At 41.7% G+C, this 72,089-nt stretch overlaps 1 protein-coding gene and 2 long non-coding RNA genes across 4 annotated transcripts in view; 2 read left to right on the plus strand and 1 right to left on the minus strand.

Annotated features, from left to right (window-relative positions):
* The first annotated feature begins 13,242 nt into the window (after positions 1-13,242).
* LOC143272868 (uncharacterized) lies at positions 13,243-33,028 on the plus strand. Of its 2 annotated transcripts, XR_013050478.1 has the most exons (3): positions 13,243-14,668; positions 16,032-16,920; positions 25,889-33,028. It is a non-coding gene; the product is annotated as an uncharacterized LOC143272868 (long non-coding RNA). The 2 variants fall into 2 exon arrangements; XR_013050479.1 differs by lacking the exon at positions 25,889-33,028 and having other exon boundaries at positions 16,032-20,203.
* Positions 33,029-52,527: 19,499 nt separating this feature from the next.
* On the minus strand, positions 52,528-59,551 carry LOC143272693 (uncharacterized). The gene is made up of 3 exons (XR_013050311.1): positions 59,518-59,551; positions 58,855-58,918; positions 52,528-52,929 (listed from the first exon to the last, which is right to left on the minus strand). It is a non-coding gene; the product is annotated as an uncharacterized LOC143272693 (long non-coding RNA).
* An 11,647-nt stretch (positions 59,552-71,198) lies between these two features.
* Positions 71,199-72,089, plus strand: part of LOC102913778 (taste receptor type 2 member 134-like) — an 894-nt gene continuing 3 nt past the window's right edge. Inside the window, exon 1 of the mRNA XM_006974299.2 lies at positions 71,199-72,089. This exon is cut by the window's right edge and continues 3 nt beyond it. Within this exon, the coding sequence (XP_006974361.1) occupies positions 71,199-72,089 (891 nt within the window).

The following is a 72,089-nucleotide window of genomic DNA, read 5'->3' on the forward strand; positions in this document are numbered from 1 at the left end:
ATGAGTTAGTCTCCATGAGCAGCTCTGCCTGCTGCCATGGCTTGTGTTCATCTTCTAAGACAGATATTACTGTTTCAACAGCTCGAAGCACAAATTGATCTGCATGCTTCAATGCACACCTGAAGCCATTTTCTATTTCCTCTGTCTCTCCCACATTGGGCTGCCTGAAATCCCATAGACTGTGGAACCTGCTGAAGATCAAAGATATTCCATGCCAGACGACACTCAACAAACCAGCTTTAAAGATTTTGCTTCAGAGAACACAGAAAGCACATGCTTTATGATTGCCTTTAATTGGTACCTGTCATCTGCATGATAGAATTTTATTAGCAGAAGTGTAAACACTCGTTGCAATCCAAGAACACAGGAATCTTAAGCAGCTTATGAAATTCAATCAAAGTTCTTTTTCTTTTTCGTGTTTGCTGATAACTCATTAAATGATTCTCGCTGTTACAAGCTCTGCAGCAGAAATGTGCCTTGCAAGCAAAAGTGATAACGTAGAGATCTGAATTCAGCAAAGGGATGAGGGCTGTTCGACCTAGTCCAAAGTGGCTGCAATCCTTCTCCCCAGAAGAACTCAACATAAACAGGAGACTACCTACCACTTAGGTATTAGTCCTTTTTAAAAGATGGATACAACCATTTGCACATCTCTGTCTTTTCAAATCCATGAACTCTTCCCAGGCAAAAACAAGCATGTACATACACTTTTCTGTAAAATGTTGGTGTGTATATAACCTCAGGGAGTCTTACTCTTATTCTGAATTCTTATGGTGATGGGAATAGTCTCAAGGCCTGTAGTCTATTTGATTGTGATTGGATGGAATGCAGTTGTAAACTTTCTCATTTTCTAAGATTTGTTCCCAAGTAAAGCGACAATACATCTCATTATTTATGTACATTCAGAAGCTTAGGCTCCAGTGGCTTCAATGATGATCTGGCCTAATACACTTCAATTTCTGCCTTGGTTCATGTACATCAATGAAATAGAATCGGGTGAATAGGCTAGAGCTGTGTTAAAAAGCAAAGTGGGACGAGGCTAAAGAAATGAAGATCCTCATACCTAAGCCAGTTCTTCACTGGCCTGCACAGCCAGTGTGTGTCTTCCTCTTTCATCTGGAAGATGGCTACCCTGAGAAAGGCCACCAGACATCGGAAGGTATTCTGTGATTAGATGGTCCAGTGTCATAGCTGCCATTTTGCAGATATTTAGCATAGAAAATGACATGTGTTGCATAAAATCTCAGCTACATAATTCCTAAGCTGGTAAAAGGAGGTGCTACCTGCAAAAATCATTCTTGAGAATCTTCTAATTATTGGCTCAGATGTCATAAAATCCAATGGGGTCAGAGTTCAACAAGACATGGGAAGTCAGTTATCCTGTTTGAGTTTTCACATCTATACTAAAATCTGTTAATGTTTTTCATACTGGCAATGACTGTGAAGCATCTAAGTCAAAGGCATATCCAAAGAGTCTTATGTGTGTGCCATTGTGTTCTTCTCAGAGCTTTCGCTGTGGTTAGAGGTTAATGGAACTAATTCAAAAATACAATGCACTGCAGCTTCATTTGGACCCCATCTTAACTGCCAGCTTCTAGGTTCCAGTGAGTTCTTGTACTGTAGCTTTGTGTGAAGCCCGTCTTGCCAGCCTCTGCCTTTGACAACACCCCCCACCCCCGAAAGTGGCAACCTCTTTCAATCCTGGCAAATTCTTCCTCCAATATGACTTTCCAGCAAATGACTTGGAGGGCAGAGCATTCCCCGCACGCTAATGGCTAATCTGCATTTAGCAGGTAACAGACGCTTCAAAAACTCACTTTAGCTTCTTTTCTTTGGTCACAGCAAAACAAACAAGAGTCCTGGACCATTTTTCCTTCTCAAACACAATGTAAATCAAGGAAATAGTGAATTTAGCTTCAAAATCAGCTAGTGGACACTATGTCTTCTGTAGGCTAAGTGGTTGTCAGAGTAAGACTCATTTCTCTTGGTGTCAAGACTTCGTAAGTTTAGACTTCTCAGAGAATGGCTGTGTATTCTTTCTCCATGTTCCTAGGACCTCACCAACAGCTTCAGCTCCAGGTCTCGAAACAGACTTCATCTGGTTTACATTTCCTCTGGGCTCCACTCTGAAGGCTAATGGGGGAGATTTCAAATTTCTTTGCTAATACTGCGGACTAAGTGATGAAAATCCCAGTAGAATTCAGACTTCCTCTGTATTTATATATGTCTGTAGGGCAATTGTGAGTTAATAATCTTTTCCTGAAACCACTTCATATTTAACAATTATTTCTGGCCTTATTCCCTCTTTCCCAAAGGAAATTTCCATCAGTTTATTGCTAGTGCATATATAAAATATTCTTTCTAAAATGCTATGATATTGCTTGGCTTCTTAGAGTTTAAACTACTTAGAAAATGGTAAGATTTTCCTCTGAGTGTCTATTATACTTCTAAGCAAGGATATACCTTAAGAACGATTAAGAACTAGGAAAGTTTTCAGAAGTATTATCCCCTTATTAGCTAAAATTTAGTTAACTTAAAAAAAACAACACCTTTCATTTCTCTACATCTGTGTTTTTCCTTTTTTGTTTCAACAGCAAATGTACATGTTTAATGGGATTAAGTTAGATCATTTTAAATCCATTCTCTATCAGATAGCTTAAAATTCTTCAAAACATGAAAACTGTCAACTACCTCAGGTATTATATATTCTTTAGAAATTAGGACTTTAAATGCTTTCTAAATAACCTATCTTATTTATATAATTTTTTCTGCTTAAGACTATCAAAGTTGTGAATAATCTCTTTGTTGCTGTCTCTGGTTCCCTACAGAGCCCTCACATGACACTACATGGCACAGGTGATAACACAGACCTAGGAGAGGCCTCACTTACTGAGAATATTTGGAGGAGTTGATTTTTTCTGATCTAAGAGTCCTTTTGTGGCTTCACAGGCAGCCCAGGGGACTGCATCTCTAGGAATGCAGATGCCTTTACCTTGTAATCACCCATATCAGCTCATCTTGTTTTATAGATACTCTTCATGTTTCATTACAGCTCTTGATCACAGGTGTTCTAGCAACCAGAGAGGATGATGGGCAGCAGGACAGAGGCAAAGCAAAGGCTAGTGGACAAGAACAGGTATGGGTGATTCTCTTCGCTATTAGCTTACTTGTCTTTCAAATAAAGCCAGTAAAGGATCTGATGGGTTGTCTAATGCATTTGAAATGCTATTATTTTAAAGATGATGATGAGGGACAGTGTCAGGCAGGGTTAATCAAACTGAAGGAGCCACGATAAAGCCACACTGAATCCTACTACCCAGTAACCCAATTAAAACTGTAAAAGGAGGCTGGAGAGATGGCTCAATGGCTCAAAGAACTGGTTCTTTCAGAGGACCCACATGGTGGTTCATAACCTTCCATGACTTCAATTCCAGGGTGCATCCAACACACAGATGGACATGCAAGCAAAACATTCATGCACAGACAAAAAAGTAAATAAATCTAAAAATTTATTAAATATATAAAGGCAATGTTGTTTCTCAGTATATGTACTTATTAATCTTTTTATTTAATTTTTTCGTACTATATATTTTGATCATGTTTTCTCCTTTTCCCAATGTTTTCCAGATCCTCCCACCTCTCTACCCACCCACCTTTGAATGCTGGACAATGGAATTCTTAAAAGTAGTGGGCCACTAAGCTAAGCCCATGCCATAGATAGGGTACCTCTTCATGAATTATTGGTCAGAGAGAGACCAGAGGCCTCCAAACAATGCAGCCTTTTGCCATCCCTCTTCATTACCTACCATAAGTAGTTAATAAAACCCTAAAGCCACCAACACAGTGGATGCAAAGTATAGAAAATGCAAGTTGGAACTGAGCTGGAAGCCTAGATCCCATAGTGCCAGATGGTGCATGCAGGCTGCTTGCCGGGTAAACTCATCAACAGTCTTCCCTGTGAACATTATGAACAAAAACACGAAACCTGCCTAGCAAGATGTGCCCATTGGTGCAATAATGACACCACCACCACCAAACTTTGGGTCACTGTCTCTACCACGAGGTCAGGTTCTGTCACCTGACCTCAAGAAGCTAATTTAAACTACCAAATTAGTAGAATAGAAAAAGTATCATTTCTTTAACTTGGCCATATTGGGAAGAGGGACATGGAGATCCAAAGACCCTCTCTAGTCTCTTTGGAGCACTGAAATGAGGTTGAAGTTTGAGTAGAAGACAATGTCATATGTGTCTGAGCAGTCCTCAGTCACAGCCTGGTCCTTTCTGTCCTTCTTGGGTCTCCAGTCTCTCCAGCAAGGTGGTCTGACAAATTATGCACACAATAGGAATCTGAAGTTCCTCTCTGGGGGTCCAGGCTTTATAAAGACTGTCTCTTTCTCCAACATGAGATTCCTCAGGGAAACCAAGTTTTGGGGCAATCTATTGTTTGAATAATCTGATAGCCAACATAAGGGCCACCAGCCATCTCTTCAAAACATCCTCACTCCTGCCCAGCTGACTACAACACAACTCTGTGAGGAATACCAAGCACTCCGTGGTTGGATTTGAGGCGTGTTCGACAAGGGGGAATTCCATCCTAATACAATAATTCCACTCAGAAACATATGATAAGGAGGTCTTAGGCCCTAGGGGAGCCTACTACTACTTCTTAGTTAAATTAATTTAGCTCCACATTGCTTTCTAAATGTTTATGTGTATACCACAGACAAAGGCTACTCCAAATTTAGTCAAAAAGACCTGTCTTTGCTGTAGTGGAGGTGAATGCAGAGACCCCCGGATGTATAAGATGTTAAGACAAAAGACTGCTGAGGGCGTAACCCTAAGCAAACTGTTTATCCCACCCACCCTTTCAAGGCCCAGGGAACGTTGAGGAAGAGGAGGCCATTTTCTAAGCACAATATGGCAATAACAATCTTGAACTCACAACAGCTATGCCTGCTCAAACTGGGCCCACACATGTTGGACCCACAGCTATGGTGGGAGCAGGTGGTAGTGGGGTTTTATCTCTGAATGCTGAACCTGAGAACTAACAGGTTCTGTGAGGGACAGAGGCATTCTATCAGTACTGTACCCACTGATGAGTCCAGCAAGGTCCAAACCCAAGATCAGGCAGAAGGCCCTATTAAATTCCATGAGACACAAAAAGAAATCATGAATATTAGAATATTGGAAAGGTATTTCTATGGGAGGAGGGGTCTGCCATGGGCAGGCGAGAAGTCAGGGAGAGGGGGGAGAGTATCCAGGATGCGTTACATGCATATGTGAGATTACCAAGAACAAGTTTTATTAATAATAAATGATACCTAAGCCCTAAGGGAGAAAATACACCAAATTCATAAAAGTAAAAAATACTAGACAAGCAGTCCCAAAAGAAACAAGAATGGTATGCTCTAGTAACTGGGAAAATGTAAATGAAACTACCGACATTTCTAAAATCTCAACTCCTTAGGCTGGTGGGTGGCAGAAATGGGTTCTCTTACACATCCTAGTGAGAGCATGGGCAACATTTTCTAAACAAAGACAGTGGGTGTACACAGCCTTCATCCAAGAATTCTACTTAGAAAAATCTATTCCGAGAAGACAGCTAACAATGTATGCAAACTATGTATAAAGATGCTCAGAACAGTGTTATCCATAATGGTGTAAAGAACATTCAGAGCAAACACCAAAGTTATTTTGACATGCCAGGCAAAATTCATTTTATATGAATTTAAAAAGGAGAAAACACTATGTTGATTATGGAATGGACTGATTGCATTTTTTCCTTTGAAGTAAGACTTGTCATTCTGGCACATTCTATAACGTCTATTGTTAAATTCGGATCCTAACTCCTAATACAAGAACATTCATATTGCACCTTTTCTGTCCCTGATTGGTGTGCATACATGCATGCATATATCATTTTAATTACATGAGCTAAATCTAATGAAAATTGCTAGAATAGCTTTTCTTACTTTAGGTCAATGGCAGTGAACTTACTTTCTGGGAGCTAAGGAGTGCATCCTGCAGATGGCCTCAGGTAACAGAGGATTTGCATTTCCTTTTATGGCCATTATTTATTATTTCAATTGGTCACAAGTGAGGTAGAAGAGACTGGAGTACTCAGAAGAGAGGATGAATGGAGTTGTCCTTCAATGCATCAATATATTCTATTTTTAAGAATACCTAAAATTCAGTTTTTCAGTAGTATCTGCCACTCCAAAATAGTGGCCTGAGTCTGCACAAGGTCCTTGTTCCAGCACAGGATGACAGGTAGCAACTTTGTACTAAATGTTTTTTCTGCTCTAGAAGTCAGTGAGGACATACAGTATCACAACATAAACATACCTAAATGTGTCTTATCCACACCACCAACTCAGACACACTAGGGGAAGCTTGTTAAAGGAATCTTTGTTTCTCTGAGAAACATTGGCCAAAAAGAAAGGGCGATGCCTGTGCCCCATCAAGTCTTTAAGTTTCCTTAACACATTGAAACAGAAGTTCCAGGGAGGCAGTACAGCCTAGGATGTGGATTGGGGTTTCGCTGAGTGGCAAGTTCCACCACAAAAAGCAGTATGTGCGTTTTTATGGTCACAAAAACTAAAGTAAATTGGAACACAGTGCATTTATCAAATCCATTGGAAGTACTATCAGGTGCAGCGGTTTCAGCAAAGCAAGAGAAAGTCTACTATAAGTTCCAAGGGCGATCTAAGGACACTTTTAGCTTTGGGCTTTGTTGACTTTTCAGCCAACCTGTTCTTTTCTGCTGGACCTGGGATCTGATCTGAGGACCTGAAAGAATGGGGGGTGGGGCTGGGGGCAGGGAGGTGGACTACAATCTAATGCTGTCGACAACCTTACTTCAGTTTTAGTGTACTTCTATACACAAATGTAACTAAGAAAGCAATGATCCAAGGAAGGTTGTTTGAATTCAGAAAAAAAAAAAAAAAACATGGTCAGAAAAATATGATCAGTACAACATGTAAATAAATGCCAGTAAGCACATATTAAAAATAACAGAGCAGCCCTTTCCCAGAACTTTCTCAGGACAGACCATCTAAACCACAGTTGCCTGGTATGTGCTATACATTATATCTGGGAAAGCATAAAAGCAGGCAGATGGGCATATCCAGATTTAGGGCACACTGACCAGATTGGGTTCTTACACCTATGTTCTGACGTCCAACAAGAATGAACATGTCTTGTGAACTGAATGTAAATGTTAGTCTCAGAAGGCACAAAATCACATCCCAGAACAACCTAGGGAACAAAATGCACCTGAGGGAGAAGGTCCTCTGCCTGGAGACTCTCTCACAGTTCCCCAAAGCATTATTCACCATGTGTCATTCTTTTGACTGTGTTCCAACAGGGGCTGGCTGAAGCCAGTGGTCTGCTCAGTTGACATATGATGAAGGTATTACCTGGTAGTTAGAAGAGGACATTTTGTCATACATAAGGTGAGTGACAAGATGATTATTGAGGATATGCTTTAACCCAGGATAATTTTGACTTTCAATGTCCAGCATTCTAACTTTCCACAATCATGAACTTGGAATTATTCCATTGGTCTGCAGAATCTTTGACACAGAGGTGACCTTTTTTTTTTTCCCTCAGAGAACTTCAGTTCACAACCATACACACATACATGTAGCTCTATGTACAGATGGATATGTTCATTCTCTTGATGGTGGATTTCAGTCCATTTGCAAATACATCACAAAAGCACATGGTGCACAGTCCATGTATATCATGATTATTTAAATTAAACAGTTTTTAAATGCACTCTTGCCATAAACTGCTGTAGCCTGTGTTGTTGTCTTGAAGGGAAAGAAGCATGGAGGAGAGGGGTCTTGAGTGGTCAGAGAGTTTTCCAAAAATCCCTCTAGCCAGATTAAGGTTCATTTGATTAAACTAGAAACTGACTGGTGGTGGAGAAGGAACTGGCTTGTAGACGCTCTTGTGGACACTGTTAATAAGTAAAGGAATACAATGTTGACTTTTCTGAAATTGTCGAACAGTCTGCTGCCCACTTCCGTCAAACACCATTAATATTTTCATCTCTGTATTGTATGCTTTCTGAGGTTGCAGGATCCTCCATTGCATCCTCAATTCTAAAACAGTACATGGTACATTAGTAGCACAGGAAAGAAGGGGGGAAGGAAGGGAGGGAGGGAGAGGAGAGAGAGGGAGAGGGAGGGAGAGGAGGGAGAAAAAGCATGGCATGGAAGGAGTCAGGGAAGCTATGTTTTCCCATCCCCAAATCTGACAACCCACTAGTGACTTTGATTTACAGTATATATATTTTACTTTTCACTCAGAAAGATTTTGGGTCCCTCTGAAAATCCTCAAATATGGTTAACTGCAAAACTAAGACTGCCTGTCAAGGCAGTATGAAGGTTCTTACAACACATTGTAGATTGTCATAAGTAATAAAATATCTTTTGTGCTCATTCCACTGATGCATTTATTTAATCACTCATTCATCAAGCTACCAGACTTTTGAGTAGCAAGTGTCAAAAAAGTAGAAGCCTGTTCTCAAACTGACCAAACCTAATGGCAGACTCAAATAAATAATGAGTGTTGTAATAGAGTTATGTACAGTTTGACTTTTCTGAGAGCCTGGAGAGGTGTGTCTACACAGGATCTTGGAGTGCTAGAGCAGTCCTCTTTGAAATGGCAGCATTTCACCTGCATCTAATAAAGCAAGTAGCAGTGACCAGACTGAAGAAAACACTGTAGGAAGCCCAAGACGAGTGACATTTGTCTGCCTCGGTTGCTCTCCATCTTCTTTGAGACAGAGCCTCTCAGTGAACCTGGAACTCATTGATCCAATTAGGCACGATACCCAGTGAGCTATTAGGCTCCTCCTGTGTCTGCCCCTCTTACTCCCCGCATACCCCACCCACTCCCCACATGCCCCATCCACTCCCCCGGGACTAGGTGTACCACTTTGCCCAGCTTTTTGTGTGAATCTTGAGAATCTGAGCTCAGATCCTCATGCTTGTGAGACAAGCACTTTGTCAACTAAGGCATCTACCCAGCCCCATAAGAAGCTTCAATTCAAGGACTTAGAAGGCACACACTCTAGGCCAGAAAGAACATAGACATCTTTGGAACTGCCAAGACTGCGAGCATATAAGGAGAAATGGTGAGTCGTTAAGATTGGCCCATCTCCTCAGTTTCTCCCACCGTGCCTCCTGCCTCTCTGATCTGCTGAGATTAGTCTGTGGTCAGGGAAGATTATTTACCCAGTGGAAACTAATCTATGAGTCAGTTCCAGTGATTATCCAGTGTTGAAGAATGGAGCAAGGGCGATGGACCAGAGCAGCCAGATACCTGAGATGTGGTTGGAGAGGATGCAGCTCACAATTACAGAAATCTGTAGCATGGATTAAACGCAGAAAAGAGAATAGCCTGCAGGCCGAAGTCCATGTCATTGTACATGATGTAGAGTCTATCTCTTGAAATTCGTCATTAACAAAGAAGACTGCTGTTTACATTTTTAAGGAAACTTCAAAACAATCAGCAGCTGCCATACTGCTACAGCAACTACACAGCAAACAGCTGGAAAGGACATGTGGGAGAAAGGAAGACAGCAGCACACTGGGGTTGCAGGGAGCCATGTCCCTAGCCATTACCTCCGAGGCAATTGTTTCCCATGAACCAGGAACTGTCTGAGCTTGAGGGAGGGAGCCAAAAGCAACAAGCTAAGCACTGAAGAAGAAAAAAAAAAAGCATCAGCATTTGGTTTTGAAAAGCATTTCTCCGATGACGTTATGAGTTTCATCCCTTGTTCAGGGAATTTATTTTATAAACCCCATGATTAATCTGATGTGAAGACGTGACCTGACATGGGGAACCACTTTCACGCCTTGATTCCCTGCATAGCGGTCACTAATTGTTCACTTGTACATGCATCTGAGCAAAGCATACCAGTCTCTGATTAGGAAATGCTGCCTTCCAGTCTTGCTTCTGCGATGATTTCCTTCTGCTTGTTTCAAAGTGTCTAATCCAAGCAAGACCAACTACATAATTTGCAAGGTTTAGAGTAAAATAAAATCACAGGACCCCTTATTAACAGGTGATTAGAAGTTGTTCTGAGAAAGCGATTGCAGAGCCTTAAACCAAGGGTCTTCCTAAGTGTAGGAACTGTTGGAATGTCATATCATATACTAAGGAAGCTGCCACTGAACCCCAACTTTGTCTAAAACAGCTGAACCAAGTCCTGTTCCAGTGAGAGAGACAAAAAGGGGAAGCATAGATTTACTTCCTTCTAACACTTCAGATTATAAATGTATGTTTTTATTGTCTGATGACACCATATTAACCTGAATCTATGCTACTTGTATCTATTATTAGACAAATAAACAGATGAGTTAGACATGGCTGACCAGAAGGGAATGGCTGAAAGTGCTACTAACTAGAGTGAGTGGTGATATTCTGCTGAAAATAAAGGGTTATGTGGACATATCAGCTATCAGGATGATGTGTTAAGAAAGCTATGAACACTCCCATTCATGGTGTTTTGTGCTCAAAGAAAGCAATCAGAAAGCAACAGCTCCTGTCACAGTCTCATGGCTCTGGAATCAAGGCAGAGAATGGGGCTCAACGATGGAGGAGGACCTGGAGTTCAGAGAGATCCCACCTTCTCTCAGGTCTCCACGAAACAGGAATGGCAGGAAAAAAAATACTAGAATAAAGTTATGTCATTTGTGGGAAACGAATGCAACTAGAGAAGACCATGTAAGTGATTTAAGCCAGTCCTAGAAACACCAACTCTGCTTCCCTCTATTTGTGGTTTCTATTTGCTCACATAAAACCATTATCAAATGAAAAGAAAGTAGAGCCATTGGGAATGCTCACACATGTGGCCCATTGTCCATCCTGTCAGGGTGTCCTTCTGTAATCTGTACCATAACATTGTTCTGAACAAACTCATCCTGCTTCCTTCCAATCCCACAAGCTGGCTAGCTGGAAGCACTCCCTCTAAGAGAACAGAAATGGCAAAATCTCAATTCACTCACTATTCAACGTGTTTTTCAGTTAGCCTGTTTATTCACTAAAACACGCACTCAGTCCTAATATGGGGCCCATGGTGGACTTAGGGCAGAGTGAGACCTTGTGATCTGTGCTATCGAACTACTTTACTATCTATGCTGTATACCTGTCACCATTAGTGCTAGATCACTGTTGGATAGGTGAACACTCATAATATGATCATAATCTCGGAGCTTGTATGACAGGGATGCTTGTGTTAGTTTCTCGTCCCTTTGACATAACACCTAAGAACGACAATTAAAGGAATGGTGGATTTATTTTGCCTCATGGGTTGAGAAGTCCTTGGATCTTGGATTCAGACTCTGAGCTCATGGTGAAGAAGAGCATCATGGCATGAGGAGCAGGTGGCACAGAGGAAGGGGACAAAGATCAGACATAACCCCCAATGGCACACCACTAGTGACCTTCCTCCCCAGGTAGACCCCAGTTCCCAAGCTTTCTGTTAATTCTTCAAGTAGTACTATGCCCTGGGGACCAGCCTTTCAACACATGAACTTTTGTGTAGAATTCACTTCATACCCAAACTCTAGAGCTGACCACTAGTGTCACCCTCTCAGCTCACAGTCTGCTTAGACAACCTCGAGGTTCTTTGTCTACTTGGTACAAATCTATATGAGCCCAGAAAGCCATATAAGAAGAGAAGCGATTGGTTTTGTTCCGACTTAATTTTAACAAAATAACTTCCACATTTTGCTCTGTATATTCAGATGGCAAATGCTTTCGCTCCTGACAGCTAATCCATTGCAATGCCTTGGAATGGGTTCCCATGCTTTGGGGCCTAAATGAAGTTGCACTAGAACTAGAGTAGATAGGGAAGGAGGTCTGGAAAGATTTGATGCTAGCCATGCCTTCCTCCCACTCCTGTGCCCTTAATCCCTAGAGGAGCCTGTGGAGCCATTCTGATTAGCTCTGAGAGGCCGACACAGTGAAATGAAATGAATTCGGAACTGATTAGAGTTCAGAAGGAAATGGTTAGGACCAGTAGATTTAGATGTGTCTGGTATATTTTGCAGACCAACCCTATGTGTAGTGTTTATGGATACTTTCCCTCCTCTACTGGGAAAAGCAAGAAAAAGCACAGAGTCAAGGGTCTGCAAAGCTGGTCCTCCCACTCATTAGCTGTCTGACCTTGGGACTTTCAGGTAATCAGGCTTCCTGTTTATAAAATTGGAATGCATTTGCTAGAATATATCATAAGAGCTTAACCCTGGCAGAGCATAAGAAATGGCTGATGCCCAACTAAGAAAGCACCTAGCCAACTAGGATGTGGCCAGGTAACTTCAGTCTGACATCTCCACTCCACCATTCCAAAGCATTATTCTGTTTTCCTTTCTTTGCATGTAGACATTGTTCTGACTGTTCATTGTCTTCTGCTTGTCCTTAAAATTCTTTTCATTGGGAAACAGCACAACCTAGCTGAAGTGCTTTGTAATCAGGGAGAGCCGTAATCAGTCCCCACAGGATGGGAAAACTGACTTGCTAGCTCTCCCATCTCAACTTCTGGACAAGGTGGACAACAGTAGAACCCCATAAGGCTGCAGTAAGATAAGTGAGACTTATCTCTGTAAAGTACCAAATATGGGGTAAGCCTATCGTTACCGCTCTTTGTCAGTAGGTACCACAGTGCAACCCTAGATCTTGAGCACATTGCTTTCTCTCAGAATTAAAGAAGTTTCTAGAATGTTTGCCACATTCCAGGGAAATTTAAAGAACCTAGTAAAATAGTCTAATGTAGCAAAGGAAAAGAAGTCTACTTTGAGCAAGTAGAAGTTTAAGTCTAGTGTGAACAAGGTCTTTGAATATTTACTCAGTGGTATTTCTGGCTACGGTGGTGACTTCACCATATTCTCACATAAGCACTGGTTATTGGACATGTTACAGTTTAATAAATCTTTTAATGAAAGGACCCCCAGATTCCATTTATATTTTCAAGTGAAATTCTATCTCTTCAAATAATTTTTAACATATGGAATTTATTTTCCCTCACACCTGGCTATATTTAATTTGTTGTGAGAGGTTCATGACTGTGTTATATGACCTATTCCCATGATGTTTAAGGGTTAAATGTGTTTCCTGCTTTCCTGAAATCCAAATAAATGGAATAAAATAACCAATCCTTGGATACACAAATGTAATCTCCTGAGCCTACACACACACACACACATACACACACACATTCCTGTTTTCTATTAACTTGCAGCTTGTGGGTAAGGGGCAGGAGGAAAGTAATAAGGCAAGGAAATTATGAACCACTTAAAGAGAACCACTTGAATTTTTCATATTGTGGTTATTCTTAGACATTCTCATCTTCCCAATAACTTACTACATAACTGACACTTTAATAAGTTATTTGTTTCATCTGAGATTTTCTAGAGAGCAAAGTGCTGTAAATATTTGGAGTATGTCAATTGTGAACGGATAAATAGTTTTAAAAACATTAGCAACAACAACCTAATACCAATTCCAATGCAGTGACAAATTTTGGAAGCTCTTGGGTCTACTTTAAATGTAAAAGTTCAAGTCTACACCTTCCAATACTCATTTTTAAGCATGAATGTTATCATAATGCATGCATCCTGTGTCACAAAGAGAGTTCCACATTCTAGATTTGTGATTTCAACTACTAAAAGTTCTTTCCTGGTACTGAAAATGTATAGATTGTTCTAGGTCCAGTTTTGTAGGTGTAAAAACCATGTGGAGTAGTGAAGAAGTACCAAGTATGTGACAAGACATAAGATACAGTTCCTTATACTTTACCAGAGGCTACTTTAAACCAACCAATGTAATCTCACCAGGCGGCTCATCTATGAGTTGGATTGATAGTCTACCCATCTTGAACCTGAAATTTAGAATCACAGACAGTATAATTCCATGAAGAAATTAAGAGAATGAATTTTTCCTATTGCTGAAGATACCATATACTTGAGCCATAAAACATGTCAGAATCTGTCTGATACTACCTGGAAGCTTCATACCTCCTGGCTAGCTTTTATTGCTCTTGCATGTGCTAGGCCTGCTACCAGAGGAACTACCAGTCTTACCCAGTTGAAAATGCTGTGAGCTTCAAAAAGGACTGCCCTGGCAAAGTAGGTACACCGTTACAATAGTGGTACAAACGTTATGGGAGTGATCAGCCCCTTTTTAAACCAGACTTAAGCCCTGCTCCATGAGATAGAAACCAATCCTTGTTATTATAACAAGGATCTGTGGCTAAATATACCATAGTAGAGAACCTACCACAATTATTTTTCTGGATGAAGATAGTATTAAGCTAATATATTGAATTATCACTATATCCATCCTTCAACCCACATCAGAGAAGCTTCTTCTTGCAGTAAATTAACAGAGACACACAAGTGGTCAATCTGCAGAGAACAGAGACTAGAGAGTGCTCAACACTAAATGGGAGAGCTACAATGTACCCTGCACTCCAAGTCTCAGGAATCACCACAGAAGAGGGAGAAGGAAGTTTGTATGAGCCAGAGGTAGACGATGACGAGGAAACAATGTTTTCCAGACACAATATTTGAAGTCACAGAGATTGTGATAACATGAATGAACCTGTGCAGGCTCTTGCCAGAAGAAAAATCCCAGCATGGAGGACGGAGTATAGGTATGAAATCTTACCTCTAGTTGAGAAGCTGTTGGCAACTGATAGCAAACAGAATAAGAAGAGTTCATTTTCTTTAAAGTTGTGACCCTTGGTAATTTGATAAAGCTCTAGGACATGCCATACATCCAAGAATATTTAGGAAGTGCGAATTGGACTTGATGCCAGACAAAGAGTAAGAAAGAAATTAAGGGAGTAGGTGTGGGTGGATCTGGGAGGAGTTGAGAATGAGGAGTGAATATGATCAAAAGACACTTAAATATCTTTCAAATAAAGTAATAAAATATTACTCTTGAGGACTGGAAAGATGGCTTGACAATTAAGAAAACTTACTGCTCTTACAAAGGACCAGAATTTGATGCTCAGAACTCAAATAGTGGTTCCTAACCATTTGTAACTCCAATTACAGGGTTTCTGACCACACTCTTCTGACCTACATGGGCACTGAGCATGCACATGGTGTACACACATATATGCAGGCAAACACTCGTACTCACAAAATAAAATAAACAAATCTAAATATGTCTTATTAAAAATAATTAAGGGTATTATCTCTGCAGTGCAAATTACTATCTGTGTAACCCTGGGAAAGACAGTGAACTTTTGCATCTTGTCAGTGAAGATTAAATTCAGTGATGCCCACAAACACTTGGTGTGGGCCTTGACCAAGCTACATATGGTAATAGTCCAATATAGGTCAGACACCAGCTTTCTTCACTAATATGTCAAAAGGGACTAGAGGGCATCCTGACATATGGAAGGTGCTTGATAAATACTGTTGAATTAATGTTAACCTTGACTTGCCTCACACCCTGTAGAAAATTCATGTGTTACTTAAGAATCTTATCGATTTATGGAGTCCTGCTTTTCTCTACTATCTGATTCTCGTTTCTAGCACCTCCAGCTCTTTTCTGTCTTATTCTCCATTTCATTCATGGCCATGACTACTTTCCTATGATAAGCCTGCTTCACATATTCCAAACAAATAACTAGATACCACTCTGATGATGAAGCTGTTTTATTTGATGCCCAGGAAATATGTAGAAGCAATGGTGAGAGTAGCTAAGTCTTTTAGCTACTTATGAGGTATGAAGCAATGTATGTTCATATACTGAGATTTACCAACATCATTGGTTACACAACTTTCCTAAAGGAGGGGAAACAAAAATCCCAAGAAACAGTTATGCAAATCCCTAGAACAATTATTCTTGGAGCATACATTATATTGTATGCATGAAAACCCTTAGTGGCTGACATTAAAATGTCTATTAAAGAAGTATGACACTCATGTATGAATCTGGTTTCATTTGCTATAGGTAAGGATAAAGGTTTAAAAAAAGCACAATTTTTTTCAATTACCCCTTAGGTTATCTTATGAATATACACCCTACAATCAACTGGAACACATCAGAACGCATCTGACAACAAGCATTGCGATTTCTTTTATGTGGGTGCTGTGCAAGCTCTGCTAGGCATCACAGGTCTCATTCGTGAAGCCTTCAGCAGTTTGTTTAGAAAAATGCCATTCAGAGATCCAAAAGGGCATCTGTCTGGATCCAGAATTAGGCTTTTCCTCTCTGTATGTATATGTATTGCCACCAGGAATGCGTAGTGGAAGCGTGTGACAGCGTGTTTTTCAAAGTATTCTTTTGTAATTGAGAAAAGCTGTTGTGGCATAAAATGAGACTGTGAGAAGATGGAAATCAAGTATTGGAGCAAATGTTTCTCTTGGTGAAATGGATCATTTCCTCTAAGAGAAATGTTCTAGTTAATGTATTTGTTTACTCTCGAGAATATTAAAATATAGGGTAGGTGTGTTACTGCAAATGATAAATGAGAACAGTCCCACTGCTGAAAGAGAGCCATACATGTTACCTACAAGAAAAGTTGATGCAGCTGGGGCCTCTGGATATGATGGCAGGACTTTCCCCAGTTCATCAATACAGGGTCAGTTACAGGGCCCTCCTTCCTGTTCTCAGAGAGCTGCACAGACTGTGGTAGTTTGAATGTAATTGCCCCCCCCATAAACTAATAGGGAGTGGCACTATTAGGAGGTGTGGCTTTGTTGGAGTAGGTAAGACCTTGTTGGAGGAAGTATGTCACTGTGGGGGTGGGCTTTTAGGTCTCGTATATGCCCAAGCTGTTCCCAGTGCTACAATCAACTTCTTGTTGACTTCTGATCAAGATGTAACCAGCACCACATCTGCCTGCTGCCACTACGCTCCTCACGTAATAATGGACTGAACCTCTGAAATGTAAGCAACCACCTCAGTTAAATGTTTTGCTTTATAAGAGCTGCTGTAGTCATATGTAACCAGCACCACATCTGCCTGCTGCCACTACGCTCCTCACGTTATAATGGACTGAACCTCTGAAATGTAAGCAACCACCTCAGTTAAATGTTTTGCTTTATAAGAGCTGCTGTAGTCATAGTGTCTCTTCATAGCAAAAGAAATCCTAAGACAGAGACTCAGAGTAATGTTGCTTGGAAATGAAAAGAGCAAATAAATGCCACATATTTAAGAAGCAAGAATCTGAAAAATAGCCAGAAGCATAGTCTCCATTTTCTGGGCTATGCTCCTTATTCTTTGGCTTACCTGTCTTCTTGCACACCATTTTTGTAAGCAGAGCAACTCAATGACTCACAGTTAAGGCTCTGTGCTAGTCATTTACAAGAGAGGCAGCAAAGCACAGTTAAGATCATAGATGATGGAATCACACTGCCTGAATTCCAACTTCAACTTTGCACCATCCACTCTGCAAATTTGAATGTATAGATAGGACTCCCTTACTTTGGTTTCCACATGCTTCAGTTGGGAGTGATGATAACGCACACTGTAAGGCAGCAGAGAGTCATAGGATCCCAAGAGGAAATGAGTAGGTAGGCAATCACTCTGAACAGCATCCCAACAGAGGTAAATTAAAACAGAAGTCTAACCAAGTGCCCATAGATTTCAAGAACGTGAAGATTAAATCACATCCACACCTAGAACTTCAGAGAGACAATAAAACAGTAATAAAGCAAATGACCCTCACCAAAACGACACAGCCATAAAGCCGGAAGACAAAAAATGGGGCTATTTACCAGTCCACATAGTGACCCCACCATACTTCTTCCCTCCTTCTGAGCGATCTCAGGCTATTACCTTCAACTCATTATCTTTGCAATTTGTTACATACTCTGAATACAGCATTCAGAAAGCTAGGCAAGTTCAGTTCAGAGAACTTCATAAGTCAACAGGTCCACACCACCAAAGATGAATGCAAACCACTAACTGGCAGAGTAATCATGTTCAGCAAAGTGTATACTTCCCCACCAGTACCACACCAATAACCAAAAGCTCCTTCCACTCTAGTGATATGGAAATACAGAATACAGATATGATAGGATACAAGGATGGATTGTTGAACCTGCTTCTAAAGAGTAACTTGTTTAAAATGTTTTACATTGGTATAGATTTTAGTTTATTGATACAATTTAAAGTTAATTTTGTTATACTGTATGTATATTTCTACTCTAGTTTAAAGTATTATGTTTATGTAACTCATTTAAATTGTAATGGATAATTAAGAAATACAGATTAGTAGTTAATCATCTGTGATAATCAAACTTGAAGTCATGTTAAGTTTCCTAGGTATACATAGATACAATTCAATTAGGTAGGTAATCTTCAAAGACTTCAAAGACCTACAGAGTATGGCATTTAAAATGTTTTAAAAACTTAGACTTTCTGGACAGTGAGACACATCTGCTTCTGGCAGAACTGATTTACTTCAAAGAGAAAGATGGGTATTGAAGACACTCCATATGGAGTTTATCTTCTTCTTGCCAAATAGCCATTTGGGCAAAAAATTGCTCTTGCCTGGACTGCTTGACAAAATGTCATATAAACTGGACATGTAGGACCCATAGGAAGAAGACCACTGAACTTTGCAAGACAAGATGGTCCTTCAAGTTCTCGCTTCATAGAAGAACCTGCCGAACATTCTAGAGGGCATAGAGAAAAAAAATGACTGAGAGACTAGGTCTATAGGCTAAAGATGGATACCCCAACATTACAGAGGTACTTTGGATGGCTATCCAGGCAGGCAGCTGTATCTGTCATTCTAAATTTTTCGAAGTTGCTTACAATGTTCTTCCTGTTTACTTAGGTAATACTGTATCTTTCTGAGGTCTTTGATGTAGTTGAAGACTAGATAGTTATAATTATAATTTTCCATGGTTATGATAAAAGATAAATTAGATATGACACCTTAGACTCACAAATATAGGATAGATAGAAAATTTTTCTTTAATCTTACAAAATACAAGTAGACTAGATATTGTAACTGTAATTCTTGATAACTGTTTTGTTATATGTAATTTTAATAGGTTAAAGTTAAAACCTTCCTTTTGTTTAGGCAGAAAAGGGGAGGTGATAGGGGAATGTCTTTCTGTATGCTGCAAATATGTGTTGCTCTGATTGGTTGATAAATAAAGCCATTTGGCCTATGGCAAGGCAGCTTAGAGGCAGGCGGGAAATTCAAAGAGAGATATAGGAAAAAGGCAGGGAGAGATGTCAGGAAGCCACCCAAGGAACAACATGTAATGGGACACAGGTAAAGCCACAGAACATGTGGCGGTGCATAAATAAATAGTTATGGGCTAATTTAAGATACAGAGTTAGCTAGCAAAAGCTTGAGCCATGGCCATGAAGTTATAATTAATATAAGCCTCTATGTGTTTACTTGGGTCTGAGTGGCTGCAGACCAGGCGGGACACAGGAAATCTTCCCACTACACTCCAGACACTTGCAACAGGAACCTTTGTCCTGAACTGCACTTACATACCAGTCACATTAAGCCACCTAACCAAACTATGAACCTAGAGTTCAACCCCAAGCTCAGACAACCCATTAAGGCTGCAGCAATTAAAAAAAAGTTCAGAATCTTACCACAGGACTGAGAAGGCCATTGTTTCCTGTAGGTAGAGATTCAACGATGTAAAACTCTGGTTGGAGCAAGGCAACTGTTGGCAGCTGGCATGGAAATTATCTCATTATTTATTGCTGTTATTAGGTGAGGGTCTTATGCTCCAGAACTTGGAGGAAAATGTCTGTTTGATTGCTTGAGATGATAGTCCAGCCCATTATTGTTAATTTGGCCACTCTCTAGCCATTAAGTAATTGTTCTTTTGGGATATTGAGTGTAGTGTACAAATAACATGCAAAAAAAGTTTCTACCTCATTCTCAATAAGGTAATAAATGACAGGCACAGTTATAACAAAAGATATAATCACCTGTTTGGGTATCTTTCTGCAACTGGGCTGGTCCAGTTTGTGCCTGTGAAAAACACCACTCTATACCCTGGTTGTTCAATAGTTCAAACTCCAGGTTTTTCTATGGAAGATATTTGTGAAGATGTTGCCACCTGTTGAAGCTTTGCATAGTCAATTATAGATCAGGTTTTAACATGATTCTGCAGCACATCACACATTTATCATTACCAACACCATGCATATCCCTTAATAACATTTTAAATAAAGGTGATAGCTTCAATCACCATGAGTTTTGTATTTTAAAATCTACACGATAAATCTTTCTATAAAGTCTGGTATACCCTTCCATGAGTCCATCCTTTCTTTGCTTTTCATTTGAATGGATTAAAGCTAAATTTTTCTCAGCACTTATTTTTTCAATTGGTTATTGTTTCATGCCAAAGTTACAAAAGATTTTGACCTTCAAGTACAAAGGGAGGGGGCTGCAACAAACTCATTCTGGTACAGAGCCTTACAGAGTTCTGTCTGGGTATCTCCTCAGGTCTGCTCATGCTTAAAGCCAGTTAGGGTGCCTCATCAAAACCCAAAATTGAAAGCACTCCAATCTACCATTATGTACCATGACTGGCAGGGTCATGGAGGTCTGTGTACCAATATCATATCCCAAGAGCACATGGTCACTCACTGAAGACAGCTTTCCCTGGGTCCCCTCTCCTTCCCACAGATACTAATGTGATCCCACTCCAACTTTCTGGCTCCTCCAACCACAACTAAAATTCCAATGCAATAAAATTTTTAAATGGGTCTTTGGTAGATCTTCAAAAGAAGTCATCCTGATGCTGTCTTTTTTGGAGCCATGTTTTTGAGCTATCAAATTTGTAATCAATTGTGCCTGAGATAGAATGTAAGTTAATAAACTTTCACCTCCTGGTAGATCTTGGTGAAATTCAATAGTAAGTCCTGAGATCCATGGCATCTGTATGCCATTGATGGCATCTTTAAATACCCCTGAAATTTTATTCATTCACATAACTTGACCAGGGAGTGACATTCCAAAGGAGAGCTCTGAGGTGTCACGTGGAAATGGGATTACAGACTTCCAAGCACATTGGTGTTTTTTGTGTATATATGTCTATATCTCTATCCATGTTTGTCTATCTCTTCCTCTCCCCACTCACATGCAAACATACAGAGCTACACAGTCAGTGGAAGATAATCAACCAGATTACCTTCATCATAAATCTTTGTTAGATGATGTCTAGAACAAAATGTTGGTAAAGAAAATCATTCTAACATTGAGAAGGACAGAGTGCTGTACCTTATATATTTTAGTAGGATTATCAATCAAACTGCTGTTAGTTTGAAAGAATATTATTCTTACAGACAAGCAACCATTATTTGGAAAATATAGATTTTGTTAAGAAGAGTAGAGAAGAACTATATACATATATTGGAAAATTCTCAAGTACTTTAGGAAATATCTGTGCATATATATTTTGTGTGTATCTATACTTTCCATATATGCATATATAAAGGACATTCATATAGAGAGCATCCATATATAGTGTATGTATGTACACAGAGAGAACAAAAAAGGCAGAGAGAGAATGAGGTAAGATGCATATAACACAAAATTCACCATTGTGACAACTTTTCATTCCACAATTTGCAATTCACTGATCGTCAATACATTGTTACCACCATAACTGTCACCAACATCTCCAGACCTCTCATACCCCAAACTGAAATGTCACGGCTATTAAACAATTATCCATTTTCTCCTTCTTCAAGTTCTGCCATTGACCATTTTATCCTGTCTCTCTATACTGAACCACGGAGTGCCTCATACAAATGGAATTACATGTTTTTTTCTGTTGTGACTGTCCTACCTCACTTGACATATGGTCTGCAAGGTTCAACCATGTTCTTGTAACTGTCAATATATTCTTTTTTTTCAAGACATCAATTGTCTGTATGCACTCTATGTTGTTTACATATTTATCACTTTCTTCCCTGAAGCCCATTTGAAATGCCTCCACCTGCTTTTCTTTTGAGACAGACTCTTGCTATGTGGCACAGGCTGGCTGCAAACTCACATTCTTCCTGCCTCAGGTTCCTTCCTGAGTGCTGAGATTACAATGTGAACCACCAATGCCTGGCTGTGTTTGTTTCATTTCCAGCAATTCAGCAATTCTTCTGGGGACTTATCCATCCAACATCATACAGGATTTAGGATTGGGACCAGCAGCAAACCAAAAGCTTTACATGTAAGGACTCTTAACACTGTCTATCACACACACAGTGTTGGTAGGACAACTATAAAATTCGTACAAGAGAGATGCCTTTACAAGATTAGCAGCATCTCAGAGGAAATGGGGCAAGATTTTGAAGTCTGATTTAAGGTGGATCCTTCAGTCGCAACTTAATTAGGATTGGGTGAAGATCAGGACATGAGAGCTTGCTCAGCACAGCACGACAGGCCTTCTGAGAAGGGTCTCGGTGTGGAGTTTGTCATTTGATCTTTTCTATGAATGGGTATTGCACAGCATCTGAAAATAAACAATAATTATTTAAAATTCATCTCCCAGGGACATGAAAGCTATGGTAATGAACAGAGTGGAATAGTCAAATCTGTTTGATGTGGAACTGAGCTGTGTGGATGTCTCTGACTCTAACATGAACTACACTGTCGGGATACTAACACTACCACCTAGCCTCTTGCCCAGGGTCACTGACAGGGACAGTGCAATGATACTTATACTACCCAGCTACTTGCCCACCCAGTCACTGATAGAAACAGTGCCAGTGGTTAGCATGGGACCTAGGCAGTCTGACTGGAGAGCCTGTGCTCTTACCCATTACTGGTACTGCCTCCACACCCTGACCCTGCAAATTGTGCCACAGATAACATTACATTACATCTTTGTCTGGTCACCTGCCTTTGTTCAGATTAGCACTTCACAAGACCCAGTCCCAAACCCAAATTGTTTTCCATCATCAGGAACACTATCTCTTCTTCCCATGGCAGGATTGGTTCTCACCCATCTGTTGCCATGACAATGCATCCATTTCACTTGCTTCACTCCTTCAGCAAGCCTGTAGTAACTGTCCATGGCTCTGTGTACTCCCATCCCAGCATTGTGGGGAAACAGCAGACACATTTCTATGCTTCCTTTGACAGCATGCTGGGCCTCTCTGATGGTCAGCTCTAGAGTCAGTGTCCACAAATATTTCATCTCCTGTGCTCCCATATACTGCAACTTTCTGCTGGTTTCGGGCTAAGGTCTGCAAACCCAATTTTCTGTGAGCCAGGCTCATTGCCAATATGTGTCTTAAAACCCAGCAATGGGTTTTTTTAATGTTGAAGTTGGAAAAAAGCACAAAAGAAGAAATTTCACGTTATATAATATCATGTAGAATTGGAATTTTCATGCATGCCCAGTAGTCCCAGTGGAACAGCTCTCCTTTTTTCTTTCATTTATTGTGTATGGCTGTGCTCAAGGAGAGAACTGAATAGTTGTACTAGAAGTGCATGCCCTATGAAGGCTAAAAATTATTATCAAGCTTCATCTTTCACCAAACCTTCTGGATTAGAGTCTGTGCTGCTTGGGTCTGAATTCAGGAGAGCTTTGGGCACAGCACAACTAGTGAGGCAAAGTTAGTTGCATTGTTCCCTTGACCAGGAACTCGAGTTGGACCTCTACAGATCATAATGAGAAAATACTAGTGTTTCTGTACAATCCTTTTGCTTGGTTGGATGTTTTTTTGTTTGATTGATTATTGTTTTTGCTTCTTTTGTTTTCTTGGTGTATCATTTTTGTGGAGTTGTAACCCACCCCTTTTGTGGTTCCTGAATACCAAGAGTGTCTTTTGCATTAAATATGGAAATATCTCTGCCAAAGAGAAAAAAGGGAGACTGGAGCTTTCTAGAGAATGGGAGTCAGCCATCATCACTGACCACTTGTATTCTGACAAAGAATCAAGTGAGGAAAAGGAGTGGGCAGCCTTACAGTGGACAAAGAGGGAAGCGAGCCTATGGAGGTCTCCCGTTGGTACCATCAGTGTGAGGTGACTGTCAGTTCCCCCAGTGGAAGCAGGACACCCTGTGTGACTGGCTATGAGAACGTGTGACTTCCTCTGCATGGTCCTAGCTAGACATAGCAGAAAAAAAAATGAGAGAAACTGCATGTTATGAAGTCCTTGTCCTATGGGGATATTACAGAAACAATTGTGCAGCTTCCTAGACTGATAAAGGCTTGGTAACAACCCAGCTTCCTGCAAGTCTGATTTACAGGAGGCTGGCTCTCTGGCCTGTGTGCTGTTATTGAGAAGGGCTAGCTGGCCTCAGGGGACAAGGAGACAGAGGGCAGGTTGCAGGTCAGAGTTCTGTTTTTATGTATGATCTCCCTATAATGCATTTGTGCTTTTGATCAGCCAAAAATATGGACTAAAAGTATAGATGAGATTTTAGTTTTGACTCATTAGAGTTCCAGGACTTCGGCCAAAATATACTGTAGGTACTCAATGCATCTGCATAAATAAATGACTGTCTTCATGGTGGATTATAGGAATAGGTGGCTGAGATAGATTCCATAAATTGCATGTCACCCTATAAGGGAAAAGGGAATTTGGTCAAGGGAGAAACTGAAAATCTCATCTCATTTCGCCTTCATAATACCTTTATTTAAGGTACAAAGGTATTGTGGGCACAGAGTGACAGAGAGAGAGAGAGAGAGAGAGAGAGAGAGAGAGAGAGAGAGAGAGAGAGAGAGAGAGAGAGAGAATTAAAGGACACCTTTTGAAATGGTTTTAAAGTTAGACGCCGTGTTATTCAGAAAGAACCAGCAGCACCAGACCTGCAGCCAAGAGAGTATCATTGGCTGTTAATATGTACTTTCTTCACTTTCCTTTGTGGCTGGCCTTACCTTCATCCTCTCATCATTTCTAGTTATTTCCTACTTACTCTCTCTTGATCCAGGCCAAAGGCATCTCAAAAAACCTTGGGCCAAGCTGCTGAGTGGAAAATGCTCACCTTTACATTTTGATGAGGCTCGTGCCACTGATTACTGACTATTATGTGCTATACACGTTTCAGGACCACAGTTTGTGTGAGTGCTCATTGCTGTGACTAAGCCCACATGGCATGATAGACAAAAGGCATGGTAGCTTATGGTTTCTTGCACTACCACAGCTCATAACAGAGTTCTGCATCTGGTGGGCAGACAGTAAATGATGATGTGCTGTGGCCATTGTAAATGCTCCTTTGTACTTACTTGAAAGATGAATTTGCACATTAAGACACAGTTCGAATGATAAACACAGTACATGGCCTCTCCAAATGTGTTTATTACACTAAAAGAACTGGTCTTATGAAACAATAGTTTTCTGCTTAGAACTGACTACAATTTCAGCAGTTAATAAAAAAAATATTATTGAAAGTTTCCTGATTTCTTGTTGATGTCACATAATCTGATCTGGCTTAGAACAAAGAAGAATTGAAATGCACCACTTAAGTGATGGGTTTCTGTATTCTCCCCGATCACACTGAGATAGTTCATACCCATTCAGCTTCCTGTGTTTTTCCAAATTCAGCAGTATTAGTTTTATTTTAATAGTAATGATCATTTAGGCAGCCATCTGCCCGCACATGTTTTTAGATAACCTCTCTCCAGTGAGTCTAGTGAGTTTTGCCAAATTGTTTAGAAGAATTGTCTGACATGAGAATTCAATTTTAAATGGCTTGGTAATAATAATTTTAATTTCATTTTATTATAATTGCCCTGCCTATATTTCTGAAATTGTATCTATTGCTCCAGAAAATTCTTATTTATAATAATTACTTTTTCTATCCCTAAGCTATGTGTTAAACATGGCTGTTGTTCTCCCTTTCTATAAAATGTGACTTACAATGTCCCATTTCTGAAATGGATTACATAAAACTTATTCAACTTTTTAAATCTTATAGGAACTATCATCTACAGAGTTACTTCCAAGCACGTGCCTATCCCTGAAACCACTGTCTGACTGAAGGAAATGAGCTGATTTGACTTTTATTGTCACGGTGGACTTCGTGAGTGGTTTTAATTGTCATATTAATGAATTAATTATTTTGGCATGTGGTATCAGTCGGTGAAGGCACAGTGGTAGTGTGTAAAAGACTGAGATAAAAGTAAGACTCCTTAACTGTTCACATAGTTGAATATTATAGGACAAGTCCATTTGTGAGCTGAGAAATGAGAGTCTATGGAACGCACTCACTCAGATCACTCAGCCTTAGGCGCCATGCAATCCAACCAGACCACGATCACGTTTGTAATTAGAAGCCCGCATCATCAATCACCAATTACTGCAGATGAGAAGGCAGACGTTAATGATGCCATTCGAAGCAATTGCTGAACACATTTAAATGAGGTGAAGATAACGTCAAAGATCTCAAAAGATTCCTTGTTTGGTTTAAAAATCAAGTACAAAAATATCACTTAAAATAATAATGACAGACATATTTGTCAACAAATATTTGAGGTAGGGAATTATTTTAATAAAAAGGGAGAAAAGGTTATTTGTTTGCACATATATATGCAAATAATACAAATATTGAGATATATATCCCAAAGCACATAGAGGCAAATAAAAACAATCTGACTAAATTATGCAACTTGAAAAATGGACCAAAGAACAGATAGCTAAGAAATTTGCATGGAAAACTAATTTCATTATCTGAATGAAAAATTGGAGTAGAATAACAATGGAAACGTGCTGATGGGGGAAAAAAACCCTCAGTAGCATTATTTTGTATCAGGTTGCACCTGCTGAGCCCAGTAAACCTACAGAAAACACCAGCTAAAAGTGAGCAAGTTTTTGTTGGGATTCCCACAAGGATTGTGTCAGTGAACTCTCCTTAAGGCAACTGATGACTTTGTTTACAAAATAAATATCTAAAGTCCTTGGATGATAGTAAATTTAAAGAGAAACCCTGCTTTCTAAAAGAGAATTCTGCAACAATGTACAAACCTAGATTATTGTACGTGGAGCATTGGATCTGGTTGTGTGGCTGCTTGCTGGTCCTTAGACTCTGCCCCATGAGTGAAAATAACACAAATGCAGTAAATACAGACAGTGGCTAGGTGCAGGTGATTCTAGCTTCTGAAATGAAATGTCAGGTCGCATAAAAAGCCTATGTAAAAATAAGAGCCACAATAACACCAATGCCGCAGGAGCTGGCATTTATCCAGCACCTACAGTGTTTTAGGCTCTGGACTTACTCCTCACCTTCATTATCTCCTGCTAGATATGTGCTTCCACAGTCACACTGTCAGCAAATTTAAAACTGTTTCTTTTCTGGGAAAAGGTAAGAATTAAAGAAGCCAAGGAAACACCCGGCTAAACAGAAAGCTAAACTTCGGATCTGGCTGGCTGGCTCCTTTCTGTAACTAGGAAGGAATAGGAAGAAAGGAAGGAGGAGGGGGAAGAAGATGAGGAGGAGGAAGAGGGGAAGGAAAAAGAGGGGGAAGAGGGGGAGGAAGAGGAGGAGGATGGGGAAAAGGAGGAAGAGGAGGGAGAAAAGGAGGAAGTGGAGGGAGAGACAGAGGAATAAGAGGGGGAAGGGGGAAAGGAGGACAGTAAAGAAAATGGTCTCTTTTGGAGCCAGAGGGGACATTTTTTGGGATTGGTTGGTTTTGTTGTTGTTTGTTTGTTTTTCGTTTTGAAGAGTCTTTAGGTTGTCAGTGTCAGGCACAGTGTTGTTTGCATAAGGCATGCTGTGTAAGGAAAAAATAGTTAAGCTGCCAGGACGGTCCTCTGACCCTCCCTTCCCTCTGTGGCTCTTGATCATCCTTCAGATTGTGAACACACCAGTGACTCTGGGACTGCCAAGGAGTTCCATGTGCAAGAAGCAAGGCCAGAGGTGGGGTATTTTATTAATTCCAACACTGGTTTATTTCTGTATCGGAGAAAAGAGAACATCTCTGTTCTTGGCTGGGAATCAGAAACCGCACTTTGGGCTCTACATCTCCAATTTAGAAAGCTTTATTTAATCATTTCTTAAACTCACCTACTTAGCTCTGTGCCCAGTCCCATCCCAGTGAGCAGTCAAGCTGATGCACTGCCTGGCTTCTTCGAGCATATGAGCCTCACTGACTACTTCTGTGGTAGGTGTGCTCCAACCCTTGTCTACAGCCTTTAACACTTGAACCCGGCCGTGAGTGCATGGCTCAGGCCAAGAGTCAACAGTGAGTAAAGGCTCATTGCCAACCCTTTTCTGGCCTTTCTTTCTGGAAAGAAATGAATATTTTACTTAGAATCTCTTTATTATTACCATTTCTAATAAAAATTTAGTTAATGGTGCAGTTATGGACCTCTTCCTCTGTGCTTGCTGGGAGTGAGCTCTGAAGATGATACCTAACTCTGACTCTGACTTGAAGTGTTGGATTTCCTCTTCCATCACAATGAGAGGAAGCTCTGCCACATATACCTGCTGCTCAGGTTGACCTACCCGCACTACCGAGACCCATGGTGGTCTGTATGCTCAGAACTATGAGGTTAAAAAAAAATGTCTTTCCTTTTGTTGCTTCATTAGGTATTTTGACACATGATGAGAAATGCTAACAAGAAGCAAAGATACATATTTGTTCCATGAATCTAAAATATGCAAGAATTTAAAGCCAGACCACCCAGATGTCATTCATCTATTTTAATCCAGTGGCTCTGAAGCCTCAAAGACAAATCTTGTTGATGTTTCTTGAGAATACCGTGTGGAAAAACTCAAGAAACTGTATCTTGCTATCAAATATTTGGTTGGAAAAAAAATAAGTATCGCAAAAGAATGAATTACTCTTCTGTTGCTGTGGTAAATCACTGTGACCAGAAGCAACTGAAGGAAGAGAGGTTTTGTCTTCTGGCTCCAGAAGGGGAGTTTATAATGTTGGGATGAGACATCCCCACAGGGGGCAGGGGCAGGGAGCCTAGAGATCATATTTCAGCTGCACACAGGAAGCAGAGGACCGGGACTGGAAGTAGAGTGACACTGTAATCCCCAAAGACTGTCCCCAGTTACAGGCTTTCTCCAGCTAGGCCTCCTGTCCATAAGTGTCATAGCCTTCCCAAAAAAATTTAAAAAAATAAATAAATAAAATGAGGAAGATATTTTCCTTATGAGATTAAACAGAAATGAAAATACATTATGACCATAAGTGTACACCTGTGAAATTTATCATATTCTAAGTGTTACCTGGTTTGAAAAATATTTTCCTGATCATTTAGAACAACCTACTTGATCGCTAGAAAATCCTCATAGGATACCGTTGTCTTGCTATGGAAACACAGAATGACGTAAATAGGCTTAAGAATCTTCTTTCTGGGAGCCTTTTAGTTTTGTTTGTATCAACTCTGAACCAGATTTCTATAAAATCCAGCTTCCTTCATCCTTAAGGCTCAAACTCCACACACCCAGTAATCTGGCCTTGAAAAAGCATAATGGATTTAATGAGCAAGAAATCAATTAGGAATTTTGACACATGGTGATATGCTTAAGCAATTATGCCTGTCCTTAGCAGGAGGCTCAGCTTTTAATGTGACAAGGAAGTTGACGTGTCACTTAAGTCTTCCAATGGCTTGGAGCAACTTTGCTTATTGCCCATCACCAATCTGACTCCTTTTGAGGGAAAGCATGCTACTGTGGCTGACTTAAATTTGTGCTCTGGACCATCTGTAATTATATAGGGTGGCTTATTGGTTTTTCTATCTGCTGCTTTGTTTACCCCAGAAATAATGCAATTTACTTCTGTTCTGAAACTCCCTGTCAAAGGGAATCTCTACTAACTACCATGGACAGCACAAACCGCCAATGATCAAGAAGTCACTTGAATGCAGAAAGTGTGGCAAGCCCTCCCTACCCTGAGGTTAGACCGTTGCCAATAGCCCTTTTGTTTAATTGTGTCTTCCACATCTGATGCTGGAAGAATGCTAAGAATGATGGAAATGGGTAAATCTTTGGAGTCTTGGAGTTTGTAAGCAGATAAATTCACCAAGCATGCATCCTGATCAAATCATCCCCATTTGCATCTTACGGTCAGTAAAGTTCCTGAAGGAAATTGGTTTCAGACAAAAGGTTTGGCGAATATCGACCAAGGGGCAGGGCCTGCAGATGTGAAGCCTGTAGTGGGAGAGCAGAGGTGTAGTTTAAGGTTTCCTGAGGAAGAGGGGATCTTTTCCAGGGAGGAAACAGAATTTGTCTACATCAAGGGTCCCTCCACTCGTTCTCTGGGTAAAAGAGAGCAGCTTGGTTAGTGTGTGGCCCACGCAGCAGGACAGTAATCCAGCTGCCTTTCATCCCGGGAGGTTGTAGGTGCAGGGGAAGAAGGGGTAGAGAGCAGGGCACGTGAGTGGGGCCGAGGCTTAGTGTGTTCTTACCTTACTTGTAGCCCACTCTGCTCAGGGCATGCGTCTCCGGAGGGCCTTGGTTCTCCAGCACTGAGCACCCTCACAGGCACTGCAGTGGTGAACAGGACAGGCTGTGACTTCCGTAGTATTAGGGGCAATTTTCAGTGCCCTCCCCCAGTTCATCTTCCCTTTTTCTCCCATGTGTGTCCCTCTTATTTCTTAATTTATCAGTCTCCACCCCACTTCGGTTTGCAAGCCAATTCAATACATTTTGACTGAAGGAAAAAAGCCCAGAGTTGTTTGTCAGTGATAGAAACAGGCCTGGTTTCACTTGGCCAATGCAAAATTATAGTGTTAAAAATAAGAAGCATGCCTTTAGATTTAAAAAGGAATATAGAAATACAGAAAAACAAAATTCTTTGCAGTCCTCTCAGAAAATCCCAGGGTCCTCTGCAGGGTACTGCTCAGTGCCACACTTGCCTCTTTTTGTACTCGTACAGGACAATTTTTCATATGTTTAAAATTATGTTTGAAGAAATCCCACAAGTCAATTTGATCATTTTCCATGTATAATTTATTCAATAGTTCTTCAGAAATTAATATAGAGTGGTCAATTTTAAAAAAGACAAGAAAAATGGCTTCATTTCTGCACAGTGTTTTTTCTTTATTATTAAAAAGCTAGAAAAAGGAACACCCTACTTTCTTTTCTTAAAAAGAAGGCTTTTTGAAAGTTATCATATAAATCAAAACCACGGTCTATTTTCCCTCTTCTTACCTTGGCATCTGTAGAACATCTACCGAGGCCTGACCCTGACATTTATGGTTGTAGATACAACGCAGATGGTAGGGAAGGAGACAGGGGCAGAGAGCTGGCTGGTGTCTGCCCCCCCCTGGGGAGGCAATTGGCTCTGTCTTTATGAAACTATTCCCAGGCTTCAGAGTAAACTAAGGTCTAAGGCATGGGATACAGAAAAATGGGAACATAAAATCCAATTACTAGATGCTGAAAGGAACGAAGGACAGAGGAGGAAGGGTGGGAGAGCAGGGAGGCAGAAGGGAGGCGTGAAAGGAAGAAAGGAAGACAGAGCCAAGAAAAGAATGAAGTAAAAGAGAAGGAAGAGGAGAGGAAATGAGGGGAAGAGGAATGGGAAAGACTGAGAACACAGGTCAGTGTTCAACCCTCAGCACCACTGCTCGGAGAATGGAAATGGAAATGTGAAGGGAAGTCTGAAGATAAAGTAGGTAATACCTGCTTTGGCTGCAGAACTAACTCACTGTGTGAATGCAAGCAAAACAGGTCTTTCTCACAACTGTAGTTTCCTCTTCTGTACATCGGCATAAGCATGGCACCTATATATATTTGGAGGATTAAATGAGTCCAGTTAAATGCCCGATACATCATAAAAGCAAAACCCATACTATTATTATTTGGCTGCTAGGGACTGCTAGTTTTAAAAGGAAAACTACGACTAGAGATGGCATTTCCTGTACAAGTGATAAACAATTGATCAGATTTTTATTCTGCTCAACAATAGTTTGAATGGCAGCTTCTCAGCTCCATCTCTAGTCCACCTGGATCCACCACTTGGGTGCACTCACCAAGAACAATACTTCCTGGGCTCCATCCAGATGTCAGAACATTCAGAATGAAGAGGGAGACAGCATTGATTTAGGAAGCAACATTCAACAGTGCTGTTCCTGCACACTCCCCCTCAGGAAGCCCGAAACATCCTCATCTAGAGAAGTTTAAACAAGCGCTGCTCAGCAAATCTTGCCACGGCTACTGCCCCATGCTTGGAGTGAGGCAAGATGTCATTAAGCCGGTAGATACACAGGCAGCACATAGAGTGACTAGAGAGACTGTAGAGTTCTTACACAATCCTCCTGGGACTGGGCAGCAGGGCTGGCATTCCTCTGCTTATTCCCACTCAAAAACCTCACTGCAGGAAGAATTTAAAGTAGAGTGTTCTAGAAAGCATGTGTCTAAACAAAGAATTCGAGAATCAAAACTGCAGAGCTCTCAAGGATGCAAACCACACTTCCGAGGGTCCAGTATGGCTCCTTCCAGCCTGGCTGCCAACCCTGGGCTTTAGCTTCTCCCTGAGACTTTCAGCTATCAAGTGCAGAGAGCTGTAGCTCCTCTCTCATTTGTTGTAAAAATTGAATGCTCCAGTGTATACCATGCTTAAGACATCCCTGACAAAACCTGGTACCAAGAAAATGTCAGATACTTTTATATCGCATTGCTTTTCTAATGCAACAATTTCATTTTCTTTTCGTTGAGAAGCTGAACAACTTCCTCAGATCATGCATGTGGAAAGCTGGGATCAAGAAATGAGATTCTGAACTCAACACTTAACATTGTTCAAGTGTGTCTTGCCTCACTGTCAAAAGATAATTCTTTTATAGCTCATTCACACCCAAACCTCACTCATTACCCTGGAGCTAATAAATTATTAAATGAACAGTTAAAACAGTTTGTTTTCTCTTGATACCACCCAAGACTGGCCACCGATGTCTCTCTGTATATGAACAAGATTATTTCCTCAATAGTTTGATTCTGAAAGGATTTTTACAGTCACATATTTTCAGAGTCTTGAAGGCAGATATCAAGAATATTGAAATATGGATTCAAAAAAGAAATCAGTGTGGAAAATAAATGGTGGCGTTGCCTTGCTGTGACTCCTAATGGTGTTCTTTTCATGTATGCTAATTGCTGGATCACCTATTGTGGCTTGGTCATAATTTTATTCATGATTTTCTTGTCCGTTCTCTGGGGAATGTATGGATGGCTCTGGCATACATCTCCTTCTCTTTTGAAATCCCCGGGACCATCAAGCCATTTAATTATTTTTAGTAATGACTTTGGTAAATGCATAAGACATTCTGTTCTTTTATGGCTCATTCTGAATTCTGTTTTTTCTTTCTTTCTTTCTTTCTTTCTTTCTTTCTTTCTTTCTTTCTTTCTTTCTTTCTTTCTTTCTTTCTTTCTTTCTTTCTCCCCCCACCCCCTTTTTAATGACTTAGTTAAGAATACCACCCCGCGCTCTCTTTTGGAAGGATTTTGGCCATGCCTGAGGACATTTTGAGGCTTTTCTGAGATGCAGTCCTGTTTTCTTTTCCCATTGTAAGACAGTCCATGTGACTTCTTTATTTTAGCTTTGGGTTTATGATCCCAAATCAAGCCTGGGTGTGATCGGCTGACTCTGTAGTATGAAGATAGAGGGTGTTTGAGGACTCTTTGCTCACTCCGACTCACTCTTAGTCCCTTGTTTTGTGACCCACCTAAGCACTTGTCTCCATAAAAGTCCTATAGCTTTTCCATCATTTCCTGACGCCCACAAAGAACTCTGCGCCTGTCTGAATAGACTTTTCTCTTAGAGCTATGATGGTGTGTGTGTGGGGGGCAAACTTCATTAGTTATATTAATATTACAAAGCATTTAGATGAGTCTCTCACACAGTGTAAATGATGTATAGCATTTACCAAATAAAAATAAATCAATTAAAGTAATTTATTACGTGTAAATTCTTTTATAAGAACATGTGTTTGTTTTAAATGAGGAATTTTGATGACATGGCCGAGAGGGTAGCAATTTTATGCTGAGACCATAAAGTAAAAATTTGGTAACCCAAGGAACATTTTATAGCAGCTTCCTCCTCTGTTTCTTTTAGTCCCGAGTTCCATCCTTCCAAACATAGTCCTAGAGTACTGGCGATGGGAATGTGCGGTCCATTTGCCAGCTCCCTGCTCTCTCTGACTGCCATGCTTCCCATTTCCAGTGAGTCTGATGAGACTTGAACTCTGCCCTGCTTCCAGTTTCTCAGATATGGTAAGAATGAGGTCAACTAAACTCAACTCTGGTTATACAGGATGCTTGTCTACATGTGGTACATCATATGCAGCCTTGAACCCCACATCTGAGGGGTCTCAGAATATTCCTCCAGTGGGATTCCCTAGCCTCAATGACTATCATGCTGATAGGGGGCAGGCGGAAAAGAGGGGAGCATTTTTACATCCTATACTATAAGGACACATCTCTACTTCGTGGAGTAGAAAGGTATCTACACACATACAGTAAGTAGCCCAGCACATGTTTTGTTCTGAGACATGCATGTAATCCAAATGGTGACATAGTAGGAAGGAGAGACTCAGAGGCATTGGTGCATGCAACGTCCCCCTGAGAGCCCACCCAAACAATAATGAGAAAAAATGCAGGAGTCAGGAGAGAAGCACCCAAGGTATGGATCTAGGAGACAAGGCTGACCCCCTGTCCAGAGGGGCAAGCCTAACCTTGGAATGATTCCAGCTTTGTTCTGACTACCTGTAAAATGCATTCACAAACAATGACTTTGGAATCTTCCGAGGCTATATGTAGTCCTCTTGCTTCTCTGCTTTAAAGATATAATTCCCATCTCTGTTCATTGGTTTCTGTTGTGACAGACAGCAGTTAACAGTCTTACTGAAACATAGCCCCCACCCCATGCCCACACACACTCATTCTTCCAAGGATTTGGACTGTGGATTGTGATGCCTCCTCTCCTACTTCTTCCCACCTCTGTAGCAGATTGTCACCAACTATTACTGCAGCCCAAATGGTCTAATGGTCTTGGAATTCTGTCACTGAATAGGTAGAAGTGACACATTCTGGCTTCTCTTTTCCTAGGACATGGGAAAAGGGGGAAATGAATTGCCATGCACTCCTGGAGAATCTTATTCTCTACTCCGCCAACCCATCCATTATCTTTCTTCTATTCTAGTGAGTGGGCCTCTCCATCTGAAGATGCCTCTGTGAATAATCCCATGCACACTGACTGGTCTTTCCTTCTGTGTCGGTTGGCCCACTGCACACACATCAGGGTAAGAGCTTAACCTGAGCTAAGAGAACTGAGTTTAACTACATGTGCACCTGGGATAGGCAGAGCCATCCTGCAACTCAACCGTTCCCCATTTACATGATGAGGAACCTATGCCCAGGCCTTGTTTATGGGAAACTTTTGAACTCCTGGGTAAGATGTAACTTTAATGTGCCTGAAGCTGGAACTTAGTTGGTTTCTCTCAGGTTCACCAGTTAATTGAGCCAGTAAGTGCTGCAGTTGGCGGGAAGCCTCAGGAACACGTGGAGAAATGACATTCTCACTTTACAGGTGAGAAGTATGAGGCCTGAAAGATCAAATGTGTGTTCCCGCCATTCTACCAGCTAGTGTCAAAGACCGTCTAATCCATCAGGAAGGCACTACACTCAGTGATTAATGGCAGAGATGTAAGGAAAGCAGAGTTCTTCCCGCAAAGATGCTTTAGGTCCGGGGGTGCGGGGCTTTCCCTAAATGCCCATTATCACTCAGTTTAAGATTCAGTTCTGGGTTGGATGTGATAACACACACCTGGGACTCTAGCCTCATGGAGGCTGAGGCAAGAGGATCACAGGTTTGGCATTAGCCTGGACTACAAACTGAGACTCTGTCTGGGGATGGGGGATGTTATTTGTGGATACTGACAACCACCCCTCATCCACACCTGCAGACTAGGAATGCAAAGAGAACCTGGACACTCTGTTTTCTTAATCTGTGCATGTATTAAACAAAGGGAGAAACAGGTCTTTATCAAATGCACATGTACATACCTAGGTACAGTAAAAGGATGTACAAGCCATGCGGTGGCATGCCTTGAATACCAACACTTGGGAGGCAGAGGTAGGCAGATCCCTGTGAGTTCCAGGCTAGCCTGGGCTACAGAGTAAGTTCCACAAAAGATGCCAAAGCTACACAGAGAAACCCTGTCTGGAAAGCCCCCCCCCCCCCCCCCCCCCCGCAAAAAAATAAAGGATCTACAAAAATATCATAGGAAGAAAATAAGAGGGAGAATTATTTCTATTCCTTTGGGTCCAAGGCAAGGGGATTTTTTTGTTTGTTTGTTTGTTTGTTTTGTTTTTTTCGAGACAGGGTTTCTCTGCGTAGCTTTGCGCCTTTCCTGGAACTCGCTTTGGAGACCAGGCTGGCCTCGAACTCACAGAGATCCGCCTGCCTCTGCCTCCCAAGTGCTGGGATTAAAGGCGTGCGCCACCACGCCCGGCTCGGCAAGGGGATTTTTTAAAATTAATTTTTGATATTTATATACCAACTACAGTTTCCCCTCCCTCTTCTCCTCCCATTTCCTCCCCCACCACCTCTTTTCTACCACACCCCCATACACTCCTCAGAAAGGGTAAGGCCTCCATGGGAGTCAGCAAAGCATGGCATATGAAGTTGAGGCAGGACCAAGCTCCTCCCCACTGTATCAAGGCTGAGTGAGACATTCCACCATAGGGAATAGGTTCCAAAAAGCCAGCTCATTCACCAGGAACAGATCCTGCTAGGGGCTGCACAAACAGACCAAGCTACACGACTGTCACTTGCATGCAGAGGGCCTAAGCTGGTCCCATGCAGGCTCCCTAACTGTCAGTCTAGAGTCTATGAGCTCCCAAGAGCTGGGGCCAGCTGTCTCTGTGGGTTTCCTCATCATGATCTTGACTCCCCTTGCTCATAGAATCCCTCCTCCCTCTCTTCAACTGGACTCCCGGAGCTGGGCCCAGAGACTGGCTGTGGATCTCTGCATCTGCTTCCATCAGTTACTGTATAAAAGCTCTCTGATGACAGTTAGGGTAGTCACCAATCTGATTACAGGAGAAGGCCAATTCAGGGACCCTCTCCGCTATTACTAGGAATCTTGGCTGGGGTCATCCTTGTGGATTCCTGGGAGTTTCCCTGGCATCAGGTTTCTCCCTAACCCCATCATGGCCCCCTCTCTCAAGATAGTTCTTTCATGGCAAGGGGATATTTGAGTTGGCCCTCGAAGGAAGAATGAGGCCTTGTTAGCGGCAACTGGAGGACTTTTTAGCCCCTCAATTTCCAGGTAGGGGAAATTTTCAGTTCTTAAAAATTTTCCCACCCACCTGCATTGGTGTTGGAGGTCTTAGGAGAGGCCACAGTGAAGGAATGAAGGGAGCCCAGAAAGGCCAGAAAGGGAAAGAAAACAGATTCTCCAAGAGCTTCCTAAAATGAAAAAGGACACAACACTGCCATCACCCTCAGTGTGGCCTCTCAAGGATGACATGAAACTTCGACCCTTCATGACTTTTACAGCCATGTCACAGACTTTGCAAAAGACTTTACAGCAGCATCAGGAAACCTGCCCTCCGCCTCAGCCTACCACGTAGTCAGGTAGGCCTCACACCTGTGCGCAGAAGTAGGTGGAACATGCCGAGTGTTCTCTTCTTTGAAGTTGCCGCTTTGAAACCAAGCTTATGTCCTACTCAAAGTAAAGTTACTTGAGTCAACATTTCCTGAACTTTTTGTGGCACATGGAAAGTTGTGGTAGGTGGATAAGCTAAGGTATGCCTCTGAGAAACAGCTGAGCCATGGGTTTTCTGATTCTTTTGTTTGGGGGATGGTGGGACCCCAGGAGGAACTACAGAAATCCACATTCCTTCATTTCTGAGACTCCACATTGGGACTGCTGGGGTTGTCTTGCTGTCTGCTGACGGAGAGGCTTTTCTCGTGGTCTGGGGAGGGTATCCTGCCTACTTCCTCATACTCCTGCCCAGGTTTCTAGTTGCTGCCTCACTACCTGCTGGACAGGAGTTTGAAAGCCTAGGTTCTCCCCCAAACACCTAGCAAAAGACAAGCACTTTATGGCTCGATGATCCCAGAAAACATAGCCAGACAGGAAGGTAGGGAGACCAACCAGAAGATGCCCGACCATCTCTTTGTACAACTGAGCCTTGATGCTCATTAAAATCCAGGAGACCAAGGGAGTGAGTCTGGCGGGTGAACATTCACAGGTCTGTATAGACCTCAAAATGGTCACGTGGGCCCTGCTGCAACACCATGAGATAAGGTGAGCTGAACTTGGGAATGCTGAAGCCAGGAGCCCCAGACACCTACACTTACAACTAGTGTTCACAGCCTAGCTGGAACGAAGAGGAATACCTACTTCTCACATGAGACCACCAATGAGTTGCCTAATATAAAAGCACCTTTGTTGCTGCCGATGACCAGCCCACATTCCAGACAACATCAGTCATCTCCAGCACACTGTCCATGGGTCCCAGGTTCTCATAGGCTTCCTGTAAATGTGGCCCTCCATTAAGCCCCACAAAACACAAACATGGGTGACCAAATATGTTGTCTACTCATCAAGGAAGTGTATGTTGGGGCAGCATGATGACTCAGCAGGTAGGAGAGAACTGACTCTTCCCCAAAGTTGTCTTTTGAATTCAACACGTGCTATGGATGCAGATACATGCACACATACATACATACACACACAATAAATTTTCAAAAAATACTTAAAGAAGACACATGCTAATTTACAACAGAGTCACATAAACCATGGAATAATCAACACAGCTGCCCACCCCCTTATCTCTCAATTAAAAAAAAATAAAAAACAGGTAAACAAAGGTTAGCATTTTCCAATGTGCAGGCTCATGGCATTGCTTCTTTACCTTGTTTTCAAGAGATTCACAGGCCCAGTGACTCTAGCCACAGAGACAAAGAAAAGTGTGGTGTCCTTGATCAAAGCTGGTAGCTCCTTTGGGACTTGTTGAAATGATCAAGCCAGTTCAATCTGTGGGATTAATCTTAACCTTTTGTTTTTTGAAAGACCCTTTGTGGCATTCAAGGGTCAAAAGCAGAAGCTAGCAGCTGAATAAGGAGGTAACATAAACTTGACAATACAGAAATCTGCAAGTGCCTTGCCCATTTGAGCTGAATTCTAAGACCACACTCCTATTTGAAAAGCCAACCTTGCTTCCTCAGAGTCCCTTGAAGGGTTCTCAGCAATGCCGGGAGCTGCATCCAAGGGCACTAAAATGGGGCAGGGCTGGCACTCAGCAGCAGGCTGCTGCCATCCTCAGCCTTTGATCTCTCAAGCACGCTGGCCCAAGTGCAAAGCTACTATGCTAATTTCTTTCCTAGAGCATTCCCAGTCCCCAGCGGGCGGGCACCATACAATGTTCAGATGCGGTTCCCTTAACTGTCATGTGATGCGACGCTCAGAAGATTGCTGTTAATTGCAGGGTACATATTGCTCACCCTTACTCCCAGAGTTCATCGTTTTGCATACTGCAAGTCAAATTAGGTGTGCCTACTCTTCACAAAGAACAAGCCTCTTTTATGGTTTGCATCTCCTGCCTTCCTTCCTTCCCTCCTTCCTTCCTTTTTCTCACACACACACTGAACGGCATAGTGTTCTCTGCTCTTTCTCATTTATTTATAAGTGAAAAACTCCCTGGTGATTAACACAAGTCTGTTTAGAAGCAGAATTCAGTCTTATCTTATACCTACAAATGTCATTTTTGAAAACTGGCATCAAGCATTCAATTGGACTTTATTTTTAAATACACATTTTGGAGAGAAGAACGAATTATTATCAATTAATTAGCTGCCTGATGTGTTCAAGAAAAGTGGTGAAACATTCACTTGTAAATCTATAAAGCAAAAATCCTGGAGACGCTCGTGTGCTATGTAATTAGAGTTAATTAACACATTTGCTAATTGACTATTATTTAGCACTCCAGCTGCTGAGGAAAAATCCATAGGCCCATTAAATATTAATTAGCAAAAGTCTATTGTCTGATGCTGTCAGTGTGTGAATTGATGAGTTGTATAAGCGTAGCTTTGTTAGGCTGGACAGAGCGCAATGGCAACCAGCTACTAAGGGATAAGAAAACAAGACTTTCATAATAGGCAAGGGAGCCCTGAATTTCAGTGAATGTTTTTCTCATTCAGCTGATCCTCTTGCCAAGAATATAAGAAATAACCTGTCATCTTCTTGCAGAGCCACTTACAGCCCTCAGAGGTGTGTGGTTTGAAGAAAGAATGTCAAACTCTCGCTATTTCTAGGGACTCTGTGTGGCATACCTTACTGAACTGAAAGGAAAATCACCAGGGATTGTAGAAACAAAATGTCCCCCGTGGGTTTTGCCCATAGCTGATGGGGATAAAACTCACACACTGCACAATTCACCCACTGGATGTAACTATTGGTGACTCGGGGCATATCATTCAATTTTTAGTTCTCAAAAATTTCAAACATACAACACTTCCCAATGTAACCATGTAGTGTGCAATCAATGGCGTTCAGTCCCTCATTAAGTGTGTTCATTGTCCTTGTAGATTAAGGCACAATCTTGGAGTCCATCTATCTACCCTCTCAACTCCACGTGACCAAGACACAACAGCACTCAGTCAACAGTGCTGACCTGGAGAGAAGGCTCTGCCCCAGCCTCTTCCTGCAGCACCTGTCTTGTTCTCTCCTTCCTTGGCTAACTCTACCTACCACAGTTCCCCCACATTTGTTCTAAACAAGAATCGTATGCTCTTCTTCTTGTACCCAGGGTGAGAGTCCAGGAGCCCTACTGTATGGGTGTGACTTGGGATTGAAGAGCACCCACTGTAATTTACAGGCTCTTGCCTCCCTAAACAAAGATTTGAACAGAGAAACATGGATAGTGACAAAGAAGAGAATGTTTATGAAGAGCAAAGACAACTCTGAGGGTGGCGAGAGCTGGAGAAATTGAAAAGCCCAATAACACCCATGCCAGGCAAATTAAGACATGTGTACAGTGAGAGCGTTTCCAGTGCCTTTGCCATGAGCCGTTACCTGTCGGCTTTTGGGGGGTCTCTCTGTTAGTGCTAATTTAATTCCTCTCTCTCTCTGTCCTACCCTCCTGCCATGCCGTGCTCTAAATGTGGTTTGTCCCTGCTGGTTCATGTGTTGGAAAATGAGCCCTCAGAAGGCAATGTTGAAATGGCGGATGTGTGGAAGGTGTAGACTTGCGCGTGGTCTTAGAGCAGTGTGGGTGAGACACGCACAGTGTGGGAAGGACTAAGGCAGCGCTCGCTCGGGAGACTCCTAGTTAGTTCTTATGAAGACGAATTGCCATCGGGAGCCTGCTCCCCCCCCCCCATTATCTTACCACGAACACCAGAAATGGCCTAGAGCCTGTTTGCAGAGCGACTTAGAACCTCCAGGTCAATATGGCTCCCATTATAATTGCCCTGAGCTGCTCTGCCCACCTGCACTGCAGCATAATCATTTCCTCTGAGAGGGGCTTACACGACTGTGGGGCCCAACCAGAGCCCAGCCAGTGCTGGCACCACGCCCTTGGGCCTCCAGAACTGTGAGCTAAATAACTTTGTTATAAAATTACCACAGCTCAGGTATGCAGTTGCAGTAACAACAAAAAGAAAACAAAACATAATAATACACACTGAGACAAATTTCATGCCAACCTGATCAAAACCAATATTCAATTTATCTGCACCCTTACACCCATTTCACAGTAGCTCAGCACAAGGTCCCAGGCAATTCACTTCACTTCTTTCTTCTTCAATTAACCCCAAATGTAGCAAGAACAATAGGAGGAAACATTTCCACAGAATTCCAGTAACATTTAGTTCAAATGAAATAACTTCTAGAAAATTTAACTCTATAATTACAATATGAAGTAGAAATAATAATAACCAATAATTACTTATAAATTACAGGAAATGTTGGCTAAGCACTAAGCTGAGAGCCTTGTGTTCCATCTCACTTAATCCATGAGCCCTGGAGGTATGGGGTTCCGATTGTCATCAAGAATGTCAGTGCTGTGCACACCTGAATTTAATATCCAGTTCCTCTGTTGATAGCTATCATGCTACCAAGAAGAAAGAAAAATAAACAATTTCAGAAAACCACAAAAAAAGTCACTTGGCACCAGCTAGAAATTACAGGCAGAAAAATCCATAGCATACACGGTCCCCATCCTGACAACACTCAACAGAGGGGCATGCCTCGGCTACAGCACAATTGGGGTACCATGGAGTTGTATAGCATAGTTAGGGTGCCACGGAGTTGTACTTCAGAGGAGACATCTCTGCAAAAGCTTGAGAATGGCCTCACTCGGGGAATAAGCACATTGATCGAATATGAACAGTCTTACTAAAGCCATCCCTCCTTTCGGAGAAACAGGTAGAAATACTGCCCAACCCCCAACCCCATCCAGACTTCAGGGTTCGGGGTCAGTGTGAACGGAGCACAGGCACAGCCTGTCCGGCCTGAGGGAAAACTCGAGTTCAGCCTGTTTGCCACAAAGCCCACTGCTAGGTCACCTCGGGCAGATACTTCTTTCCACCTCTTGCTTATAGATAATAGGAGTTCCCTCTACGTGTTCCTCGTTTAAAAACGAAAACATAGTCCTGAGCCCAGTGCAATCTAAAGATAAAATAAATCTTAGCTTCACTCTAATCTGCATTTGACAGTGGGGGTGATGAGGTCGGAGGTCGGAGAGACTGAACAAGGTGACTTCAGTCACACAGCTACTTGGTGATGTGAGCCCAACTCCTGAAGGACTGGCCCTCATCCCTATGCTCACATTTACTGTCTCATCAAACTGCCAAATTCCAGACTGAATCACCTGGTTCATGACCTTAACCAAAAAGAAGCCTCTTGATTTGGTCATTCTTCCCCCCTCCAACCCCGCCCCCCCCCCACCCCACCCCCCGAGACAGGGTTTCTCTGTGTAGCTTTGGTGCCCATTCTGGATCTCGCTCTGTAGACCAGGCTGGCCTTGAACTCACAGAGATCCACCTGGCTCTGCCTCCTAAGTGCTGGGATTAAAGGTGTGCACCACCACCGCCTGGCAATTTGATCATTCTTAACGCTATGGCCAGCTGTGGACCACACCCGAGAAGCTGCTGCCCCTGCACTCTTCTAATGGGATAGTAACTCCTGGACACCCTCAGCTCTCTGCACTCTCTATCATTTCCCTGCTTTTCTTTCTTCATTGTTGTAACATTACAGTATTTGTGTTTGTTTATAATGTACCCTGTTTGGTCGGCTCTAAACTCTGCAAGATTCATGGAGCATAGCCTGGCCCATAGTCAGTACGAAATGAATATTGTTTAATGAATGTTTGGACTTTTGTGTCTTGAATACTAACAGTGGCGGCGATATAAAATGATGGGAGTCTTTATCATTATAGAGGTATTTTCTTATCAAGTGTACTTCCTCCTGATTTGATTGCCAATAGCGTTAGGGGAGGGTACTGTGGTCATTTCTCCTATACTCTGGCTGCTTTTGTTTTCATCTCGTTTTGTGCATAGGAAAGTTCACTAAGGAAACTAAATCCCACATGGCCGATCATGAATGAGTTCAAATGATCACTTTTACAGATTTGATTAACATTCCTTCAGGACAATCCCAGATATCCCCTATTAATTTTAAGGGCTAGAGTTCAACAGTCCAAGATCAACTTACTCAAAACACATTACTCAGTGTGATCTACAATATCAAAGTAATCCCTATTCCAGAGTCATTTTTCGTTTATGAAAGAAAAAACATCAAACAGTGCACACTGAAACATACATAAACTGAAATAGTCAAAGCAATTAAACAAAAAGGAGCAAGGTTTGAGATCTCATACAACCTGATTTCAAAGTATAATACCAACTGTAGTTGTTGAAGTGCATGATACTGGCAAAATTATGAGCCTAGAAATGAACCTGCACATATAATCAGTTGAAACTTGACCAAGGTGCCAAGAATACAAAATAATATGGGATCACCTCTTTACTAAATGGTGCTGGAATATCACCTGTTAGAGAATGATATGAACCTTCATCTCATATCACACATTAAAAACCAATTCAAAATAATTAAAGACAAAAGTATAAGACCTGAAACTATAAGACTACAGGAAAAAAAAATCACACAGGATTCTATATTAGTCTATACAACTTTTTTTAGGCTTAACCCAAAGACTGGAGGGGAAAAAAGCAAAAGTAGGTAAGATTACATCATGTTAAAAAAGTTTTCTACTACTGTAGAAGCTTCCTAAAATATACATACACGCATACATAAAAACAGTTTAAATGGAGTTGTCCTTAGCTTCACTCTAATCTGCATTTGACAGTGGGGGTGATGAGGTCGGAGGTCAGAGAGACTGAACAAGGTGACAATGTCCCCACCTAAATAACCTAAACTATCAAATAATAGCCTGGTGCCAGGAACAGGTTATTTCTTTTAGAGTTGTTGGCCAATGGAATCCCACAGACCACCCCCCAACAATTACAAGTTACTGCCATCATACTAGAGTACCCTCAAGAACATAATGGAAAGACTATCACTGAAGACACCATATACTTGATTCATAGAACCCAGAGAAACAAAGATGATACTGACATGAAAATTTTGGCCCTACTGGCAGGATTTTAGTCCTGGAAGGTGTTGTGCATGCTGCCACAGGAGAAAAATAATCATCAACATTACCTACTCTGTGAACCATACAAGTTAGCACAATGATCTGCCTCAAATGATATGCCCACTTGTGAAGAGTAGTGCCCATGTTATGAGAGTAATGGACCACTTTCTGATTGGTTTAAGGTCCACTCTACAAGACAACCTATTTCTGGCACCTGTATCAGTGCCAAGAGCCTGTGGCTAGAAAGGGCATAGGCCCTAAAAAGAACATAATACTGTTGTTTTAATAAATGGACACAGTATTTGATGTCTAATGTCTTATTGTTATACCAATAGATTAGTGCATCTCTCAATGCTCATCAGAGAAGCTTCTAACAGTATATGCAATTAACAGAGACCCTCAGCTGGTCAACATGCAGAGAAGAGACTGCAGAGTCCCCAGCCCTAAAGGGGACACACTCCCTCTTCCTACACTCAGGGGTCAACACAGAAGCTCAGGTACAAAGGCTGTAGGGCCAGAAGCAGTAGATGACCACGAGGAAGTAGTGTTTTCAGGACACAGCAGGGCAGGTGGACATAGGAACTCACAGCTGTTGCAGCAGCATGAACCAGAACTGTGTGAGATCAATCCAAACAAAAATCTCTGCACAGAAGAGGAAGATGAACAGGAAGTTCCGGCCCCAGCTGAGGATCTTTTGGCAACTGGGACTATTGGGAAAAGGAGAGTGGGTTCTTTTCAGGGTGTGTCCCCTTGTAGGTCGACCATGCTCAAACAGATGGCCTTATACCCAGCCACACACTGGCATCACCAAGTGGACTCAGTGACTTAAAAACAAAATTAAAAAAGAACACATGATTAGAATATAGTAGTGGGACCAGTAGCATAGAAACTGAAATGGAGGGGATGGGAACTTGACCAAAACTCACTGTATGTATGTATGTATGAAATCATGAAGCAATTGTTATTAATTTTTATACAAATATTTTGATAATGTTCTTCCCCTCCCCAAACAACACCAACTCCTTCCTACCATCCTGCCTGCACAATTTTATGACTTCTCTTTTTCTCTTCCTATAAAAAATAAAAACAATTAAGAAATAAGAATAACAAAAATACCCACAAAAAATCAAAACAGACAGGCAACAGATCAACAAAACAAGAAAAATGCTAAAACATAGCAAAACAAAAATAAAAGTTCACAAACATATCTTTGAGTTTGTTTTATGTTGGCCTACTTCTCCTAGGCATGGGGTCTAACCTAGGGTATAGTTGGTATACCCAGTGGCACTCCATTGGACAGAACTGATTTCCCCTTCCCCAGCAGTTATCAATTGCAAATAGCTTCTTGGTTAGGGACGAGACTTGTGTCCACTTCCCGTCCTCACTGCTGGTATTTTGTGGGGTTTGAAGCTGCATGGGCCCTGTGTCTGCTACCACAGCCTCTGTGAGTTCATATGTGCATCAGTCCTGTTGGGGCTGGCTGAAACATTTTTACACAAGTTCTGTGCACCAAATGAAACAATTAAGTATGAACAGACAATCTAGATAGCAGGAGAATGTACATGTGAGCCATATATATATAGTCAATAAGGAATTAATAACGAAAATATATAAAAAACTCAACAATAGCAAGGAAAATTATTTAAATGGACAAAGAACTCGAATAAATACTGGTAAAATTCAGAGACAGAAATGGCCAGCAAAAATACAGGACAGTGGGTGGAGTTTGGTGTCCCTAATCACTAAAGTTGTGTGTATCCTGTCACACCTGTCAGAATAGTTATTGACTGTGATGATTCATGATAGTGAGTGCTGGCAAAGATGAGTGAAATTGAATCTTTGAAGGGCCACAGAAGCAGAGTAAATTAGGACCGCTATCATAAGAACCGGTCAGCCCCTCGATTCTAGGCCTTCCTCAAAAAACTCACAAAAACGATTTCTATAAAATCTATCTGCCCCACTTTTGAGTCCTTACTCCAAACTTTAGAGATCAGGTTGTCAGGGTCCATCCCCAAGGTCTTTGCAGCACCACCCACAAGGTCTGTTGTACTGGTTTGGTCCCTATTGCTGTGATAAAAACACCGTTACCAAAAGTAACTTGGGAAAGAAGGGGTTTTATTTCATCTTACAGCTCCCGGGCCACCATCACTGAGAAAAGTCGGTACAGAAACTCAAGGCAGGAACCTGGAGGCAGGAACTGAAGTGAAGCAGAGGACATGGAGGAGTGCTGCTTACTGGCTTACCCAGCTTGCTTTTTTATACACCCAGGTCCACCTGCCCAGGGGCAGCTCTATCCAAAATATACTAGTGCTCCCCCCTTCCCCCCCCCACACACACTTCAATCATCAATCAAGAAAATGCACCACAGACATGCCCACTGGCCAATTGGATGGAAGTGATTTCTCAATTGAAGTTCCCTCCTCCCAGATAGCTTGTGTCGGGTTGACAAAAAACTAAACAACACGCTAGTCATGTTCCTTTATGTCCAGTCACACAGAAGCAGTGGGTATGGAGTTGCCCTTGGGAGGGAACTGTCTTCCCCAGTACACTAGGCAGGGTTCCTCTCCCGTGTGTCTGTTGATAGTCACAGGATCACAGTACGTGCGTGGGAGCCTTCAGAGACAGGAATGGCTGCCGTAGAGTAAGCACGGATGTTGAGACTCACAGGAAGCTTCAAGAGGACCTTAAAGCGGAAGATACACGCAGACACAATGGAGCTCCGGAAAGAGGATTCATGGAGAAGATAGCTGAAATAGCAGAGTGAGCCATGCTCCTCTACAGCCGAAGCCGTGGAAGATAATGGAACACTCAGGGCTTCTTGCCTCCCTGGATTATCAGCCCCTACTCCGCTCCAAGGCACCCAGTCAACAGCTCTAGCAACTGAAACGAAATGCTAGCTCAGCACCCTGTCTCTGTTGGACCTGGGTGGAGTAGTCTCAAGTGTGATCTCCAGGTTCCTGTTAGTTTTGCTGGAAACTCATTTGGGAACTATGTTGCCACCTGTATTGACTGCAAGAGGCATCGAGTTCCTATTCCAACAGAACACTGGACTCCTTGAAGCTAGGCAGGTAGAAATTGAAAGCCATGGGGCGGTGGTGGCGCACGCCTTTAATCCCAGCACTCGGGAGGCAGAGCCAGGCAGATCTCTGTGAGTTGGAGGCCAGCCTGGGCTACAGAGTGAGTTCCAGGACAGGCGCAAAGCTACATAGACAAACCCTGTCTCGAAAAACCAAAAAAGAAATTGGAAGCCATTTATATCTTGGCATTTCTGTGCCTTGTACCTACTGGATATATGCTGGTTATGTTTTTCAATTTGATGCAAACCTAGACATATTTGGGAAGAGTAAATGTTAATTGAAAAAAATACTCCATATGGTTGCTTTTAGTCTGTGGAGTATTTTCTTCATTAGTGATTGATGTAGGAGGGTCCAGACCACTGTGGGTGGTAGCACCCTGGGTGGGTGGTCCTGGGGTGTATGAGAAAGCAGGCTGAGCAAGTCATGTGTTCAGTCAACAGCACACCTCCAGGCTCTCTGCTATAGTTCTTGCCTCTGCCACGAGTTCCTGCCTTGAGTTCCCCGATGATGTCCCACAGTCTACAAGATGAAATAAACCCTTTCCTCTCTAAGTTTCATGTGGTCATGGTGTTTTATCACAACATAAACCCTAAATCAGGGAAGTAAACTCCAGGTAGAGGAGCATGGATCCTAAGAAAATTCCCTGACCAAATCTACATTATCCTTTGTAACTTCCTTAAAATCAATAAGGCAGAATGAATTTAGAAACATTCAAATGTGTGAAAGAAGTAAAAACCTTGTCCTGACCTCCACAAAGGGCCCCTCCATGTATATTCACAGTCATAAAAAAATAATAAAGTGAAATATAATTAACATTACTTGGGAGGCCAATTGTTGCTTAGCTTTTGGACCCATGTTTAGCACTGCTCGGGTTTACATTCTGCAAATAGCCTGCAAGGCGTCTTAGCATTTTTCTATGATTTGCAAACATCTATTGAAAAACGTCCTGACATTACTTTACTGATTATGCTTCCTTTTTCCCTTCTGAAGTCCAGGTCCACACCAGGATAGGGTTCCTATTGTTGCAGTAATCCTTTGTTCCGATAATCAGATCAATATTTCAGTGCTACAGAGTGATAAAGGAAGCACTTCATTACCTGGAGGCTGGAGATTCTCACAGAGATAAAAGAACAGCACAGAAAATAATTGCAAAACGTGCTGTTGCGGCAAGCTCAACGCAGCCCCAGGATTGGGTAGCTCCGCAGAAACGGGCCTTTCTTGCCCCTTACTATAGAAATCATCATTAATGTTTAATACCTGCAGCAAGAGAGTGGCTTTGTGGGCTGTGGGCTGCGAGATTGGTGCTGTCTTCTTTCCTGATATTTATGGCGCTTCGGGGCTCAGGTGACATTTCCAATCCACTTTCTGTGGCTCTCTGCAGCCGATTCCTTTAAGGCAAGCAAGCACGTTGTTTTCCCCATCTGCTCCACACCTCTGATCTCCATGCTTGGTAAATTAGTTTTCAGACAAATAAAAATATTTTGATAGTAAATTCTTGTTTATAATATCCCCTTGGGGAGAGAGCAATCAGCCTCGAATCCCAGGCAGGCCATCAGTTTAACCGCCATTTGAGCATTGCGGTCTGGTCTGTCATGGTTTCCTGCCTCTGTGTTGCTGAATATTTTCTCTTTTTCTTTTTATTTCTTTCTCTCTTTTATTCTTTTCTTTAAAACCCTGCTGTCACAAGAACAATATTTTCCAAAGGTTATCGATTATAAAGTAAGCACAATGCGCTGGGGCCATCATTTGGGCTGTTTTCTCTCTCTTCTGTAAAAAAAAAAACATTTTAATTCATAAACAAGGAGTTACAACCTGCAGGACTATAAGCACACGCAGTCTCTACATGTTTGGGTAACAAGACCTTTGTAACTATTCTATAACATGAAATTTGTACAAATACAGAATGAGACCTCTTCCTTCCTGACAAGAGAGTGATTTAGAACCATCCAACGCCACTAAAGGGCCACTTACTTTTTAAGGGGATATTGGTAATATCCACTTAGCTCTAGGTGTAATTCAATAAACCAAACCAATAACAGCCCAGGATAAGTACAGGCCTTCATCCTTTCAGAGACCGTTGCCTTTGGAAACCTAGAAGGCAGCTGGAGGAGAGACGACTCTTCCGAGACCATGGAGGACAGCAGTTTATGCGCCAGTGCACAAAAACACAGGCAGTAACGGAGACTGGAGATGGCAATGAATCAATGGATGAAATAAATGGCGTCATCGAAAATAGAGTGCTATGGACACCCCATCCACATCCCTTCCCAGAGCACCCCTGACGGCATGAGCTGCATTCTAAAGGGGAAGTGCATGAAATCCTGTGAATGGGTTGCATGCATTACATGGTGCAGCTCCTGGCACTGGCCCTGGGAAGGATATGGTGGAAACTCCCCTACACACATCACTGTCCTCAGCCAGAGAAACCGTGTTTTTGTTTGCTTTCTTCTGTTGTGATAAAACACCATGATCAAAAGCAACTTGGGGAGGAAAGGGTTTATTTTGCTTATACTTTATTCCACCACTGTGAGAAGTCAAGGCAGGCACTCTAGCAGGGAAGGAAACTGGAAGCAAGAACTGAAGCCAAGACCATGGAAGAACACAACTAACTCACTGACTAGAGCCTCGTGGCTGGCTGAGACTGCCTTCTTACGGCACCCAGGACCACCAACCCAATGAGTTAGGACCTCAGTCATGAAAATGTAGCGCAGCCTTGCCCACAGGCCAGTCAGATGAGGACATTTTCCCAATTGAAATTCTCTCTTCCAAAATGCCTCCCAGTTGTGTCTCATTGACTTAAAACTCGCCAGCACACATGGCCAGGGGTCAGCTGGTGGGGAGGTGGACATGCTGGACTGTTATAAAGATACCGACTATAAGAGTGCATTAATTTGAAATGTTAATTCGTATTTTACAGTTTGTGGTGTCAAAAGGTTTCTTGTTGGTCGTTGGTTTGTTTTCTTCTTTTTCTTTAACAACAAAATCAATCCAGGAAAAAAAAATCCTGCCTGTGTTCTAAATTGCCCATTAAAGTTTAGGTGGAGAAAAAAAAATCATCAAAAATAATCCGCTGAAGTAATTATCTAATGAATGCATTGAGAAAACAGCAGCCACCATAACAATTGACACAGAATTATAGAACAAAAGAGATATTTTGTTGCTGTTGGGTTTTTTTGCCTGTTTTGTTTGCTGTTTGTTTTAAGACAGTGTTGTGCTTTGTATCTCAGGCTGGCCTTGAAATCAATGATCCTCCCATGTCAGTCTCCAGAACCCTGGATTGGTTGTTGTGTGCCACCGTGCCTAGCAGAAGGGACGTTTTAAAGAGGCACGTGGGCACAGAAGAGAGGCAGAATGGAATAAGCAGGTCTGACAGGTAGTAGGGTACACCTGCCAACACATGTCACCAACACAGTGTAAGAACTGCACTGAGGTGGAGCGCAGGAAGACAAAGGGAAAAGGCTCTCACTGTCTTCCTATATTCAGGGTGGGCACACTTGACAACTTCCTTCTCTCTACCAGAGGGAAAGACATCAGCACCCCCAGAAACTACCACCCACCTTCCTCAGCCCAGCAGAGACCCTGGAGGAGCACGAATGGCTGGCTGTACTAACAAGCCCAAGCCACCTAGCTTTCTCCTTTATCTGACTTCCCGGAATTCCCCACCACTCTACTCCTACCGGTGCCCCCCTACACACACACACACACACACACACACACACACACACACACACACACACCACAGAAACTCTAAGTCCCTCTCCTTGTTTTTGTCCCCTTTTTTTTTTATCACTTTGTTGTCCTTTATTAAAATGCTGTGTCTATACAACCATTAGCCATCCCATGGAGTCACATATCACTGATTTCTGGGAACACACACAAACACATGCGCGCGCACGCGCGCGCACACACACACACACACACACTCTACCAGCATTCATCTGTAGTTTGTGTTCCTCATGCTAATCAACTTTTTGTCACTCTAATTTACAAAGTCCCAGATGTGCCAAGGGAAAAAAGTATTGCTCCCCCTACAGATTAAAAAGTCATTGATGAGAACAACCATTTTGGAGGAATTCTCCTGGGGGAGGAACGCAAAGGCAGTCTGGAGCAGTACCATCCATCCCTCGGAACTTCAGCTTGTGGTTTTGGTACAGAGGCCAGCGAGGAGGCAGGCGGAAGGGTACTTTGGATCTTCACCCACAGTGGAAAGCAAACTTAGTTGTTTAAATGTGAAGGTCTGTGAGGAGCATGGTGGAAAGGACCCCTCTGATTGTCTTAAGTCCAGAGACCCCTATGAACAGAGACAAACATCTTGTTTGCAAACATCTGGCTAGTTGGCACTTATGTATAAATGCAAGCCACTGTTTTTGGCTAAATGTAGTGGATAGAAGTAAATTAGCTTCATTAAGCCTCCAAAATTACCCAGGTGGAGGCCCTGACTTAGAAGGTTACCCAATAGGAGGTGTCACTTTAAAAAACAAATAAACATCCAGGAGGCAGTAGCACACACTTTTAATCCCAGCACTCAGGAGGCAGAGCCAGGTGGATCCCTGTGAGTTTGATGCCAAACTGATCTACAGATCGAGATCCAGAACAGGTACCAAAACAACACAGAGAAATTCTGTCTCGAAAAAACAAAAATAAATACATAAATAAACAAACAAAAACCAGAACAATAAACACCTTTATTACATGAGCTGTGGATGATGACTGATTACAGGCTTTGATCATCCTCAGATGGAACTCCCTTTCCTCTCCCTCTAGCACACTGGCCTCTGCTCTGCCTTACTGGCCCAGTCTTGAGACAATGCAGACCAAAAGCATGCCCTCCTAGAACTGCTCCTGGAGGCAGCTGATTCGGGGTGTCCTTTTTCCTTTTGTCTTATTTCGTTTGCATTTTCTCTGATTTTTGTTGTTGTCACTGTTGTTTGCTTGCTTGTTTAAAATCTTTCTCCTCAGGAGTCAGGAGGCAACTCATGGTGGGGCTGGTACCATTGTCAGTAGATCCCGCTGTCAATCAGCACAATACAGTTCTTCACCCAGGTCTTGGATGCTTTGCAGGCAGCATCAATGATCCTTTGCTTGGTGAGTACAGCACTCAAGCGAAGTTCCCCACATCCAATCTCAGGCACAGCATTTCTTGTTGCCTCCTCGGTTAGTGTTGGCAGTGGGCTGTCCCAGCACATACTCTGCTTCTCGTGGTAGAGATTTCTCTTGCTCTCGATGGTGCTGCTCCTGTGTCAACTGTGCCAAGAGATGCCTAAAGCTCAGTGCAGGCTGGAGAGAGCCTGGTGGCGACTCTTAGTAGGGTTTGCCTTTATTTCTCTGGAAATAAGCAACAGGCATGTAACATACGACGCATGTAAACTTGCTTGTCGAAAGCACTGTGTATAATAGTACAAAGTTAGAAATAGCCCAGCTTTCCACCACTAGAGAGCTGGTCACATGACAGTAACCCCACATCGTGCAACTGTAAGCCGATGGAGGGAGATGGCAATGCTCTCGGAATACTGGCAAAGAAAGATGCCAGTAATTCAAAGTAGAAAATGCAGAACAGTCCACAGCATGCCACACTTTGTGTAAGAAAAGGGGGACCAGCAACAGCGTGCAGGGGGATACACTAGATTATGCAAAACCTGCTGAAAGGCTGCTTCCTGATCAGATGGTTACCTCTTGGTGACAAAAGGAAAGAATGTTGGTGAGGGGCCAGTGGGAGGACACGTTACAGCATTCTGTACTGCACATTCAACCAGGCAGGAATAGTCTCTGTCCACCGTGTTTAAAATAAATAAGACAGAATGAAGACTGAAACACAAGCTTTGTGCGGGCTATTTGACATTCCTACACTCTAAGTGCATGTGAGTGCCGTTTGACTGACGTGTTCTTCCGGTCCTGTCCTCACTCTCATCCCTCCCCGGTAAGGTTAGCCGCTTTCAAGACTCATTCACTTTTTGAGGGTAGACAGAAAATTATTCTCAGGAACGGGTGACAGTGTCAGAGAGTGAAAGTGTTCTGACCCCAGTAACAGCTTTTCCTGGAACAAGAGAATTGGTCTTGATGAGGCTCAATTCGGACTCAAATCTGTCTCGTGGAGAGCTGGATGGGATGGTGCTCTGCTGGGGCAGAAGCAGAAGACAGCAACACCTGCTGAGGGTAGCAGCTCATGTTCTACTTCGGTTGTAGATGAGATGTGTCATTTAGGAAGGGGGTACATGGATTTATGGGAATTTATCTGTCATAGATATTTTCATTTCCATTTTTTTATAATGGAGGAGAAATGCAGTGCCTGGCCAGCTTGTATTACAATAAACTTTTAGAGCCCCCACAGGAGTTGCTAAGGGTGTACCAGACCTTCACTCTATGACCCCACACTCATTCCCTCCAACTTTTCTCCTTGCACAGCTTTGTCCATGTTTTCAAACAAGGGTTGTTTTATAAATTAGTTTTTTAAACTTAGCATATGCTTTAGTTAGGAATCCTGTTGCTGTAAAGAGACACCAATGGCCACAGCAACTCTTATAAATGAAAACACTTAATTGAGGCTACAGCTTACAGTTTCGGAGGTTCAGTCTGTTATCATCATGGTGGGAAGCATGGTGGTGTGCAGGAAGACATGGTGCTGGAGAAGTAGCTGAGACTACATCTTGCAGGAAACAGGAAGTCAGGGAGCAGCTTGAGCACAGGAGAACGCAAAGCCCACTCCCACAGTGACGCACTTCCTCTAACAAGGCCACACCTCCTGCTAGTGCCACTTCCCTTGGGGGCCGTTTTCTTTCCAACAAGCAGAGCGTGCAAAGCAATACGTCTCATTATGACATTTTCATACATATGTGTCCATGTGCTTCATTCTAATTCACCTGCCTTTTTCACTGCCGTCTCCCACACTCCTGGCCACTCTGGTTGATTCTCTTTCTTCTCACAGATAGGCCTCTGCTTGTACGTGCAGCCAGTAATAGTCAACTCCTATCCCTTAAGATCTTTCTCCCCCTCATAACCTCCTTTCTAGTTTCACCTCTCTCTCTCTCTCTCTCTCTCTCTCTCTCTCTCTCTCTCTCTCTCTCTCTCTCACACACACACACACACACACACACACATGCATGCGCGCACACACACATACACACTTCCACATATGAGGGAAAACCTGGGTTGTCTTTCTGAGTCCGACTTATTTTAACACGATGGTTTCCAGCCCCCTGAGAAGTCATGACTTTATTTTTCTTTATGGACACACAAAACTCCATGTGTATTTTCTTTACCCATTCATCTGTGGATGGAGACTTAAGCTGACCCCACTTCCTGGCTCTTGTGACTAGTGCAGCAATAAACATAGACATGCAAGTGCCTCCATGGTGTGCTGACTTAGAGTCCTTCTGATTACACCAGTGGACATCTGGGTCCTATGACAGTCCTTCCTACTTATAGATTTTCGGGAACTCCATACTGATACCCATGGAGGCTGTACAAGTTCCAACTCCCGACAGCAGAGTTTATGGGTTCCTGTTTCCCCACATCTTCACTGGTGTTAGTTGTTTGTTTTATTGATAATAGTCATTCTGATGGGGTGATATGGACTCTAAAATCAGTCTTAATTAGCACTTGTCTGCTGGCTAAGGATTTAACTTAGCATTGTTTTGAAAAGTATACACTCTTCCCGTCTCCTTTAAGAAATAATCTAAGTCTTGCTACTAATACAGTGTCCCCACATGGTTCTTGTCTGACGTCTATCTACTGTGTGCTAAATTTTCCTATTAAGTGGCTTCCCTCCTTTGCCAACCCTGATCTACCTAGTGCTCCAGCTGGTCTCAAGGCTAATTCGGTTGTCTTTTTTGGAAGAGAAGTAAACTTACAGTGTGAGACCTAAAGGAATCAGTATGCCTCGGTAGCAGAAAACCCGAGCCAATTGGTTTGAGCAACCCAGCAAATGTATTAGCTTAAAGAAAAACAGTCGCAGCCATAAGCCAAGATTGTGTGACCTCACATCACAAGAATTCCATGTGCCTTTTCCTGACTTTGTTTCTTTATTACATCAGTTTTTCATTGCACAGGCTTTGTAGAGCAAGACCAGCTGTAACAGGGCCAGCACCACATCCAGACCTTACCACTTGGGTTAATATGCTGGGAAACAACAACAGACCAACAGTTTTTGTGTATCATTAGCAGTACATACACAAAAGCTTATTTTTAATTTGTGTGCATTTAGGCTGTGCTCTCGTTCACACAATCTCCATTCCTGTGTTCAGGATGAGGGAGAGCCTTTCTGTCTTTCCTTGCCAGAGTGGTGAGGAAAGCAAAAAGGAGGCAGGGGAGACACACTATTCTGCTTTCATGGTGCATACCATTTCTTAATGCAGACTAGTAATCAAAATAAGTACCACAGACAAGTCTGAACTCTCTCTCTCTCTCTCTCTCTCTCTCTCTCTCTCTCTCTCTCTCTCTCTCTCTCTCTCTCTCTCTCTCTGTGTGTGTGTGTGTGTGTGTGTGTGTGTGTGTGTGTGTGTGTGTGTGTTCCTCTCATTTTTCTCTCTGGAAACCTCATTTCACACTCACCATTCAAAATCGGACTTAATAATCATGAATTACATATATCAAAAGAAATAGAACCTTGTCCCATACAAATAAACAGGAAGCTTTAATCGTATGTCAGTGTAAAAGCACAATCCTCGCCTTAATGGGAATAAAAGAGAATTCATTCTGGAGCCAAATATGGTGATCATGGCCCAAGAACTCAGACTCAAATACCATGCATTGTTGTAGAAGTGTTTGCATGAGAGTTTATTAGTTTAAGAACTAAGAAAGACATAAACCAAAGTACATGCCAAATGTGTCGGTGGAGTCAACAGGCAGGTGGGTTTCAACAAGGTGGGGGAAATCTCTGCAGTAGATTCAGATGTCATCTAATGACATTCTTAGCATTTGATCAGTGAAATCTGGCCTACTAAGGGTTCTGATAGTCCCAAGATATTAGGTCATACATGGAGGTGGGCAGTGGAGAGTTTTCAAGGGAACTGAAGTAGCATACGATAATTTAGCTCTGCCCTGCAACTTTGGATCTCAAAGTATAAGAATAGGACATTGTAGACTCTATCATGAGTACAGCTTCTCTCTCTCCCCCTACTCTCTCTCCCCCTCTCCCCCCCACCCCCTTTCCTTCTGCCTTCCTCACCACCCCCCCTCTCATTTTTCTCTTCTAGAAACTTCATTTGACACCCATCATTCAAGGTGTTTATAATCCTGGATTACACTGTTCCCCTGTACAACTGTTGACCTAATCATTTTGATCAAAGGAGCAGAAAGTTTAGTCTGAGTTATATGATCCATCCTTGAAACTAAGGTGAAACCTAGCTTCTCTGTTTCCACAAAGCTGATCCCCTTCCAAAAGTGAGGATCCTTAGGTCAAATAAATGGTTGACAAATATATTTAGGCAAAGTTCCCTAGAGGAACAGAAGTAATAGAATTAACATGTATCAAAGGAAATTTATCAGAGTGACTTACACAATATCGTCTAGGAGCCCAACAACGGCTATTACACCAGAGAGGTCAAGAGTACAGGAAATGTTCAATGCACAGGCTGGATGTCTCAACAGCCCAGACTGGCAATAAAGGCCAGAGGACTCCTGGGGAGGTTGTGGGCTTCAGTCTAAGAGGGAAACCTGAAGAGGTTGGTTGTCATGCCAGCAAAGAACACAAGAGAGGCAGCAACGGGGTAGGTGAACTCTCCATCAGGTGTGAAGGCAGGCAAAGAGGAACGTTTCTTCCTTCTATCTCCCTTTATCTGGGTTGCCACTGGAAGGTGTTGCCTATATTTAGGATGGGTTTTCCCACTTCAAATGATTTAACCAAGAATTCCTCACAGGAGTACCAAGCCTTACCTTTCAGTTGATCCCAGTTTCATCAAGTTGACAGCCAAGACTAGCAATTTGTGATTGAAATAAAATTAGCATCCAACACAATGCAGAATATTGTGGGAATTCAGCTCTCACCTTTTGAAGGGTTCTTAGGTGGAGGAGAGAGGAATGAGGAAATATTAGGTAGAAAGATAGAAAGAGATGATAAAAGAGAGACACAGGATAGCTCCTGGAGGGCCCTGGGTCAATACCCAGCTGGCCAGAGCTTTATTGAAAAGGGCTTTTTAGAACATGCCAAGGGAAGAGGCAAAAGATCTCCCCCTTGCAAGATCAAAGCACACTGTACAGCCAAGTGTAGACCCTTCCAAATACCTGGTACACACGCCCCTAGCCAAATCATCCCATTGTGCAGCCCGGCTGGGTAAAGCAAGCTCAGACTCTCTGACCCTGAGTAATCTGGACCCCCACAGATTATATTCAATAATAATTACATCAAAATCTTGGCAATCTAGTAACTACTTATAATTCTTCTAAAAAGGAAATTTACGCAGTACTTTGTCTCTAAATCTGAACTTTTCCTTGGATGATTTGTTCCTTCAAGTTAGTGCAAAGAATATTGGATTATAAAAACCCCAGTTACAAAACAAAACTTTCACTATGGCTCTGTTATTTAGTGATTGTGTGGTCATGGACATAAAAGGCTTCTGTAGCTAGAGTTTTCCTGCCTTGCCCACAGTCAGGACAAATCTTTGCCACCCGCCAGTCCCACAGCTGCTCAGACCCGACCAAGTAAACACAGAGACTTATTTTGCTTACAAACTGTATGGCCGTGGCAGGCTTCTTGCTAACTGTTCTTATATCTTAAATTAATCCATTTTTATAAATCTATGCCTTGCCACGTGGCTGGTGGCTTACCGGCATCTTCACTTGCTACTGGTCATGGCGGTAGCTGGCAGTGTCTCTCTGCCTCAGCCTTCCGCTTCCCAGAATTCTCCTCTCTCCTTGTCCCACCTACTTCCTGCCTGGCCACTGGCCAATCAGTGTTTTATTTATTGACCAATCAGAACAATTTGACATACAGACCATTCCACAGCAGGCTTCCTTCTCAATCACATGCATAAGATAATTAGTAACTCTTAGTGTGTTATATTACATAAGGCAATGTACACAGAGTCAAAGGGAAGAGTACAAGTACTCTAGAAATATCCTCCCTCCCCTTTATAAAACATGATACAGGCTATTAAGAAATGACTGTGGTTCTCTGAGCATATTAGCAGCATATTCTTTTAACAAAATTAAAATTAAATACTATAAATGATGTTTTATTTGCTCCTTTCTAACCCAAAAATAAATTTGTATTTTGCTGTTAATTAAGGCATTCTATCAAAAAGACAAAAAGCTTACCTTCTCTTCAAAACTGAGGTTGGGAGCAACTGAGAGACAGCTTTATCATTACTAAGATGGAGATCTGCAAATGTGGAATTACATTAGCTGTTAACATGATCTTACACAGCTATGACACTTTCCTGGAGGTCATGTATCACTTCTGTACACAATGGTCCTGAGCAATGCCTACTCATTGCTATTTCACAGATACTGTTTAATGAGTGATAAACCAAACCCGAACCTTCAGGTTCCAAATAGCTTGTTATACAATTATACATAAATATCTATTTAAACTTTATCAAAGAGTTGGACTAATGTGATTTCATTTTAATTGCTACTTTTAAATTTGTGTGTGTGTGTGTGTGTGTGTGTGTGTGTGTGTGTGTGTGTGTAACTTAGAGTTCCCAAGTTCCCTTTGTGGCAGATGCAGCAACAAGGTTTCCTGATGATGTCTCCAGTCAAGGTATAAATGGATGTCAAAATCCAGGAAGAAATCATAATTACATATTGGTTTGTTCTGAAATCTGCAATTAATCATCAGCATATAAAATTCTGTCTACCCATCCCCCACCTGCCTGAATAGTCCCAATGAAAAGCCCTCCTTGGGTCTCAGCACAGGAGAGTAAAGTGTGAATATCAAAGCAAACAGTTGCAGTGTCAGTTGTAGAGAAGACCCATCACCTTGAGAGTTTCTCTTCCCACCTGAATGAGAAACAGAGAATGCGGCAGTTTCGTCGCTGTGGCAACCGCGCCACCAAGCCTGGAGAGGAAATGTGCAGGAGCGGGTTGTATGCGCCTCTGGCTTTGTAGATACTGCTAATGTGAAGACGTCTCAGATTATCAGACTGGTGGGTTCATCTGACAGGGAGGACTGGAGCTGTGATCAGGACACAAAGAGAGGTTTGTTTAGTGTCTGATCAAAGCAAGAAAACACCCCTTTGTCAGAGCAGATGGGCTTTTAATGACCAGCCACACAGCATGGCAAATAACAGCAAAAATTTATCAAACATTTACAATTCTTTCTTTAAATTCTAAGATCATCGCAGGTCGTTTCACTTGGACTAGCCAACTACTACATGAATCTACCCTGGAATTTGCAAATTTAAGATGAACGGGGGAAAAACTTGCCGAATACAGACCTAGAAGTGTTAGCCATAGCGGGAAATATTTATGAGATGTTTGTTGAGTATTAGAAACCAGATGAACAAAACATGGTGTTGATAAATGAACAGATTTTTCATTTATTTTTATCTTTGTTAAATTTTTAAGTTTTTATCTTTAAAGAATATTCATAGGGCAAGAATAGGGCCCATGAAGCAAATTAGAAAGAGAACAGGCTTCCTCGGCTGGTGGGTACATCCGATTTCTCAGATGTCTACATTACTCACATTATTGCTCAGGAGGGCAAAGCAGGTACTTGCATTCTCCCTGAAGTTACATGAGGATGGAAGCTTCATGCATATGCATGTGTCACAGAGACCAAGAGGTCTCCCAGGGAGCATCCTCCCTTCTTCTGCTACAGAAGCCTTACACTGAATGCTTTCTCAGTGGCATTTTCCAGTCAACCTGGCAGAACACACAGCAGCTTGTGGTAAGTCTTCTTGAAAAGCCTTTAAAACTTGGCTCAGTGTGACACAGGATCAAGCCTGGGGACCCCGAGTACGGTGATGAGTTTTTAGATACAACATCAAATGTATAATCCGTGAAAGGAAAAATTAATGAGGAAAAGAAAGAATTAATGAGAGGACTTCATTAGAATTTAAAACTTCCTGTTCTGTGAAAGTGAACATCAAGAGACTGCAAAGACAGACTGAAAACTCAAAGAAGATATCTGTCAAAGGCAAGTGTGGTAAAGAGTGGTTATCCAAAATACACACAGAACTCTTCGTGCATGTGTGTACACACACATGTGTGTGCCCCAGAATGTGGAACCTAGAGGTCAACTCTGGTGTAACTCCTAAGAAGCCATTCACCTTGTTTTATTGAGACAGGGTTTCTCATTGGAACTTAGGGCTCATCAACTTGCCTCGGCTCACACACTACACTGGGCTGGTTGCCAGTGACTCCAGGGACCTGCCTAATCTCTGTCTCCCTGGTGCTGGGACTACAAGTGCCCACAACCACCACAGGCTTTTGACATGAATGCTTGTATCCAAACTAAGCTCCTCATTGTAACAACTTCAGTCAGCAAGATATATAGATAATAAACAGACATATAAAAGGACATGTCACATAATCAAGAAACTACAAATTAAAACCACCATGAAACATCACTACATATCACATGGTGTTCTATCACAGCAATAGAAAATAATTAAGACACTAGGTGTATACATAAAGCTTATACTTGGATGTTCATAATTTCTAAAACCTGGAAGCAACCAAGGTGCTTGCCAATAGGTGAATGGATATACTATGGTACAGTGGAATATACAGTGCTAAAAATGAATGAAGTCATTGAAAGATGTGGAAGAACCTTAAGTTCATACCGTTAAGTGAAAGAAGCTAACCTTCAAATACTGTGTGTTTCAACTATATGACACTCTGGAAAAGCCAAAACTGTACTGACAGTAAAAAGATTAGGTGAGCCAGGAGGTGGTGGTGCACACCTCTTAATCCCAACACTCAGTTGAGTATCTAAACTCAAGGCCAGCCTGGTCTTCAGAGCTAGTTCCAGGACTGCCAAGGATACACAGTGAAACCCTGTCTCAAACAAACAAACAAACAAACAAACAAAAGATTAGGCTTGCCAATCTTGGGTGAAGGGAGAAATGTATAAGTAGAAAATTGAGGGCTTTTAGGGAGGTAATGTTAGATCAGGATTGGTGGAGGCAACATGAAAATCAAAGGAAGAAGAGACCATCGACCTCTACAGAAGCATGTGTCCGTCAGTCAGACAACAAAGGGCAGTGGTCTGTGTGTGTGGAGACTGTGCACCCTGGTGCAGGGGGATGGGGTTTTTAATGGCAGAAAAGGAAGTTTTAGGGGAGAAAAGTTTTATCTGTAGATTTATTCTTCATAGGTTAAAGGCCACATAACGGGAGGTGTTCTTCCTTATGTTGACCTTCTTGTCAGGAGTCCCCAATTCTAATGAGGGGGCTCTCGTTACTATTTCGGCTTGCTTGTCAGGCAGGTGTCTAATCAGTATGCTGAGTCGGGAGTTTCTCAGCTCCTTTGAGGTTCCCGTTTTAAGTCATTAACCCTTCAGTAAAAATAGTCTAGATGAGACTAAAAAGAATAGATACATGTCATTATATTTTGTTTTTCAAATAAACAATATGTATAATACCAAGGATGGATGCTATTGTAAACCATGGACTTTGAATAATTAAGACTTGTCAATATAGATTTGCTAATTCTAACATTCAAGTGGGTGATCAATGATATGGAGGGTCATGCCTATGCAGGGCACAAGATATATGAGGAAATCTCTGCTCCTTTTAATTTTTCTGCAAAAATTAAAATTGCTATTAAAATGTTCTTAAAGTGCATAATAGTTATTTGTGACCTTCCTTTTTCCTTATTAGAATCACAACGGCCTTTGATAACATGGACTTAAGGACTATACCTTAAGGACAGCAGATAGGAAAGACACAAGGAATCACGTGACACCTATGTACCCCACCACTGGATAGCTTCCACCTTAGTGATGTCATGTCACGTCAGTGTATCTATAAAAGTGACAAATAAACATAGAAACTTAAAAGTGTCTATATGTTACACATTCCCATGGCTTTCTGAGTTGAACTAGGAAAGATCAGTGGAATGAAGATATGATTATTCAAGAATTCATGAAGGAGGTGTGATTAGCCTACAACTTGAACAGATGTAAGATTTATCTTAATGAAATGTAAAAGAATCAAAATGAAAGTGTTAGTGGATAGAATGGTTCCCTGGAGGGAGGATAAGGGCAAGGATGTGATGCACAGAGATGTGGGAAAACCAGAGATTTCAGAGGAGACGGGTGGGGAGTTTACACATGATGTGGGAACAGGAGGACAAAACAGGGCTGGGTCAGCTGTACCACGCTGGCTGACTTTCCAAAGAAGTACTGAGCCAAATTCAGTTGAAGTTTGACCCAACAGAAGAAAAGATCCAAATATTGATAACATTGAGCCTACTCTTCTTTTGGAGTTCATGGTGGTGGGATTGTCCATATGCTAAGAAAAGAACAGAACCTGTTTGTAAAGCAAGCAAGTGGCAATCAGAAGTAGAATGTCGAGTGAGTTCATTTCTTTGTCTTCATGCCATGATGATCAAGAGGAACTGACAGATACTGTAGCCTGTATCACAGGGCTCCTATAAGCCTGTGTACTCAAGAGGGCTTTGGGGTCTCCATCAACTGCTAATGGATCAGTCCGGTCACCCACCATCATCAAACAGTTGCACCTCCTACTGGGGCCACTCATCAGCAACCTTGCCTGAGCCTGAGCAAAGGTAGAAATGCACTGTTAGAGTGTTCTGAAGCTGGTCTGCTGTGACTTTCTCCCAGGGAGGTTGGCTCCACCTAGAATAAGAAGAGCAGGAAGCCAGCAGCATGGCCAAAGTAAACAGCATTTCATTTCAGGGGGAGAAAGCTGGAAAACAAACAAAAACCCTAATGTGGAAATGAGTAACAATAACAAAAATTCTATCAGGCCCTCGGTAGTTTTACTTCAATGCACATAGCACATAAAAGCCGGGTGTTTTCAAAGACTATAGAATTTAGGACCTCAGGTGGTTTAGCTTTTTGTGCCTTGGTAAGAAGAAACACTTGTGGCAGAGGACCATGAAGCCATCAAGAAGAAACGCCAGAAACTATCTAGTATGAATCAAAGTGCGACCATTGGCCTGTATTCTATAATTACTTGCAATGCCATTATCAGCAGAAGAGGTAGATATTAGTCAACTAAAATACAAAGACCACTATTTTTCTTCAGATGGGTGGTGTAGCTCAATAGTACAGCGCATGCCTAGATGTGCAAGATCAGAAATGCAGTCCCCAGTACCATAAAAATAAAATGCAAACACTTTCACTAAATATTCACCAGTCATGAAAAGTTTGAAAAGACAAAAACCCAGGAATCTAAGGCTGGACAAGTATATATAAAAGCAGTACAGATATCACACCTATACACTAATAGAGCACAAGGTTACTAAGAATTATTGAAATAAGTAAGATTTAAAACAATTACCACCATCTTTTCTCATAAAACTTCACAGAAATTCCTACAGGTTTTAATGCCATTATTCATATCCTTGTTTTTTCATCAAATCTTCCTTAAAATTACCCTTATGTTTTACTGGATTAAGTAACAAGATAAATTTCAGTAAAGACTATTGTCTATAAATAGTTGTAATACATACCAAAAATTAGAATTTACTATGTAAGGGGGAACATCTGGACAAGGCCATGAACAGGTACACAGCAGCTATAGTTCTTCATTTCCAAATATAATTTTATTACATAGACAATATTATTAATTAGACTATTTTGAAGTATATGTAAAACCTAGAGAGCCTGTACGTCCGTACGTCCGTACTTCCGGTATGTCTGTGTGTGTGTGTGTGTGTGTGTGTGTGTGTGTGTGTGTGTGTGTGTACATGCATACCCGAGTTTGTTCATATGTGTTGAAGGTGGGGATTAGGAAAGCAACTCTGAAGATAGGACACTATTTTTTTTTACAAATATAATGATGTATTTTATTGAACTGAGTACATCTAAACTGTTAATGTGTCCCATTAATTCATATAAAAGGTTTTTGTTTTACATATGCCATTTTGTTTTTGTTTATTTTTTTTATTTTTTTTTCATTTTACATAACAACCACAGTCTCCCCTCCCTCCCCTTCTCCCACTCCCTCTCACCTCCCCCTACCCTACCCCCATCTACTCCTCATAGGAGGTAAGGCCTCCCTTGGGGAGTCAACACAGGCTGGATACTATTTTTATAACAGCAGGCTCACTGTGTATCTATGTAGAAAGTCTCTTCAGTCTGGGCCACACTAGTGGAGACTCAGAGTAAATCTATTCCTATGATCCTTTGCTCTGAATTTCTCCAAACTTTGTTCAGTAACTTAATGACTGACTAATGAAACCTCTCTCCCAGATGGTCCATGCAGGGCGAGTCAAAGACTGAGTTGTCAAAGATTAACTCCCCAGAATCAATATGCAAACGAAGAACACATGCAAGGAAAGTTAATGCCACAGGGAATAATGTTATCACCAATGTTATCACCATAACTAGTCTGATTCTTCAAAATGAGAAAATTACTGAGTGAGCACCAGAGGTCTAAACAATGACTTTCAGAAATGTGTATTTGTACCAATTGTGGTGTAATCAGTACACACATACCATGGACTTTCAAAGGAATGACTCTCTTTTTTTGAAATAATAAATGTAAAATAAAAATCAGCATTGACAGAAAAAGAAAAAATAAATATTGGAGCCTTTAGACTGTTCTGTTTATTTTTTAATATAGCTTTGTCAATATGTATCACATTCTCTTGGCTAAGAGGTTTCTCTGGAGCTAACAAGGAATGAAAATCACCGGAAACCCTGTTAGATTGTTTGGCAAAAAGAAATATAAAGAAACATATATGTGTATAGGTATATAATGGGGGAGAGGGGAGGAGAAAGAAATAAATTTAATGTATGCCATAGAGGAATGTTCAAATTAACAGTAGAGGAAGGATTTAATATTCAGTAAAAACCCTTTAATTCAATAGCTATAGATCTGGACATTGTTCTTATTTGATAACATAAAAATATAAGTAAATATGTTACAAGTTAATTAAAACTATAAATCTTCGGGGATAGAGAGATGGCTCAACCATTAAGAGCACTGGCTGCTCTTCCATATAACCTAGGCTCAATTCCCAGTATCCAGTACATGACAACTCAAAACTATTTGGAACTCCAATTCCAGGGAGTCCAATGCCCTCCTCTGACCTTAATGAGCACTAAGAACATACACAGCAAAACAATAACAGCCCAAAGCCCTATAAACCCTAAGACTACATTAAGAGTAGCAGTAAATATACGATAATTTTATCACCACTTGGATTTGGCAAATGTATTTTTAAAAAGCCAAAAGAGAAAAAAAAGTAGAAGAGGATAACCACCCAAATTGACTATTTAAAATATTTAAACTATTTTAAAAAGATTCTACAACCAAAGCTAAATAGTAGAAAGGAAAAAAATCCAAGAATTGGCAACATTTTCAGAAAACCGAGTTTTGCCATTCAACACATATAAAAAGTTGCTATTACAATATTTACATAGAAAAAGACCAACTACACAATAGAAACATAAGAATAGACTATACAGGAATGGTTCATGGAAGAAATACACATGGATGGTAAGTGTATTTTAAAAGATGCATAGTTATTGAACAGTGTATTAAATACTGAAAAATATGACAGTAAGATTAGTGAACACTAATCACATTGATAGCATCAGTATCAAGAGTCAAACCCAGCGAGGAAAGCTGTGATGCCTTATGTGGTTGTGTAAATAAAGAACATATATAAGTACATTTGGATGGAATGCATGGTATGTAATAAAACTCCAAAATCATTGAGGAGGGCCTGCCCCGGCCCCAGCCCCTCCCCTGGTTCACCCAACTTCAGGTTCTAGAAAGGTGGCTGGCTGGAGAGATGTCCTATGCTTCTAAAGTGCCTTCTAGACTGTGAGGACCCACAGCTGGGATTGTGGCAAGAAATGCAGCCAGTAAGGTGGCAGTATATCAAATGAAGGGGGGATTGGTGTATTATGACTCTCCCTTTGGAAAGCTTCAGAGCTTCAGAGTGTAGGCCGGGTGCCTTCTCAGAGGAAGATGCTGAAGACAAGAAGTTTTGCTTACTTGTGAGGGATTAAGAGGAAGTGTTGCACTCCTTCTTGGGGGAGCTTCCAGCAGCCGCACACCCAGAACTGGAATTTGGATTATATTAACCCAGATTCCTAAGAGTGAGGCAGTCTCTCTCCCCTCTTGAAAAGAAGGAGGCGAGTTAACATGTGTTTTTAAGCATGTGTGTACACACACATACCTAACATGACATGCCATAACACTGATTTATTTATTCTAGCACTTTCCATAAGAAACAGTTTTATATTTCAAAAAGTAAATATACATACCCATAGACTGAAAAATGGTTGCTTGTTTTTACTCTGCCAAATGAATAATCATCCATTTGCATGGACAGAATCATCTTAGTCTATTTGAGCTGTGAGGTAATTGGTAAACAGTGTAAGTCTGTACTGTTCTGAGGGCTGAGAAATCCGAGACAGAGGTGCTGGCGTTTTGGGTGTCTGGTAAGAGCCATCTTCCCATATGTGGTACCTAGTAGCTGCAACCTGGAAGGATGGAAAGGCAAACGACCTTTTTTATGAACTATTCATCTTACTCACAAGGGCTCCAGCCTCATGATCTAATCACATTCCAAAGGCCCTACCTCTTACACTGTCATAAACAGAGAAGGGTACAAACATTGCCCTGTTACAGCTACATCTTTCATGGTGACTGAAGAGACTGTGCTGGGCTCTCTTCAGGCTCATAAACTACTGACCCTCCACTGTCTATCTTCACTATATTTTAAAATATTTTTTAAAATTTTGTGTATATAAATCATTTACCTCCATGTATATCTGTGCACCATGCCTGTTGCCCTCAGAGGCAAGGAGAGAGCACAGGATTATGTTACAGATGCTATGAGCCACTGTGTGGGTATGGGGAGTAGAGTCTAGATCCTCTACAAGGACAGCCAGTACTCTTAACCACTGAACCATCTCTCTACTCCCTATTATTTTTATTTTTTAGTGTTATCAAATAAAGCATATATACTCTTAATACATTTATTTGAACTGTAATCTAAATCAGCCCTACTAAGGTGGGAGGAACCCCTGTACTTTCCTTTTCCAAGTCTTGTTTCTCAACCTCCTATTCCCTAGCCATGTTTTATTGACCTCTAAGTTTACAACTCAGGGCTGTACTACCATTTCTAGTTTTTCAGCATTAGACATCTGCATTCATTTTCTTGCTGGGAGAAGAAAATGCAATTCTCTTGCAGCCCTTCTTCAACTGATGACTCCCATGTTCTCAAAATCAATGCATTACACTTTTTACCAAACTATTGTGACTGTATTATGATGAAAATGTTTTCAAACTAGAACCTCGCTGTGTTTAGTTATGTATTTTTTCTTATGCAAACATGTCTTATATTTGTTAATTACCACCTTTGTTTCCTATTGGATACTTCTATTTTTATACAATTATTTGTAAAATGCCTACACATACAGGGAAAACGAGACACTGATGCACTGAAAGTCTATGTGACCATGACTCAGCAACACAAAAACAATCTCCTCAGCCCAAATCCCTCCTGAGCTCACAGTCTGTCTGTTATTGTAACTTACTTTCGTGTTTTGTTTTACATTCAGTTGTTTATCTTAAAAAATAAAATTTAGTTTTACCTGTTGGTGTGTATCTGCAGTTTAGTTGATAATGCTCAACTGTTTTAAAATACAGCTGTTCAGATTTTCTTTGCCACCAAAAAGGTACACCTTTCCAGTACTACACAACTTTCCCAGTATCTGAAATTAATCATGCCCCCCCCCTCTCACTTCCTTCCTCTCTCTCTCTTACACACACACACACACACACACACACACACACACACACACACACAGAATTAACTTTGCTGTTCTAGGTTTGTGATGTGGTGTCCACTGTGGTACTAATTCATTCTTATTCAGCCATCAATAGGATTAGGCACTTGGTACATATTTAATGAGCTTTTTAAACTTCCCCTTCCCTTCCTGGATTTATTGTTTATGACTTTTGCCGTTTCCTTTTGGAGTCTCTGTTTCATTCTCACTAGGGTTCTGCACAAATTCCTCCTGTGTCCTTACTAGCCATATCTGTGGGTTTTGTCCACTGTGTGTTTTGCATTTTGCTTTTGTCGTAGCATCTCCGAGTAAAGTATTTCAGCATCACGTTTTTTCCCCTATGGTTGGTGCTTCTTTCTTTTTTTTTTTTAATTTGCTTTCAGTCTTAAGAAATATTTTCCTTAGGCTGGATAAATGACTCAGTGGTTAAGAGTGCTTACTGCTCTTCTAGAGGACCCGGGTTCTATTCCCAATACCCACATGGCAGCTTATAACTGCCTGTAACTCTGGTTCCAGGCATCCAACACCTTCACACAGACATACATGCAGGCAAAACATAGATGTACATGAAAATAAATAAATAAATAATATAAAAAAGAAATATTTCCCTGTTTTGAAATTCTAAATACATCCCCCATTTCGCTCCTCAGAAGACTACTGTGCCTTTCACCTACAAATATAACATTATAATTGACTTTTGAGCATCAAATCATTTTTGTTCCCAACATAGATGCCATCTGGACTAATATGTTTTGTTTAAAAGGCCATTTCTTCCCCATAGCTTTTCAGAACTATTTTTTTTATGTTTAAAGTCCATGCACCTTTGGATTTGTTTTTGGTCCGGTCAATGTACTTTATTATTGTTTTTAGGAGGCTTCAAGCACCATCATAGCCAGTTAGTATTTTTGTAGTTTGATAGTCGGTAATATTCCTTTCACATTAACTGACATGCTTTAGATGACTTAGCTACTCTTCTCCCTTCACTTTCGTTATATAAAAGACTTGTGTACAAAAGGTAATACCAAAAGGAAACTTGATTCTAAACCAAGAAACTAGGCCTGGGACAAGTGTGACTATCCTGGCAATATTATTTAAATCACTAAAATATCCCTGACTGCTTACAGCAAAACTAACAGCCACTCTGAGTATTTCCCCCCAGAGAGCATTGCGAAGGCAGTGGAAAATGAGAAGATTAGTGCGGAAAAGCCATCACAACAGAAAGAGTCTACAGACTTTGCCAACCCGTACCCTCCTGGATCAGTTGTACCTACCTTATGAAGAGACTTGCTGAGCTTGCCCAGGGGAAAATGTAATTAAGAATTATGGGATTTTCAACATATATAGAAATAAATTATGTCAGTCCATAAAAATTAGAAAAGGAGAAAAATGTATAATTTCATGTTTACTCCCTGTTAACTCAGTGTCACTTGAAGGAAGACTACAGTAAGGAAAGCTGTGCACTATGTGGCTCAAAGTAGACATTGAATAAAATGAAAATGTAGTTCATTATCCAGTAATGAGAATCAGATGTCAATAAAACTTCCCTGAGACTCCATCTCCCCCTTTACAATGGCTACCAAAATGAAGCAAGCAACTATGGAAGGCCAGCTCGGAGATGGACTAAAAGGCAGCCTTGTGCACTGCTGGTAAGGACGCAAATTAGTCCAGCCACTGTGAAAACCAGTGCAGTAGCTCTTCTAAAACCTAAACTTAGGACTAACACATGACCAAGCTATCCCACTCCCGCATTATAACCAAAAGAAGGAGTCAGCATAGGTAAGAGAACCTTAGATAGCCATTTATTCCAGCATGATTTGTAAGAGCTAAGCTTTGGAATCTGCCTCAGTGTTCATCGATAAATAAACAGATATGAAAAATATTATGTAGATATATAGAGATGGAGATAGGCATAGAGACAGGGATGACAGATAGAAATAGACAGACAGACAGATAGACAGATAGATAGATATAGACAGAGAGAGGTAGGTAAGTATGTAGGTAGGTAGGTAGAATTAGAATTAAACACACACACACACATACACACACACACACACACACACACACACACACACACACACACACAGTGAACCATTATAGCAAAATGAAGTGATGCCATTTGTGGTGAAATGGGATAAATTAGAGGTCATGTAAAGTAAAATAACCAAGACACAGAAAGCCAAGTATGTTTTCTCTCAAACATGTAAGCTAAAATAAAAGTAAAAACAGACTAAGTTGAAAGTGGTAGAGAAGGGGAAGGTGACCTGGAGTTAATTAGGGAGGCTGATATAGTCAAAGCAACATATATGCAAGCGTAGAAACGCTACAGTGAAACCCACCAATATACGCAATACATATATACTCTCATTATAACACTGAAAACAAAAAACAGTAGCCATGTGCAGAGTGTTGGTGTATTGGATCATCCTTGGATCCTGTTCTTATTTCCCTGCACCTGCCTGATAAAAAGCAGGCAAATACAGTCTCTGCAAATAGACACAGGTGTCATTGAACTAAGGGTGATTTCCACACCAGAAAAGATAGCAGACTTCCTCATTTCAACTCCTGGTAAACGTGGGCCTCACTGGTGCCTGGGCTTTTGCATGAATCCAGGAAGAGGTGTCCGCCAGGTCATTTGCCTGAAGATGCTGTTTTGTCTGTGGCTGTGTCCCAGGGCTTGGCAGTAGGAGCCAGTCTAAGCAAATGCTCCGCAGAGAAGATGTCTTTCTCACCTACGCTCATCTTCGTGGTCATCTTTTGTGTGCAGTCTCTAGCCGCAATGCTGCAAAATGGCTTCATGGTCACTGTTCTGGGTAGGGAATGGTTACAGAGCCAGGCACTCCCTGCAGGTGACATGATTGTGGCCTGCCTAGCTGCCTCCAGGTTCTGTCTGCATGGACTAGCCATCCTAAACAACTTCCTGAACTTCTTTCTGTTTTGGTACAAAAATAACTATTTGGGGGTCGTCTGGGACTTCGTCAACACTGTCACTTTCTGGTTCACCAGCTGGCTGGCCGTCTTCTACTGCGTAAAGATCTCTTCCTTCTCCCACCCCATCTTCTCCTGGATGAAATGGAGAATTTCTCGGTCAGTGCCCAAGTTATTGCTGGCATCCTTGATCTTTGGTGGTCTGTCAGCCATCTCCTCGCTCACTGGGACTATAATTGCCTTCCAGATGATGGCCTGTGGAAACTGCACACTTACTTACAGAGGGAAGGTGTTCTATGGGTATTTTTATCGTTATCATGCACTGCTAATGTGGGTCACACCATTCTTCCTGTTTCTGCTGTCCATCATCTTGCTTATGCTCTCACTGTACTGGCATTTGGAACAGATGAGGCACCACAGACCCAGGCCTCATGATCACAGCACCCAGGCTCACACCACGGCTCTGAAGTCTCTTACCTTCTTCCTCATCTTCTATACATCATATGTCCTGCTCCTGCTGATAACCACTACAAAAGCCGTAACTATCTATGATTCCTGGCACTGGGCCTGGGAAGTGATAACTTACACAGGCATCTCCCTGCATTCCACCATTCTGGTGCTAGGCAGCCCCAAGTCGAGAAGGGCCCTCAAGAAGTTCTCCTGCCTTTGTGTTGCCAGCTCA

The sequence above is a fragment of the Peromyscus maniculatus genome, chromosome 4 (genome assembly GCF_049852395.1).
Source record: "Peromyscus maniculatus bairdii isolate BWxNUB_F1_BW_parent chromosome 4, HU_Pman_BW_mat_3.1, whole genome shotgun sequence".
Classification (NCBI taxonomy): domain Eukaryota; kingdom Metazoa; phylum Chordata; class Mammalia; order Rodentia; family Cricetidae; genus Peromyscus; species Peromyscus maniculatus.